Below are 72,089 nucleotides of genomic sequence, written 5' to 3'. Positions count from 1 at the left end.
GTCATTGGGACAGATTCTTACCCTTGGCAGAGTTCGCGTACAACAATAGCTACCATTCTAGTATTGATATGGCGCCATTCGAGGCTTTATATGGTAGGAGGTGTCGTTCTCCTATTGGGTGGTTTGATGCTTTTGAGGTTCGACCTTGGGGTACAGATTTGCTGAGGGAGTCTTTGGACAAGGTCAAGCTTATTCAGGAAAAGCTTCTGGCAGCTCAGAGTAGGCAGAAAGAGTATGCTGACCGGAAGGTTCGTGATATGGAGTTCATGGTTGGTGAACAGGTCCTATTGAAGGTTTCACCCATGAAGGGTGTGATGCGATTTGGGAAGAAGGGCAAGTTGAGCCCGCGGTTTATTGGCCCTTTTGAGATTCTTGTCGTGTTGGCGAGGTGGCTTATGAGTTGGCTTTGCCACCAGGTTTGGCAGGTGTTCATCCGGTATTCCATGTTTCCATGCTGAAGAAGTACCATTCAGATGGGTCTTATATCATTCAGTGGGATTCAGTACTATTAGATCAGAATCTATCCTTCGAGGAAGAGCCGGTAGCAATCCTAGATAGGCAAGTGAGAAAGTTAAGGTCCAAAGATATTGCTTCGGTCAAGGTACAGTGGAAGCACCGTCCGATTGAGGAGGCCACTTGGGAGACCGAAGCGGATATGCGAAGTAGATATCCTCAGTTGTTCAACAGATCAGGTACCCTTTTCTCCATCTTTCCCTTGTCGCTCGAGGACGAGCGATTGTTTGATTGGTATCTGATGTAACGACCTGTTTGGTCGTTCAACACTTTTGGACTCTTTTTCGTTAAAATACCCTTTCCGTATCCTTAAATGGTATTCTTAACTTGTGGGGAAAGGGGCACAGTTATATAATTGATGGGTAATTTTTGAAATATATTTATTTAATGTGTGAATAGCTTATTCATAGGAATTTTATCGCACTTTTATAAGGTATAAGTTGGTGAGTAATGTAATTTACTAAATGGGTCAATTTTTACCTGATACCTATTGATCGAGTAAAAAGGTTACTTTGAATAATTATTTTCGTTTTCGGCAAAAAGGGGGGCAACTAGCCTGACACAGGTACGAACTTGATAATTTTTGTGATTCATTAATTTCTAGGAAACAAGTCCCTTGACATTAACTATGGTATTAGTATTGGGTGGAAATGCACTTAATTAGTAATTTATTTTCCACTTCTGTTGGTGGTTAGCCGTATGACACTAGGATACAAAGTTAGTGGTTCAATCAATTTAAGGAATTAAGTGGAAGGTTTTTTTTTATTAGAAATAAATGAAGTGGGCAAGCCACTTTTATGATGTTGCCAGGAATAGGTGACATAAAAGAAGAATTAAGTGGAAAGTTTTTTTTAATAAGAAATAAATGAAGTGGGCAAGCCACTTTTATGATGTTACCAGGAATAAGTGACATAAAAGAAGAATTAAGTGGAAGGTTTTTTTTTTTAATTAAAAATAAATGAAGTGGGCAAGCCATTTTTATGATGTTGCCAGGAATAAGTGACATAAAAGAAGAATTAAGTGGAAGGTTTTTTTTGGTTTACACGGAAAGAGGGCAAAAGATAGAAAAGAACGGGAGAACGCAATAACTGAAGAGATTTTCGTACATACAGTTTAAGGGCATCAAGTAAGTCTCATTTGAATTATTGATTCTTGGTGTAATATAATTAATCCTCTATGTGTTTAGTGGTTAGGTTATAGTGTTCATGTTAGAGATGATATTAGTAATGATTGTGGGTTCATCTTGCTTTTTATGAATATGAAGAATTGCAGCATTTGTTCGTAGCTTTTCTTGGCAAATCGGATATCTCCCTTTTCTTGTCCATTTATCTTTTCATATAACCATTAATATAGTATTAAGCCTTGGTAGAATTTTTCATTTTGTAATTACGTCATGTGCTATAGGGCAACTTTAATATTTCCATGAATGACATAAAATAAGTGTTCTAATTTACCATTTTGATTGGGTAATGATTATGAATAATTGTGGGCAATAATGAGGATATGTTTCTAAGCTACAGGTTTTCTAATTCTAATGAATTCACGTGTAATGCTTATTCCAAGCTACTGGTCCGTCCATTTCTTCATGTTTCAAAATTTCTTTTATGCCTTTGATGCTTTGACTATAGTTTTGATATATTGGGTGTATGAAGTCGAATATTAGATGTGTTAAATTATATGTACGCCTCCAAATTCCTGGCACTTAAGATTTTGGGAAAATTAAAGGTTTCGAGTCCTAGTCGTAAGAAAGGAGAATTAATGATTTGAGAGTCCATTTATGGATGAAATTGACCAATTTTAAAAATATGTGATCCTTAGATAATGGGTGAAATAATTTTTCAAAAAAATTCCAATCTTGCCCTACTTTTTGGGTTGCGTTTTTGGGTTTCGAATATAAATATAGCAATATGGGTGTCCTTATATTCGTATTCTAACATAGATCGCATATTTTATAGATTTTGATCGTTCAGAGGCTCTACGCAAAGGGAAGGCATTAGTTTGATTGTTCGTGGCACCCGCTCGGCATTGAGGTAGTTTACGGTCTACTTTAGTTAGACTCTGATTAGAGAATCGTATGTAATTGTAGAAAGTGACGGGGATAGCATATAGGCCTTCAGGCATGAAGTGGAGGTGGATTCCAATTAGGTTGGCTTTGTCAGCTGTTATGTGGGCTTGTCGCCTTATGCGTTATTTTCTGTGATTATCACCTGTTTATATCTCTGTCATATACTAGCTCCCTCATCATATGAAAAGGAATGATAATATTAATATGACTTGTATTTGTTGATTGTTCATTGGTGATATTGTCGAGACTGATATCATGCATGACTTGCTTTCCATATTATTCTTGTGATGATGGTGAGCTAAGTGATTGAGAGACTCCGAGGTTTTTGCCGGAGATTGAGAGTGACAGAGAGACTCCGAGGTCTTTGCCGGAGATTGAGAGTGATTGAAATCCTCTGAGGTTTCTGTCGGAGAGCTCGAGTGGTACATGGACTTCGCGGGTCCCCCATGGGTCATAGCTTTGGGGCACTGCCCTTAGCATGTGTGTACGAGAGTGGAGTAAGAGAGGTGACTATTGCATTGCATTCCATTCATCCACTCATATATTTGACTGATCATTTGGTGAATTATATCTGTCTTGGTTTATTTCATGATTCCTTTACACTTTACTTGTTTATGACACCTGACCATACCTGTTTGCTCTATGTGCTACTTGTTGGTTTCAACTTCTTCATGCGTTATCTAATCATTTTCGGCCTATGATGCTTACCGGTACAAGTGTTGTACTGATACTACTCTTGCTGCACTTTTGTTGAGTGCAGAGTACGATCCAGGTTCCAGTTCTACACCCCGTGGCTGATAGGCGAGGGTGACATCTCTCAGTCATTCAGGGTGAGCTACTTGGTCATCCGTGGCCCCTGAAGGACCTCCTCTATTTAATTTTGTTTTTGTAGTCGACAGACAATTTGTAGCCTTCAGGTATTTTCAGACCTTTATTCCATACTATGTTAGCGCTCTTGTACCCTCTGACCAGATTTTGGGGTTGTCGAGACATTTCTAGTTATGATAAGTATTTAAGACTTGATAACTTATTCTTATTTAATTTTCTGCTTATTTAACTTGTTATTAGTAATGTGGTTCGCCTACTCGGAGGGATAGTGTAGGTGCCACCACGACTTGCGAATTGGGTCGTGATATATAAAGACAATTAAAAAAATATAGAAAGAGGAAGAAAGTGCTGGCCTTGCTAGTCTTCCTATAGAAAGAAAATCTAGAGAGTGTAGAGAGAAGAAAAATGTGTGTGAGGTAGTGTGCAAGTGATGAAAAAATATGAAGACATATCTCATCTATTTATAATACAAAGTGATCCCTTGTTTTGTCCAAAAAATAAAGGATTACACCACATTGTCCCCTTAATGCCACATTTGGTCTTTGGGTTATTGTCCAATAGGGATTTCACCTTTTTAACAATGTTTAAAAATTTATTAATCAATGAATGAAGAACCCAACTCATCACTTCAAATGTCAACATTTTAAAAAGTGACCAGACCTTAACTTGATTGAATTCTTGCTCTGCGTTTAAGAATTAATTGCTTCGATTTTCTCTACACTGACGGACTGTACTAAAATATCGTTAACTAATACATGTATAAGTGTTAATGTATGTATAAAATATAAATATTAATGTATAAGATATAAAAATATACAGGCTATAAAATTAAGAAACGATTATTAACTGCACAAAAAATGGTAGTATTACGTTGTACATGTGAAAAAATAATGTTTCTTGAAAATGACAATAAATTGATAAAATTCTAAAATAAGGATAATTTTCGATAAATTGTCAAAAAAATACAAAATTGTGTAAAAAACTATTTTGTGCTCTTTAACAAATCAGGACCACCCGAAACGTTAATTTTAAGCACGTCGAGCTAAAATTAGGTGTCAACAGCAGCAAGTTTCGGAGTACGTTGTAAGCGTACACGACCTTTTCAAGAGTCATCCAAATTTAAGGAGGGGGCATTTTAAGCGTAGAGTAGGCGCAAAGCAAAGCAGCCGCTAACGACCACGTGCCTCCTCGAACAACCTTGTTAATAAGCCCTAACCTAGGTCAGCCTTTAGGACACTTTTATGTGTATCATGTCATTTGGACCTAGCAAGACTCGATCCTTGGTATCGTGTTTCTTTGTAGGAGACTTGCCCCAAAATGATGTCAAACTGGGCCGGCGACCCAAAAAGGCATTAATCATCCCTATGTGCTACTTGTTCATCTTGAGGGTAAATGGCTCATTGGCGGATTGATTTGGTGAAGTGTGTTTGAAAAAAAAAATCGTAACTTTAGGAGTTCTAGCGTCTATATAAAAGAAAAGAAAAATTCCCTTTCTTTCATTTATTAGAAAAAAAAAAGATTTTTTTTATTCCTATGCATTTTGTTCAAAAATAAAATTCCTATAAGATTTTACTTTCTTTATTTCTTAAAAATAAAAATGTTTGGTTTGGTTTTAGTCTCTTTAGTACATGTCTTAGTTAAAAATCCAAAATTATTTTTATTTTTATTATATTCCATGTTTTAAAAAAAAAATAAGAAAGAAAGAGAGAAATAGAAAATAGTTGTTCTTTTCGAGTCGAGTGTCAGTTTTTCAAAGTGTCCTTAACAGTCTAATCGGGACGAACTACGAACACCTGATTTTCGTCCTTCGGGGGGACGATACATAGGCAACCCTCCTCGGGTTCGGTGATCTTTATTAAAACAAGGAAAAAGAGTTTTGATCCTTATTCAAAAATTTAAAAAAAATTAAAAAAAGAAGTCTTCTGATCTATATAAAAAAAGAGTTTTTATTTTTTATTCAAGAAATCCAAAAAACAAAAAAGGGAAAAGGACAAAAAACCGCATAAAAAGATTTTTCCTTTCGATAGTTTACAGGTTCCTTCGGTAGGAATTTCAAACTTAGAAAACCAAAAAATTTCTTTGACTTGTCCTTTAGGATTCATTTGTTAGGAAATTCAAAAATCAAAAAATATCTTTTTAAGTCTTGTTTGTTTCGAAATTCAAAACAATTTTATTGATTACTTTATGCCGAAACTTCTCGAACTACGCAAAGATCTTATTTATGTTTAACATTTTACATAGGCAACCCAAGTCGGGTTCGATCGAATTATTATAGTGAAAGAGTTGGGAAACAAAGGGTAGAGAGAAGAGAAAGATAGTTGAAAAGAGAGGAAATAATGAGGAAAGAAAAGAGAGAGTCATGGCAACGAAAAGAAAAATGAAAGAAGGAAAGGCCAAAGCGGTGGAAATTGGGATGATGCCTAAATGACCTTATGCGCTCGAAGTCATTCTAGAACTAATAATTGTGACTAGGTGCATTGCATACAATGTGATATCGTACTTTTAATGCCCTAACATTGACACCTTGTTTCTGAATTATGATTTATTAAAGAGAGTGGTTGGTTTGTGGCATTTTGGTGAGTCATCTGGATAATAACGGGTCAAAGGGAAAGTAGCCATGACTAGCAAAGAATTAGACACTACCTGTCACGACCCAATCCGCCATGACTGGCACCCACACTAACTCCTAGTGGGCGAACCAATACGCTTAACCATCTACTCATTCAAAGTCTATTTTTTTTAGCCAATTCATAACAAATTAAACACAAGATTAATCAAAAGTAGTCATGCCATAATACCATAATGTGAATGTGGAAATCCTAACTATTACAATCCCAAAATCCAAAAGTCACCGTACATGGATTCTAATCCAAAACATGTCTTACTTCAGTTCATACTATCTGAAGTAAATAAACATCAATGTCTGGAATGAATATAAGCATTAGATAAAGGAAGATCTTCCGGCGGCCTGGCATGGATAGAAAGATCTATGAAGAACTTACAAGGTCTTGGAGGTCATAGAAGTGTTTCGTACAAATACCTATGCATGTTCCCTAATGTCCATTTTCCTACTGATTTCAAGGTCACAAAGTTTGACAAATACGATGGACATGGTGATCCCGTGGCCCACTTGAAGAGGTATTGCAATCAATTAAGAGGAGATGGGGGTAAGCAAGAGTTGCTTATGGCCTACTTCGGTAAGAGTTTGACGGGTTTAGCCTCAGAATGGTTCATTGATCAAGACTTCACTAAGTGGCATATTTGGGACAACATGGCTCAAGAATTTGTCCAGCAATTTCAATACAATATAGACTTAGTCCCTGACAAGAAATCCCTAATCAATTTGAAGAAAAAATCTACAGAAATTTTCAAAGGAATTTTCCATTAGGTGGCGGGAGCAGGCTGCTAGGGTAAGACCACCGCTGAAAGAAAGTGAGGTTGTGGAGACTTTTATCCAAGCTCAAGATGAAGAATATTATCAACACATGCTCCCTGCCTTGGTCAAATCATTTGTTGAAGCCATTAAAATGGGGGAGATGACAAAAGATGGGATTAGAACAGGATGTATTATGAGTTTTGCTACCTTTAAATCCACCACATATGCAGTTCAAAGTGGGTCAAGAAATCTTGGGATAAAGAGCGATGGAAATTTTGATATTGCAATGATTGCATCTGGACGAAGTCAAGGTCCGAGGGGCCGCCATCGTCAATATACTCAGCCTCAACGTTGATCACCAAATTACACACAATGGCAAGCACCAACACCACAAAATCCTCATCCGTCTCCACAAAATTTCCGAGCACCATATAATCCCCGTTCTAGGCAAGAGTATGGAAGGAAACAGAGGCCAAGGGATAGTTTCACACTTATTGGAGAAACTTATACGATCTTGTTCTAGAAATTAAGACATTTAGGCATGATCACTCCTCTACTCGGGTCTACTTTTGACCCACATTCAAAAAGTTTTGATCCCACCGTATGGTGTGCATATCATTTTGATATTCAGGGACACAATACTGAAGACTGTCGCACTTTAAAAAAAGAAATAGAAAGACTGAATCAAGAAAAACTGATTGTGGTACAGGACAGCGACACTTAAAGCGTCACAAATAATTCTTTACTGGCACATGATGATGCATACTTCGTGGCAATGAGAGAGTTGGCTAAAGGGACCCAGAACCTATTTGTTGAGGATAATGTATTTGACATTGGTGAAGGTTCTAGTAGTGTTGATATGTAACTTAGCGGCTAAGGTATCAAGCTCAGCAATTGAGGAAGTCACTCCTTTTCCTATTTGGAAGGAGTACTGGTAGCTTGTTTTGACGATCTTTCTGTTATCCGGATTATTCAGGGTTGTAATCTGGGTTTTACTTTGCTTATTTTAATGTTCAAACCCTTCTATCCTTTTTGTTTAATGGAAAGAGAAAATTCGTTTTTGTCAAATTTTTAATTCATTTTGTTTAGTTTTCTTTGGTATAGTTTGTTTCAGGCTGGTTCTAGTGATATGGCATGCATGCGAATTTTTTGGTCAGATTTTAAAACCTGGTCTAGCCAGGGGACAAATGCACCAAAACTTGAAAATTGTGAAGAAGAACATTTGAGGAAACAAGCAGAGACAAGTATGAAGGAAAAGCGAGAGACAATATCCAACAATGCATTTGTTGTGAAGGGACACCATATGATTTTCATTTCTCATTCTCAAATTGCGTGTTTTGTACTTGATATTTTTAAGGATTGGTATGGCGAAGGCATTTCATTCTGCTATGTAAATGTTGTGTTACCATTTGTTACCGTTGTTGAGCCTTAGTTTTATTTTCTTTCATACCCCTCTTTTGGAATCGAAATAGAATTAGAAAAGAAAAGAAAAAAAAAAAAAGGACAACGAAAAGAAAAACAAAGAAGGAAACAAAATCACACAAACCACAAAAAAAAAAAAAAAACACAAGAAACAAGCTGCTTGAACTATGTCTGACCTGATTCTTATCTCAACAGGATACGTAGGCAACCCTACTCTGGGGTTCGACCCAATCAAAGAAAAATCAAATTTTCCCGTTTCAAAGAAACTGGGACAAATATTATTTTTCCTTTTGAGTCGATTCCAAAAGTTGTAAGTCTCACTCCTATTAATTTTGTGTTGTCTTCAAGCCTCCATGCCATCCTTTCTTTTCAACCCTATCCAAAAGCCACATTACAACTAAAGAAAAGACCTTCAGATCAATCATTGAGAATGTCAAGGCTGAACACGCTATGAGTATAAGATATTTGCATAACGGGCATCACCTGTTTGCATTAGCATAAGAAAAGTGGAAGAAAAAATGAAGATGAGAGAGTCTTACTGGTGAAAACCTTCACAGGCACCATAGGGCGATGGGGAGTTGAGAGAATTGAAAATAAGAGAGTCTTATTGGTGAAAACCCTCGCGGGCACCGTATGGCGATGGTAAGATGAGAGACAAACAAATGACAGAGGCTTAGTGGTGAAAACCCTTCGAAGCACCTCTGGCCGAATGAGAGTCCTGAATCTGTTGAAGAGAGGTCGGGATATGAAACCTTAATTTCAAAATAAGTTATGAGAGCACAACAGGAGTTAAAGGATAGATTGGTTGAACAGATCTGGCTGCTCAATCCAAAATTCATGTCATGACCATTGGAGCCAGCTACCACATTCAGATAAGTGTCCCTTACCTTAAGAACTCAAGAACACTTCCATTCCAAGATCCCTTCGCCTTGAAGTATCCTCCAAAGCTTCTACAAGAAGAAGAGACAAGCTTCAACAAGACTTTGAAAACCCTAGGCACTTGATTCTCACTTTTTATCTTTGATTTATCTTGGGTTTACTTAGGAAATGTCTGAGAGGGTTTCTAGAGGTCTCTAGGGTCTTTTGGGAATGAAAACATGAAGGAAAACGAGCTTGGACCTTTTTAAACACTTAAAAACATTCCCACCGCCTCAAATGTACGCCCTCCATGTACGGGTGTACTTCCATGTACGTCCCATACCTTTATCATGTACTTGGACCCTAAAAAATCCAGCAGCCTTCCAACTTTTAGAAAATGAGGTATGGGACATACTTTTTTTGTACGGGACGTACTTTATTTTTGTACGGGACATACATGATCCCTTACTTCTCAGATTTACGATCTGTCAGTTGCATTGGAAAGACGACTCTCAGAACTTGAATTTACATAGGTTATGAATTTCATAACTCATCGTATGCTAGAAGATATACCTCCCTAAAGTTGGATCAAAATTCTGCCAGGTTTTTCCGGATTTTTCACGAACTTAATTCCTTTGATTCACTTGACTCCGAAACCTTTAAATAAAGACAAGTAACTTCAAGTATTCTGAAAAGCTAATATCTTTTCTTCGACGAAGTTACAAATTCAGAAATCGTCTTTTGAATGAATGTGAACCATTTATGAAGAAGTAACTTAATTCTTCCACTCCGCATATACTTACGATTTAGAGATTACACAGATTGATTGAGGAGAATTACAAGTTTTATTCTTGGCATTAAATAATAAGGAATAATATCAACAATCCCCCACTAAAGCAAAGATAAATAATAGGAACAATTTCTAGGCAAAAGAAAGGAATATGTACTTAAGTATCAATATCTTTCGATTTGAATTGACACATAGTGAAATGAGGCAACAACAAATATCCACAAAGTGAAGTACTCTTGAACTAAATGGACATAAGTTGAGACCCCCACAACATGTACCATATCCTTAAATTTCCTGCAAACTCTACAATACTCACAGTGCTTTTATGGCCATGCACCAAATCTCGGGTCTCATGAATGCTCTAGAAAAACAGCCCAAGTTTTTCATAAAAGGAGGCCAAACATTTACACTCACGTAGGTGATTCCATCAAGTCTATCTTCAACATAGACTACCATAAGGCCATAGAATCATTAAGAGCAAAATAAGCTCAATCTTTCTCATATCAAGCGGTAAATCCATTCAGTGCTTCTCAATAGCACCACCACAACGGGTTATGGAAACATTAAGAGTAAAACTCAAGTAAATCAATCAAGTGCGTCTCAAAAGCACCACCACAACGGGCTATGAATTATGAGTAAAACTCAACCTTATAAATCACTACCATACGCCATAAGGATAGGATATGTAGTGCATATTGATGGCCTATATGGCTTCGTTTGACCAAAAAGGGGTATCCACCATATTACCTCAGTCCATGGGCTTTAGCCCTACCCCCTCGACGTTTTAAGAATTATTTTCCTTACCAAACCCTTGGTTTAAGGATCTATCAAATTTCTTTTGGACCTTACATATTCCAAGAGAGTAACACCATGTTTTAACAACTGTTTCACTGCACCATGTCTGATGCGAATATGTGTCTCCTTTTTTCATTGTACACACTGTTCTTGGCAATCCCAATTGCCGCCTATGAGTCACAATGTAAAGAGACTGGTGTTGCTTGTTCCCCCATAATGAAACATCGGCCAATAGATTTCTCAGCTACTCGACTTCTTGCTTCATCATTGTCCATTACTCAGTTTGCATCACAACATCCTTCTAAAGACAACATAAATTTTATTAAATGCAAATATCAATAGTATCTCTCAAGTACTTTAACAAATAATGAAGAGCATCCTAATAGGGTTATGAGTATACCTGCTCTATCTGCTAACAACATAAACTATATCAAGCCGAGTATAATTCTTGAGAAAAATTACACTACAAATTACTTTAGCATATTCAATCTGAGAAACACTAGAAACTTTATTCTTTCTCAGTGTATGTTAAAAATTTAGGGAATCCTCGCAGGAAGTACATCAAAACAATCAAACTTTTTCCACATTTTCTCAATACAATGAGACTGACATAACGAGAAGTTGTTAGCAGTTTTTCTTTTTTCCTAAAACTACATCTGCTTCTCCTAAGTCTTTCATTTCAAATTAAGAAGATAAAAAGTTCTTTGTTTCATTAACAACATTGACACATAGTGCCAAATATTAACATGTCATCCACATATAAACATATAATCACACAATCTGATCCTACCATCCTGGAATAAACACAGGTGTCAGATGTATCAACAACAAACTCATTGTTTACTAACACATTCTTTATCCTTTTAACAACCATGGTTAATAGCCATTGTTATAATATTATAATAGACCCTTTATTAGCATTTGTAACAAACCACATTTAACTAGCCATTAATAGACTTTGAGTTCTTGTACTCAAATGGCCACTGCCCATTGATCAATAGCCTTGAATGACAGTTACAAAATGTTGAGAATATGGTTTGTAACAGATAGACATCAACCTCTTTATTTTCTCATATTCTTTAATCTCTTGATTGTCATACGTTGGAGCATTTTAAGTAGCCATTTGATGGGGTGGTTGTTCTTGCCTATAAATATTCAAACCTTTTCTTTTGGAAGAGATAACACCTAGAAAAACTCACATTTTCATTTATCAAACATACTTTACAAGAGGCATCAAAATTATTATAAAGGTTCACCAACCTTAGGATAATATTTAAATGTAAATACTATTTATTCACATGGTCAAAAAATTATAGAACACCAATCAAGTATAGATATGATCCTTCCAATTTAAATATTTCATATCATTCCATAACTTGTAGTTAAACTCTACATGATCTTTTATGCAACAAATTCACGTTAAGATATAATGAAATTGCAAATCACCATAAGCATATCACATATGTTACGCATTTAAAGATCATCACAACATGAATCATCTACCCTAACATTTATATCGCTAATATTTCGTAAGAAACACATGAGTAGATTTATAATAAATAGGAGTGGAGTTCTAAGAAAGTAGAACCCAATTTTTGTCACATTCCTTTCTTGCATTTTTTAGTTGTCTTTATCTTCCAATTAAAATATGACAATTCCATTCCCAAAAAAAATTATTGTTGTCTCGGTTTTCTTCATGTATACCAAGTGCAAGATTCATCATCTAACTTTGGCATTAATTCACTATTCATTTATTAATTTTTCTAAAACTATGCTCACGCAGTTTAAGGGATACTGCAAAATAGGAATGGTTTCCAATTAACTCAAAGTTAAGACGTAAATCATATCTCTTTAAAAGGACCTCCATAACTCACACCTTTTCAACATCTACCCTTAATAACAATTAACAATCATAACTCTCATTTTTCATGTCCATAATTCCAAACACTTAATATTTGAGTTAATGACACTTTAGGAAGTTTCACCATGTATTCTTCTGTAAGTTATTTCCTTTTTCTTAATAATTGTTTATGATGGACAAACATTTCTCAATTTCAAACATTTTAAATTAAGGCATCCATCATAAGGAATGAATCTATACATTTTTTTTTCATGACCACATTCTTAGAGAGGAAATAAATGTACTTTACCTTTCATCACTAAAATATGTATAAAATTATTTTACCTCTCCATATCTTACTGATTAATATTGTATAAAATAAATCGCTTTCAAATTGTTGGACATATTAACAATGTCAATCAGAAAATGAACAAAAGGATAGAATCAACTCATCAAATTAAATCGTTGTGTCGTGGCAAACCATTGCCTTGAAAGCTATTTCGGCCCGACTCCGGTGTAAATCATTAAGGCCGGTCACTCCCCAAAGTTTCATAGCACTCCCATTCAAGTTGCACAAAATAATTGCCTAGAAATTCACGAAGAAAGGAAGTCAATGAAGGATAGAGTATTTGAGATAATGAGAATTGGTACATGTTTAGTTCACAAATGATGCTCCTTAAATAAGCATATCATCTACGTTTTCATCCATCAGAAAGATGTAACTTCCCAAATGAGGTTAACTGAATAAAACATTTACTTGCTTTAATGACAAAATTGTCATAAAGACAAGTAACTTCAAGTCTTCTGAAAAGCTAATATTTTTTCTTCGACGAAGTTACAAATTCAGAAACCGTCATTTGAATGACTGTGAACCATTTATGAAGAAGTAACTTAATTCTTCCACTTCACATATACTTACGATTTAGAGATTACACAGATTGATTAAGAAGAGTTACAAGTTTTATTCTTTGCATTAAATAATAAGGAATAATACCAACAAGGTTCTTCAAACTTAAATATCTGATGTTAGAATTTACATTAATGTTAATCGCAATATTATTTACAATAATATTTTTCCTTTCGAATTTATTCATTGTTGATATATTGATTGTTTTTCTTCATATAAAAGAGTCAGCAACAAAAATCAACTGTCCAATCAAGATAAAGCCAAAAGCTACATTAATATTTGTCACAATAACAAACAATTTAATTGTAGTGAAAGAAAAGGTCATTAACGTCAGTCATGACAAAACTAGAAAGTTCTGAACGTTAAATTTCATTCATTCAATTGTCAGTATGCAAGTACGGAAAAGTCAGATATGCCATGTATACTTGCGTGAGGGACTCATTAAGTGACAAGTGGACTGTAGGCCTCTTCTCTACTTTAAGGCTAAGAATAGCATCAAGAAGAGAGAGAAATATATTAATCTGTATAATAGTGATATGGTTCCAACAGAATTGTGCTAAATAAAAATATATTAAATTGATGGTTCCATGCTTGTTCATTCCAAAGAGAAAAGTAATTGACTTTTCTTGTTCAGCTCAATGTTCCATCTTCTTCCTTCTCAACTAAACAATGACAAATTCTATTCCAACCAATATTTTCAAAAAATTAAAACTACATGTCTAGCTATGGTAGATTAAACATTGAAGATTTCTTTGAAGATTGGTGTTCAATTTTGGTTGTCATCCTTACTGATACTAAAATAAAAAGTTGACATCTGTTACAAAAAAAGAATCAAAAATTAGTTCTAGATCTTGGTTTTTTCTGTCTAAATCTAGCTCAATTACTTGGATCTTCTCCTGCCAAAGAAATAAACACTTTGTCATCTCCTTATTTCTGTTGTAAGTCTTTGCTCCTTTTCAAATACCAAAACCTTTTGCTACGACATATGAATTATAGGCATTGTATGCTTCCTCTTCAGAATGAAATTTCATACCAATCTCAAAGACAAAGTTCTTGTTAATGTTATAAACTCTATGTGCTCTTGTGGAATATTCTTGATCGTTAACATTGAAATCTGCAACAATAATATTTAGGTTATAAGTATCGAAACTCAGGAACAGGTAAAATATTAATAAAATCTGGTTAATATAGGACCTCCGTACTTCAATTAAGAGAATCTCATATAAGTGAAATATATTACCTTCTTGGCCAGAAGGCCCTTTATCAACATGTGCATCCTCAATTTTTATTTGAACCACAACCTGCACAAGAAAAAAATTGTACATTAAAGACTACCTATTGCCAAAAGTTACTAGTATATAAAAATATCAATATATACTTTTTGTGATGTTATAAAGACTCTACTTAAAATATATTTGAATATGTGATTCTCCAGTAGTTTTGAATGTCATTTTTTGGATCATTATTTGGAGTTGGTCTTATTTCTATTTTATAATAAGTAATGTTTTTATATTGCAGGATCTTCCCAACAAGCTATGAAGGTCCTGCATGAAAATAATGAATGACATACAAAGGTTTGGACCAAAACAATTTGAAAAAGAATGTACAAAGGTGCTTCACATCAGTGAGCATTAGATGATCTTGTACAAAAATAAGCAACATTTTGTTTTCAAGTTGTGCATAAAATATTTTATCCTGATGGTATATATGTACCAAAATAAGGTTCAGCTGAAACTTTGGCAAGAGAATGTGATTGCACAAATATAATTTATTTGAAGAGAAAAAAAAGAGAAGAAATAAGTTCATAGATTTATACATTTAGAAGAGTGTTTCTTGTAACTTTACTTGACTTTTGGATATATCTTGAGAGTGCACTAGCAATGGTGTATTTTTCTTTGGGTGAAATTTACTTTACTTGATTTAGATGTGATCTGTAAAGATCCCAAACAAAAGGAGGGAAAATGGTATCTTGTTTCCTCTATTGTACGTTTTCTTTTTGTTTTTACTTTTTTTCAATTGGTTTCATTTGCAAAAGTAGAGAAGGGGCCCGCAATCCAAGTGTCAAAATATTAATGGAGCCTCACACACCTTTTGTTGATTGTGCCTCACCCATAGTAAAACTATTCTGCGGTTTAGTATCTGATTTTGCTATTTAGCGGAGTACACAAAGCTTTTGTATAAAATTTATCAACTCTAACTGCAAGGTTAATACTACCTCAATTCATTTTTATTTGTTCACTATTATTAAATCTAAATTTTTACTTTACTTATTTACTTTAACATATCCTTAACATTAACTATTCATTCTCCAAATTATTTCCCAAGACCTTTTGAAATACTAATAGTCATGGATATTATGATAAAATATGCACATAAAAAATTGAATGTAACTTAAATAATCGCTCCATCCGTCCCAAAATAAGTATCACAAGAGTAAAAACAAAAAGACCAAAATAAGTGTCACCTTAGAAATTCAGGACAAAAATTGACAGATATTTTCAACCATGCCCTTAGCATTAAAGAAGTAGTCCTCTTTAATATTGCTCAATTCTAAAAAAAACATCTAGTAATAAATAGGGATAGTTTAGTAAACTTCACATTATATTTATTAATTTTTTAATGGACGTGACCCGTGAACTTCTTTTCCCGAAGAAGAAGCAATGACGATATCTGGGGAATAAGCATCGGCTAACTCTGTGCCAGCAGCCGCGGTAATACAGAGGATGCAAGCGTTAACTAAGGTGACACTTATTTTGGGACGGAGAGAGTATTGACTTGGAAAACCCCTTTAGGAGCCATAAATATAATGACAATTTTACTATATCACCTCTGACTATAATTAAGTTATCTATTGGTTGAAATCAATTAAACATGCTTTAAAAGTTGTGCAGTCACTAACAAATCCTTGCAGTTTCCAACTCAATAATTAATAATAAGGGAAAAATAGGTATGAAATGATAAATTATCTCTTGGTTTTCCTGTACAAGTAAAAATAGACATTTATTTTTAGTATACATGGCAAGTAAAAAATGGACGGATACAACGGGCGATTTGCACGATTGCCCTTATTCAAGGGTGGTCTTTAATTTTTGCCCCTCAAATTGTTGGTCTTTAATTTTTGTCCTTCGCCTAAAAACTCATGGGTTTCGGATTCGAACCCCTGCTCAGTCAAAAATTAAAATAAAATCGTAACGTAGAGTTTGAATTTGCAAGACAGACTTTGCCTGCAAAACAGTACCTTAAAGCAGGCAAAACTCTCCTTTAAGGTAGAGTTTGCCTTCAGGCATAAGGCAAACCCTACCTTAAGGTACAGGCTGAATCCAAAAATCTGTCTTGTGAATAATTTTTTAATCTTTGATACAATTCCTACAAGGAGGTGGGCCACGCAAAACCAAGTTCCAAGGGCAGAGGCCCAAGACAGACTTAATTCAAAAGAACTTTGAAACCCAAGACCGCCCATTTCACAATTTGAACTACTTACTATTCTCAACGGTCCCTTTCATCTATCAATCACAAATCACACACACAGTGTCACAAAATTCGGGTCACTGATCCACACTCAGTACAAACATTTTGGCTATAATTAGTTTCGAATTACAATGTTAGTGAATAGAACTTAAACCCTAATGTAAATGGAATGCTAAGCTAGGTATTTGGTATAATATTGATTAAAGGGACCATTTTGATATTAATGGAGCTCAATTCTTTGTAGTATTAGGGAGTTTTTGGTATTAAATAGTTAAAAATCCTCAATTTCTGATGTCATTAAACTGATAGTTTAATCTGAGTTGTTGTCTATTGAAAAATTAAGTACTTTGTTGAACAAAACTATAGTTTTAAATGCTAATGTTATATACTATACTATTGTTGTTAAATAAACAGGTGTTGGGTTTTATTGATAGGTTGAATGGGAAATTGAGGGAAAAGAAGTGGAGGGAAAATGAGTTGTTCCTTCTTGCTTTATGAAATAAGCATTTGTCCCTCATAGGTGGTGGAAAGAAAAATTCTCCTGCTTAAAAGTAGAAGCACTCCTTCTTGCTGCTAAAGGGTCAAGAAGAGAGTCTCCCCTAGCGCTGTCGTAGTCGCTCCGCTCAGCTTCGGATTTGGATTTGGTGATATGATTGATTGATAATATTTTTGGCAGCCTTTTCCCAACCAATGCATTAATGGCTATAGTTAATACTCAGAGTATTACTTACGAATTTTTTGATATTCTCTATTCTTGTACTCACTTAAAAGTTTTCTTCTGTGTGTTATACTGTCGTTGAGTGGTTCACCTGACATCGGAGTTTTTGGTACCGATACACCGGTGAGTAAGATCGTTCTATCCTGGGAGGATATATTCCATTAACCTCGGGTACTTGAGGGGAATAATTTCCTTAAGGACACACTGTGCATTCAGTGGGCTCGATTTTCTTCCTGAAAATTATTTTTCGGATACTGTTTTGATATTTTTCAGTTTCTAGTATATACTTTCTGGTTTTACAAAGTTTACTGCTTTCTGGAATTTTTTTTTTTCCAAATTTATCGTTTCAATATATTTTCATAATACAGATTACTAACAATCTTAAGGAAATTATTGTTTATATATTTATATTAATCTGTATTCTGTTTTGGAGACTAAAACCTTCTGGTTTTCTACTCCGTTGGAATTTTTCTAGTCCAACTTGAAGAACATAAAAACTTCGTTGGATTATTAAAGTTCATAACAGTGACGAAATTTGAAGAACATAAAAACTTCATCGTGAAACAGATTCTGAATCAGTTTGGAAAAAGGAAAAAATAAAAAATAAAATATATATATATATATATATATATATATATATATATATATATATATATATATATATATATATATATATATATATATATATATATATCTTTTCTGTTTACTGTTCTGTTTCATTTGCCATTTATTAAATAGTTTGTCAATTATTGACAGTGAAGAATGAAAACAGAAGTGATGTTAATGCTCCTAATGGAACTGCAACTGTTGGTGCGACTGTTAATGCGATTGTTGGTGCGATTGTTGGGCTGACAAATGTTGCATCGTCAAGCCGTCCAGCTGCTGCACACGCGATGGCACCAGCAGAGAAACTAGTAAAGTTTTCTGGTATCAACTGTTGACACCCAATTTTGTCCCTCCTTTATTCCAGTTTTATTTCCTTGGGCTTTCTGAATTTATTAACAATCTAAATATTTTATTTTCACTACTATTTTTTATTTTTACTACTATTAATATCATTACTTTCATTTTCACTATTTTACTATCAACATTACTTTCATTACTTTATCACAAATTTTAAATGGTTCGTCATTGTTTCATTTTAGGATTTGTACTCGTTAAATTAATTTTTCACTTTATACACACTAATTACTATTTGTCTTCACATAATATATATTGTACTAATTATTAAATTAGAAGCCCAATGGAATAATTAAAATAGGGGAGAAAAGATCAACATTTTTCGGCCAATTAATGGCCCAAACGGACCAGCCCATTACCACTATTTCTAATTAACCCTACAATTAGCCCATCACCCAATATTCCTAATTACCTAATCGGCCCATTATCCGTTCCACCGATCCAGCCCAACAATACCTTACCCACGACCCGACCGGCCCAACCCATCTCCCTTCACTTATTCATCATCAACCCTAACAAAATTAGCAACGCCGCATATGGTCAATCTTCTCCTCTTTCCATTTTCAGACAAACTGCCATGCTTCCTTTCAACCATGGCAGATCCGTGCCCTTCATTTTCGTGCAATACGCATAGCTCCTCCGTCCCTTTCTCTCTCCCCTCTCCCACTTTAGCAAAACGTAGACCCCTTTTAGAGAAAGCAATCCATGTCTACCCCATTTCCACACAAAATCGTCCGTTCCTTTGGCTTTACGTACTTAGTCTGTCGTTGAAAGAGAGAGCCTTCCCATTTTTTTCATTTCAAACACAACAGATTCAAAAAGAATAGAAAAATTGAACCATTTTCGGTAACCCCGAATCAAATCACGTGAGTGAAGCCCTCCAACGTTCAGATTTGAAAGGAATTCAATTTCAAATCCCACCCAAAAATGAGTGAAAACCCTAGTTTCATCTACTATAAATATGGACATAGTCTTCAGCTGACGGGGACGAAAAATTATCATCAAGATTGCCTCACTCTAAAAAAGAACAGACAACGTATTACTCTATTTCACTTCTCAGTTTGAAACTTTAGTTACTTTAATCGGGTTCGGGTTCGTTCGAGTTCGAGCATAAATCCGAGACCCCGACGTCCCATTTCACTGCACCACGAACAGGTAAAATCCGACACATTTTAACTTACTGTTCCGTTAGAATTCCGTTAGTATAGAAAATCATGTTGTGATGTCTTGATTGCTACCATTTCACTCAAATATGTGTTTAATGTTACTGATTGGATTGGTTTATACACTAGCGCATTTTTATGTTTATTATCGCTGTATGACCTTGTTCCAGTGTGTGTTACGTTTTGTTGATGTTTTAGATTAGATTTTCCTTTCTTCATTTATTTTCTGTATTTAATTTCTGCTCCGTGTTTGTATGATTAGTTTAGTTTATTTGGCAGATGTTGTTTAGTTTGGCATGCTAGTTTATTAGATTTGTATATTTTAAATCAGATTAATTGTATTTAATCATGTATTATCTCACTGTTAGCTCAGTTGCTAGAATGGTTAATATCAATCTGCCACTTAACATGTTTAGTTTATTGTCTTAGCTTAATTATTAGACTAGTCTTGCTGTGTTTTCTGGCTTAATCTGAGCATTATTGCTATGTGTTCAAATCAATTCATTTTCTTGGTACTATTAGGTTTAGCCTAAACCTACCCATGCCTAATTTAGCTAGTCTGCAAGTCTGTTCAGATTTCCTCCCTGTTTAGTGTGACGGATAGTCTGGTTGAGCATGTGTAGTCACTTATCCACGACTGTTCAGGTTGTTCATGTTTAAATGTTTCTTAGCTTGGTTAAATATAGTCAAATATGGTTTATTCAAGTCAGCATGAATCAGTAGAATGACTATGTGTTTAGTTTGAAGGCATAAGATAACCTGCTCTTTGTTGAATCTATTAAACCGAAGGAATTAACAAAACTAGCATTTTTCCTTTAACAGACTTGGGCTGTAATTTGTTTTGACGGGATTATTGATGATGAATACAATGCTTCAATGTAGAACCATCTGCTACTTTGTCATGTCCTTGATTTGTTGCAAGAACCACATATAGTTAGACTAGTTCAGGTCTTTTTGTGCCTATGTCCGTAAAAAATGATCAAGTTTGATGTTTATGCCGGATATGACTATGTAAACATTTTTCTCTTCCCACATTCCGTTTCTCAGACTGCTTCTGTCTTTGCACCATCTTGCATGCTAATAGATTCATCAGCCCTTTAAATGCTATTAGACATAGAAGTGATTTCTAACCTTTATCTTTTTTTAAAAAAATGTACACATCGGAAAAATGGAGTCCCAATTCGGGACACGTCATCTTCCGCATTCAGTGTTGGGCAAAGCCTAACGAAATCTCTTCGAGTCATTCCCATCAACCCAATCTGCAGCAATATGTGACAAAAGGTCTACTGGGCCAAAGCCCACACGGCAAACTATAAGATGGCAACTTTAAAATGGGCCGAGTCCATTTAAACATATGTGTTTTCCGTTACTTTATTTTTGCACATCTATCTGCTTGTTTTTCACTTTATTTGCATTGGAATGATTTGATCTCTAATTATGTGTGTTCTGTTAGAAAAATTAGCAATACAAAGAAGAATAAGAGTCCCTTTGTTCTTTGTCATCATTCTTTAGTACTAAAAGATATATCTGAAATGAAGAATCAACAAACAAAAAATATGTTTACCGAACTCATATGTTTACCGAAAAAATATGTTTACCGAAAATATAGCAATATAAAAAAATATGTTTACAAACAAAGAATCAACACCAAATTCACATTCATTACTACCTTTGAAATTTCATTCTGCCCTTTTGAAACTCCACAATACATTTTAGTCACGGCCTTTAACTTTTAAACACTAATTCCCATTCTTAGTTTAAATCAACTACCTTATAGGTTAATACTTATATTTTACACTTTAACTAGTCTAATTAATTCACCTAAGTTCGGTCGGTTAACCATTTTTAATGGATCTTAGAGGATGCCTAATACCTTCCCTCTAGATTAGTTGAACCCTTACCTAGAATCTTTTTGGTTTCGTAGACTTTAAAACAAAATCAACTTTAGATAACTACTTTAATTAACTTTAGGTGCCCTAATTCACCATAATTAATTAGGTGGCGACTCTCTTACTTTAATTAACCCCGGAATTACCGGGATGTTGTAAACTATTTTGACTTCGGTTAGAATAGGGTATAACATCAACTTCAAAGAATAGCAGCAAAAAATGTTCTTCTGGCTGACTACTCTAGGCATGCAGAAGTTCACAAATGAAAATCCTCCTGCTACTGAAGAAGGAATTCCTGAAAACTAGCGCTTTATGATTACTGAGGCTTGGAAGCATGCAGATTTTTTGTGCAAAGGATACATCCTTAGTGCACTAGATGATGATCTGTATAATGTCTACAGTTCTGCCAAAACTTCAAAAGAATTATGGCTTGCACTCGAAAAGAAGTATAAAGCTGAAGATGCATGCTTGAAAAAATTCGTGGTTGCCAAGTTTCTTGACTACAAGATAACAGACATTAAAACTGTTGGAACCCAAGTTCAAGAACTCCAAGTCCTTATCCATGACTTTATTGCTGAAGGTATGGTGATCAACGAGGCATTTCAAGTGGTTGTTGTGATTGAGAAGTTGCCTCGTTCATGGAGAGACTTTAAGAACTATCTGAAACACAAGCGTAAGGAAATGTCGGTGGAAGATCTTATGATTTGCTTGAAGATTGAGGAAGATAATAAAGTTGCTGAAAAGAAGCTGCGTGAAAATTCAACGATTATGGGAGCGAACATCGTTGAAGAAGCTACTCCAAAGAATAAGAAAAGGAAGAAACCTTTTGGAAAGAGTAAGGAGCAGAACAAGAAAAAATGCAAGGGCAATTGCTATAATTGTGGGAAAGCTGGCCACAAAGCCCCAGATTGTCGTCTCCCAAAAAAGGACAAGAAAAAGGGACAAGCCAATATGTTGGAGAAGAATGATGACATGGATGATCTGTGTGCATTGCTATCAGAGTGCAATTTGGTTGGAAACCTAAAGGAGTGGTGGCTTGATTCTGGTGCCACTCGACATGTTTGCGTTGTAAAAGAAGCATTTGCAACCTGCGCTCCCGCTGGACCCGAAGAAAAACTGTTTATGGGAAATATTGCAATAGCCAAGGTTGAAGGATATGGGAAGATACTTCTGAAGATGACTTCCGGCAAGGTGCTGACTCTCAACAACGTTCTGAACGTTCCAACAATTAGGAAGAATTTAGTTTCAGTCGGACTACTCGTCAAAAACGGGTTTAAGTGTGTGCTGGTTAGTGAGAAAATTTTAATAAGTAAGAATGATATGTTCATAGGAAAGGGCTACCTCACCGAGAGCTTTTTCAAACTAAATGTAATGGTTGTTGACAGTATTAATAAGAATTCAGCTTCGTCTTACTTATTGGAGTCAAGTGATTTATGGCATGTTCGTTTAGGACATGTCAACTACAAAACCTTGCGAAAATTGATTAATTTAGAAGTATTGCCTAAATTCGAGTGTAATAAATCAAAATGTGAAATCTGTGTTGAATCTAAGTTTGTTAAACATCCATATAAGTCTATTGATAGGAGTTCAAATCCTTTAGACTTAATCCACACAGATATATGTGATATGAGGTCAATACCATCTCGCGGTGGGAAAAAGTATTTTATAACTTTTATTGACGATGACACTCGATATTGTTATGTGTATTTGCTTAATAGTAAGGATGAAGCTGTCACGACCCGACTAGGGGCCATGACGGGTACCCGGGGCTAACCACCGAGTACCGCTCATACCATTACCCATCGTACTCATCAAGCGTTCATTTATTAATCTTATACTCAAATCATAGGAAAAGCCATTTTTCACTTCGAAACATAATAACCTTTATATACATAAGCACTTCGGCTATCAAAATAATGCACATACAATAAGGACACCGTGAGACCATACTACCCACACATATGTATCTACGAGCCTCTACTAGAATACTAAACATATGGATGGGATGGGACCCCGTCGTGCCCAAAACGTATATGTACACAAAATAGTAATTCAATGGCACCTCCGGAATAATGGAGTGCTCTCAAAAGTCTGCTAATCAGCTCCTATGAATTCGGGTCGCCTCCCTGTCTACCTGTGGGCATGAACACAACATCCAAAGAAAAGGCCGTCAGTACAAACATTGTACTGAGTATGTAAGGCATGAATGAAATGAACATAATACAGAAATCATAAGACATAAAATGAAGATATAACCTGCGTAACTTTTAAGGGTGGATACATTTCGTACCTATATCATATATATAATCATAGTACGTGTATCATCATAGCGCATACATCATCGTATCATATATGTATCACAGTACCGTATCTACTCATACACATTAAACATTATCCGTATTCAGCCACGTAGTGGCTCGACAATATCTGTATTCGGCCACGTAGTGGCTCGACAATATCACATACATGTCTTTTGTACCCGGCAATAACAAGGCTCGGTATATCTCATCATCATCATTTCCATCACTACGGGAATATTGTATCATCACATACATCTCATAAGCTTATCATAACTTTCCATGGAGCATGCATTTGAATTTAAAGACAATCTATGAAAATCATATCATATTCGTAGCATGAACTTCATAAAAATATCGTGTGATAGGCTTTCTAATCTCTAAACTTAGGCTCTTCATTACCATTATCGTATCTATAGCATATCTCTTGCCTTTATCTCATATGAAACCCCCTATGAACATAGACTCGTAATCTTTTAGAACATTGGTCATAGAACATATATTAGAGCTTATAGACAATCTATAACAATATCGAGGTCACATAAGGTCAAGAACCCCCAATTACATTATGGAGTGATCATATTCATCATATCTCACCTTGAAGGAACTAACATTTTAAGGTGAGTGTACACCATGAATAACATCAAGGAATCGTAAATAGGATCATTAACTTCATGGACATCATATCTTGCTTTAGAATCTCTAGCTTAAACTTATCATCATTATTATCGTATTCATGATATATTTCTCATCTTTATCTCATAAGAAGCTCTTTATAATCGTAGACTCATAATTTCTGATATGTAGGAAAATCATGGAAAGATAGGAGGACTCATGCCATAGGAGTCATGCCTTAGAAAGAAGGGACTATCCTTACATACCTTTTTGCTTAGAAACTCTATCGCTTGATCGTTCTCCTTCAATGCTCACGTCTCTACCTTCAAGGGAATTCGCATCAACATTAGCTACTCGATTATATGAACGTGCTTACTAATGCTAGAGAAAATTGGGCAGCATTTCTTTTATTTATACAACTTTTCTCATATTACATATCAACTCCCAAACGTCAATAACAATATCCATAATATCATACTCAATAATCTTCATCAACCACACATTATTCAATTCTCCTACTTCCATTTCAAGGGCATCCATAATCATGGTCATAATACAACATTACCTTCATCCCCATATAATGTTTCTCCTATGTTCTTAATATCATTATAACATAACTATACTCGTAACATACAAAGAATCATGATTCATATTAAGTTACTACTCAAAAATGTCACTATTCTCATATTTGTAACCCATTTTCTATTTCCTTCTATAATCCAAGTCTTTCAACCCCTCAATACTCTAAATAACATGAATTGATCATAAAACTTGCCTTTGATAGTATGAGAACGAGCTTTAGGTGGAAACACTTCACTTGAGCAAAATCCTAGTTCCACTTCCAAAGAGATTTCTTGTCTTGGATGAACCCTAGTGAGTTTCTTGCACTTGATTTCCTTGGTTTGATGAAGTTGATACTTAATTTCTCTTGGATTCTTGTAGAAGAAATATGGAGAGTGCTCTAGAGATTTCTTGAGATGTGGAGAGAAAATGGGGATGAAATAAATGAACTTGGGGTGCTCTTTTTATAAAATAAAAATCTGTCCCGACATTATTATACGGACACTTATACGGTCCGTATAAATTTATACGGTCCGTATAAGTGACCGTGAAATCATCTCAACCACACTTCGCTTCTGTAATAATTATACGGCACATTATACAGTCCGTATAATATTATACGGTCCGTATAAGTGACCGTATAATCCCATCAGTGAGGGAGCTTCACTGTGACGATTCTGCGGGCCATTATACGGACCGTATAATTGGTCGTATAATCTATCTCTTCTCCGATTTTGTTCTCGTCACTTCGTTTGATCTCAAATCCTTATGGAACCTTCTTCGCACTTGTGTAACACATCATTAACAATCTAAAATACATTATAACTCTTCTCCAAGACACCATTAAGTCATCATTAACTTATTACTCGTAAATCCTTTCCGATACACATCGTATGCCTTGCCCTCTTTTGGCAAACTTTCTCCTCTTACTCTGAATGTTTTTGAAAATCTCAATTAGGGTCATCAAATGTCATTTCTCACTTATTGTGATACCGTATATTTCGTGCCTTCCGTTAGTTTATTCACTGTGCATCAACGGGGAATTTTCCAGGGTATAACAGAAGCAATTGATGCATTTAAGCAATATAAGAACGAAGTGGAAAATCAATTGAATAAAAAGATAAAAATGGTTAGAAGTGATAGAGGTGGAGAATACGAATCTCCTTTTGTAGAGATATGTTTAGAATATGGAATTATTCATCAAACTACTGCCCCCTACACACCACAATCAAATGGGATTGCGGAAAGAAAAAATCGAACATTAAAGGAAATGATGAATGCTTTATTAATAAGTTCCGGTTTACCGCAGAGATGGTGGGGGGGAGCTATCCTTACAGCTAATCGAATACTTAACAGGGTGCCCCACAGCAAAACACAATCTATTCCATATGAACTATGGTAAGAAAGAAAACCCAACGTGAAATGTTTCAAAGTGTGGGGGTGTTTAGCAAAGGTCCAAGTTCCTTTACCCAAAAGGGTAAAAATCGGACCAAAAATTATGGATTGTGCTTTTATTGGCTGTGCTAAAAACAACAAAACTTATCGATTTTTTGGTTCACAAATCGGACAATTCCGAAATTCATGTTAATACTGTAATTGAATCAGCTAATGTTGAATTCTTTGAAAACATTTATCCGTATAAAACTGAATGTGAGTCGTCAAGTGAAAGATCTAAACGGTCGCGGGAAGAACCAAAGGAAAGTACACCAAGTGAAGAGGATCTAAGGCGTAGCAAACGTCAAAGGACATCTACTTTCTTTGGACCAACTTTTGTGACATTCTTGCTTGAAAATGAGCCTCAAACATTTAAAGCAGCGATGTCTTCTTCTGATTCAGCATTTTGGAAAGAGGCAGTCAATAGTGAGATTGAATCAATTTTGAACGGTGTGAGCCGCTTCAAAGAGGATGATAACTCAATCCATTCTCGTGATGAAAATAATGTTCAGGAACAAGCCCGTTTAGGAATCACCTATGTGAGTGTGAAGTGTGAGCCGCTTCAAAGAGGATGATTGTAAAAAGCCCGTTCTCTATACACTCATGAAACCAAGAGGTGTTCATGGCTGAAACAAACACAACCATGAGAACCGTAGACGGTTGAGGGTTAATTGTGTGACTTATGTTGTCTAGGTATACATCAAAGTTCGACGATTCAAAGATATCACATCTACCAATTGATCGAGTATATCCGATATAAGTTCGCTACGGAAAGTTCAAAGCGAAACCTACTTATCCAGATGCAATTAATCTTCACTTGTATATCACACACTTTTCCGTGTATTCCTTTATCTTATAGTCATTCCCCATTCATGTAAGGGATTGTTGGGTTTTATTGATAGGTTGAATGGGAAATGGAAGGAAAAGAAGCGGAGGGAAAATAAGTTGTTCGCTCTTGCTTTATGAAATAAGGATTTGTCCCTCATAGGTGGTGGAAAGAAAAGTTCTCCTACTTAAAAGTAGAAGCACTCCTTCTTGCTGCTAAAGGATCAAGAAGAGGGTCTCCCCTCGCGCCATCGTCGTCGCTCGGATTTGGATTTGAATTTGGTCAAATGATCTGATTGATTGATAATCTTTTTGGGCCAAATTTCCTTTAAGCTTAATTATTTAATTATTTAATTAATTATTTAATTAAAACTTCCAGATCCTGACCCGGATCCGCGTGTCTGACCCGCAACCCATTTCTTTCCCGGATTAATTTAAAATTTCCCACCGTTTATTTTAACGAAATTCTTCTGAAAGGTTGCAAACCTTTTCTGAAAAGTTGCAAACCTTTTCCCAACCAGTGCATTAATGACTATAAATTCAAGTTAATACTCAGATTATTACTTACGAATTTTCTGATATTCTCTATTCTTGTACTCTCTTAAAAGTTTTCTCCTGTGTGTTATACTGTCGTTGAGTGGTTCACCTGACATCGGAGTTTTCCGATACTGTTTTGATATTTTCCAGTTTCTGGTTTATACTTTCTGGTTTTACAAAGTTTATTGTTTTCTGGAATATTTTTTTCCAAAGTTACTGTTTCAATATATTTTCATAATACATATTACTAACAACAGGTTCTATTGTACATGGGATTAATATGCAAATGAATGGTCTTAAAACATGTCAAACAAAAAACTTTTCAACTCTTGGAAGAGTACAACAGTTAGATTCCGCTTTGGTCACGAAAGTTACAGTTATTGTTAGAGTTCGCCCCTTTCTTCCTTGAGAAATTAACCCGATAGATGGAAAAGCAATCTCTTGTCTCTGTTCTCAACTCAGAATGTGAGCCTTCTGAGGATGTCACAGTTCATCTCAAAGATTATGAAACTAGGAAAACATTTGCTCGATTGTTTTGCATGCTCTATGATCAAATATGTTTTATTACTTGGACTAGTATAGTAGCACGACCTTATCCTGGGGACCGTTTTGTTTTTTACTGTAGTCGTAATGAATGCTACAAGTTGGATGCTTTTTTTTGCTCAAGACGACAACAATATAAGCCAAATATTTGGCAAAGAAGTCAGTCCTTTGATCCCTGGGATATTACATGGTCACAATGTCACAGTATTTGCTTATGGCGCTACGCGGAATGGCAAAACTTACACCATGCAGGTATATTTTATTTTTCTGCCTAACACACAACTTGCACCATCACTCCTGCAATTGGACTAAGATGCTAAAATATGCACATGGATTAGGAGATAACTACAGAGTTACGACGTACCTACATAATGTTTCTTTTCAAATTTTTTTTTTGCTGCTTTACAACTTCTATAAAATAGACCATGAGTGAGCAAAGGAGATATCAGACTTTTCAGATTGAACCATGCATAAACTTATCCCATATTTGCAACCATTTGGTCCTAGTCTTTAGAGGGATTTCTCTCTTTCCTGAGGGAGAGCATGGTTCCAGCTTAGAGCATCTTGTCTGCTCCTACTTGAACCGAGGGTCTATCGGAAACAACCTTTCTACCTCACACAAGGTAGGGGTAAGGTCTGCGTACACCTCACCCTCCCAGACCCCACTTGTGGGATCATACTGGGTATGTTATTGTTGGTCCTAGTCTAGAACTTTTCCATTTGACCTCCTCAGAGATATGTCTGTGAAGTATATAGTTTTTTGTAGGCCTTCCTAATTCCTGCACGTGTTCGTGAATTGTTTAGCAAATACCTTGTTGCTAATGTAGGGAACTGAAAACCTCCCTGGTCTAATGCCACTTGCAATGTCCTCTATTTTCTTGAAGAGCAAGGGGAAAAGTACCATAGAAATATCATACTATGAAATATACATGGATAGGTGCTATGATCTACTTGAACTTAAGCAGAAGGAAATTTTCATATTGGACAACAAAGATGGGAAGATTCATCTCAAAGGACTTGCACAGTTAGCGTCAATTCCATGTCAGAGTTTTCAAGAGGCGTTTTCTTGTGCGATTCAGAGGAGAAAAGTCACACATATGGGTGTAATGATGTCTCTAGCAGAAGCCATGCTGTGCTCACAGTTTATGTTTCTACTCCTAGCTGTGATGATACTGGGAATGTTGTTACAGGAAAATTGAACCTTATTGACTTGGCAAGTTTAAACACTATTAGAATTAACCATGAATTATTGTGTAAGAATATGAACTGAAATGCAACTCACATGTGTAACTAAATTGTCATTGGATTAGGAAACGAAGACAATAGAAGAACTTGCAACACGGGAATTCGTTTACAAGAGAGTGCTAAGATCTACCAGTCATTATTTGCATTGTCAAATGTAATTTATGCATTGAACAACAATCAAGCACGAATACCCTATAGAGAAAACAAATTGACAAGGGTATTGCAAGACTCTCTTGGAGGAACCGGCCGTGCTTTGATGATCGCTTGCTTGGTAGGATGTTGTAGATATCATCTCTTGCCTTTGAGTACCACGAATGAAACAACATTCTGAAATGTTGTCGACTGTTTTCCTTTCTTGGTTCATAGAACCCTGGTGAGTACCAAGAATCTCTCCATACGGTTAGTTTAGCAGCACGGTCAAGATGCATATCCAATTTTATTGCCTCAGCACAAAAGGGAGATACTCCAAAGGTCAAAGTTGACATGGAGGAAAAGCTTCGCTCATGGCTAGAATCTAAAGGAAAGACAAAAAGTACTCAAAGAACTGGGACTATTGATTCTCTATATATTGGCAAAACTCCATATTCTGTATGCTCTACCAGAAAGCTTGGTTCGTTTGAGAGCTCTTCAAAGCAAAAGTCCATCATTAAACAAGGCGCTTCAAGCATAAAAAAGAGGTAAGAGATTATTCAATAATCTTGTCATATGTACCTGCCTTTGATTTTGATGAATGCTTAACTTTGTTGTAACAAGGATCCAGATGGAGCTTGTAGAAATCTATTTGATAATGGACATCGGTCAAACTTAGTAGTGGAGGTAAAAAAACAAAACGAGAACTATAATTTCTGCCTAGTTCGTTTTGAGTTTATGATGTAGCACTTCGTGTTAAATTGAATAAAATCCATGACATACATGATTCATGGGAGGTCTTTTCTTAAACTTCTTAACTCCTGTGTATGTGATTTCATTTCTTTGAATGAAGTTGAAATGGTAATCATGAAACTTAACTATCTCAATCCTCAGATTCTAGGATTACTGCACTTTGAGTTGATGTAATGTCTGATAGCTTAATAAGATCTCAAAGGAAACAGTTCCTATGTTTTGGTCATCTTTGTCACGAAGAGAATCACTCGGTATGTGAACAGCTAAAATTTTAATGTAATCTTTTGAAAGAACAACAGAACAATTGATCACATTTTTCATTATGTCTGCATTGGAGTTAATTGATAAATCTTTTTAAGTTTGTGTTTCTGCATTCATGTGCAAATACAGGCTCGGAGCCTTGCTGATACTGGTGGACAAAGAGAAGAAAAGATGTTTGAGGTTTTCTCTGAAAGGGTTGTCCCTGATTCTAATACAGCGGTGCATGGTACTTGACCATTATAATAACCATATCTCAATTTTTACAGTCTGCTTCATATATTCTTCATCCAATTCTTTATAGCTTGACTCATATTAAGCTACAAGCATGTGACAGTTTTTCGAATTATATATGTGCAAAGCTAGTTCTAGTGTTCTCCTCCATATATTCTTCCCCCCGAGAGGTAGTATTATAGCTGTCCTGCAGCAATTCATATCAAGCTGCAACCATGAGACAATTTTTCAATGATGTAGTGCCAAAGTTAGTTCCATATTTGCTATCAATGTTCTCATACAGAGTGGTTGAATAGCTACTTTTCATAGCTTTATTAGCAAACTTTTACCAGTTAATGCCTAAAACGTTTGACCTCTTCGAACATGGTTTATTTTCACAATATTAGCTGCTCTTTGAGTTTCTTACTTTTCAATATAATCAAATTCTCATTTTTCTTAAACTTGTTCCTCTTTTTTTTTTTTAACTTGCTTCTGTTCACGGATGGCACACAATCTTAGGCAACCCATTTCACGAAGATTTTGATAAGTCAAACCCACTGAACTCCCGATGTGCTTCCCCCCTCTTTCAAGTAGTTTAAGGGTCATCACAGAATCAGTTTCCTCCTCCACTATAAAAAAATAATCATGAAAAGGGAACTCATCTACACATACACTAGAGAGGAATTCATGCTACTATTAAATCATCTACTTGAAGCATCCCTACCCCCGTTACCCATTTAGACTAATGTCTCTGTTGTAGTTTATTTGTCTAATTGACCCTATTTACAGATAGCTGTGAAATTTGTATTTGGTGAACTTTTCCAATATGATATGATATATCTTGTTTACAGGCAGTCAAATAAAATTTGAAGACTTTTGTCTGTTTGGTCTTGTGTAGATGAAAAACCCAATGCGGAGGAGAAAGTGAGTATTGTTGATTGTTTCAGCTCCCTTAAAGCATGTGAGGTTACCCCTAGGAAGGTCCTTTCTCCCATCAACTCCAACATAAACAATGAGAATATGTCCTCAAGAGATCAAATACGCATTGTGAGCAATCAACAAACTCCCATGTCACCTTTTGCTTTAAATAGTTCTGATGAGAATGTACCAGCGTTAGGAACTCCTCTTAATAAGTTCAGTGCATGAAGTTCTAACTTGAAGGTCAGCACAAACTCTTTTTTTCAATATCTTCTAAATGTTTAGCATTTCTGGTTATAATTAACATCTCTGTTGAGTGTACAGAACTCTCTAGTCCAGGAGTACATTGAGTTATTGAACACAGCCAGCAAGTAAGCGTGGTTCTTTTTCTTCATTTCCCCTTTTATTTTTTCTGTTTATTCATTGTGCATGGAGACTTATCTTTATTTTGTGCTACACTGTGTTAGGGAGGAACTCGTGGCAATAAAGGTACAATATTGATCTCTTCACGCGATTGTTACATTGTCATCACTATACAACCAATGAGATTTGATTGCATTTTCACACGATTCTAACATTGTCATCACTTCTATTAGCTGTGAGTTTTGACTGCATCTTTCATTATCATCCAGGGAATTGGACAAAAGATGGCTGAATACATTATTGAACTAAGGGAAACAAGCCCAATGAAATCAGTAAGAAACTCTTTTTTAAGGATTATGATGTTACAGATTCTTGGTTTGTGGCTGTGTAAAACTAAGCCTATTTACCTGGTTTGTGCAGCTAGATGACTTGGAGAAGATTGGACTGTCATCAAAGCAGGTAATGATGCTATGCAATGAATTATCCGCACTTCCGTTTCACTTTTTTGTTATTTTGTGTGTCGTATATGTAGTATTCTTATGGAGTAATTGTGAATTATGGAGTGATAATGAAGTGTTTTTCCTATACCTCTCTAGGTACATAACTTATTCAGGTGGGCTGCAAGAGGAGTACTGGGATGAAAAACTTATTTGCAACACCTTGTTGTTTTAGGAGCATGTAAATATTGTGTTTCTGGCTAGAACTTTAGTTATATTGTATTTTATTTATGAGTACTTGGATTTGAGAGCTAAGGAAGAAAGAAAAGGGGGGATATTTATCAGTCAATGTTGTACCATTTCCCCTCAAATGACTTTTATCAGTCAATATTTTTCCATTTCCAACCATAGATATTTCAGAATCTCAACATTTTCATAGCTATTTCTCTTGTTTTAATGAGTTGCAGCTATCCCCAAATTTCTCCATGGTGAGTCATAGCATTTCTTAGTTTTGATGATTTGACAAACGGGCCAAGGACCAGGTCCTCCATCAGGTCCCATTGGAGTACTGCACGGTAGCTGTTTTGCTGCACTGTTTAGGCAGAATTGCAGCTAGCACAGCTGTATGTATGCTAAAAGCTAAAAGCCCTTGAAAAGTCACAAGCCCTTGAAAAGTCGCCATCTATGGTCACGTGTTTCTCACATGCTCTCTATTTGGTCTCATATATACACAACATGTTGGGATCATTTAACCTAACTTTTGCAAATCCAAAAGTAATATCTTTCTCAATTGTAGCTGCCACCTTCTCAAGGTGCCCACAAGAACAACATCTCAACAATCAGAGGGACCAGTTCCTGCCACTGAAGACATCTGAAGTCCTAAGGATAGTTGAGTTTTGTTTCATATTCTTAATTTGTATTCCTACACTGCTTGTTAAGAAGTATCAATCATAGTAAGACAGATTTCAATCTTTGTAACTTTGTTTTTCTTGGCTAGAGTTAGCTAAGTATCAATTAAGTCGTTGGCTAGAATTAGTCAAGACTTGGAGCTTTGCAATAAAGTTATTGTAAAGGTGCTTACAATGGGTATATTGTAAGGGTTAGGAATTAAGAGTTTAATTACTAGGTTGCAATAGGTTGTAATCTGAAGTTGCTCGTTTTAGCGAAGTTGGAAATTGCTCGTTTTAGCGAAGTTGAAAATCTTATTGGGGTAGGTCGTCAGGAAGGGATCCACACCATTGGGTGTGGGTTCACGGGACCCACAACTTTTATCCGAACCTTGTATTTATAATGTGAAAACCCTTCAAATATATAAGAAATTTAAGCTGAGAACCCAATAACAACAGACACTTTGAGCTAGGAACCCACAAGCTTCAAATCCTAAATCCGCCTCTGTAGGTCGTGATTTTTAATTCCTTAAACAAGGAGTTTTCCACGTAAAATTACTTGTCTTATTTACTTCCTGTCATTATCTGTGAAAACAATTTAAGAACCTGATTCGTTAGACTATTTTAGTAAACTTTCAAGTTGTGAACTAGCAAAAACCCATAGGTTCTATCACTCCGACTTACATGTTTTAACAGAAAAGAAAGAAAACTGTAAACCGCGGGTATGATTTTTGTTGGATACCCCCTCTAGAAAGACGTCCTCTTGTTATTTTCATACTGCCACAGCCTCGATACAATTCTGACTATCATCTCTTGTTTTACGCTGTGATGTTTTATTCCTTTCATTTATCTAGCTCCATCGCTTTATTTAAAGGCCAATAGACTTCTTATTTTAATGGTGTCCTTTAGGAGGAGGTCTGTCTATAAAAGCATCTGTGCACTTGAACTGAAACCTAATCATTATCTTAAACTGGAATGGTGTGCACTAGTACCTTAAACAGGGCAAGAAAATCAGAGACAATGCGTGCTATCTTTGTGGCTCAATGTGCTCTAAAAAGCCTCGTGACAACAAATAATGGAATCAATAGAAAAGAAGTCTGAAAACTGCTGGTATGATCTTTGCTAGACAGTTTTCCTCCCACGAAATTTCCTAAACTAATGAATCAATACTTGTATGCCAGTGGAAACTTTAGAAAACTGTGTATTTATCTTTATTTTTAAACTAAGATGAACTTACAAGAGGCAACATCTGGTTCAACATGGCAATTGGCAAGTGGAAGAGAAGCCCAGTGCCAAAAGCAAAATGGATAAAGGAATCAAATTGGACTTTCTCCAATATAATTAAAACAGAATATAAAGGATCCAATACCCCTTCACGTTGAAACGTATACTCCATCTATCTAGAACATGGAAACCACATCTGTGATCTGGAGACTAAACGTCCCAAACTGTGAATTGTCATGATCATTAATTCATTTGTTCTTGGTATAGTTGATTCATCAAAACTAAAAGACCTACTTACACCCAAACAAGCAAGCAAACAAAAACAAAAGACGTGAAATTGGCGTCCTAGAAAGAATCATGAACAGAGAGAAGCAAAAATAATACTGTAATTACTGATAGTAATAAGAAAGGATAGCAACAATGAAGGAAGCTCTTGAAATAGTAGAAACCACAACACACTTCCAAACACTTCCATAAAATTATAAGGTGCAGATATTACACAAACAACATAACCACTACTTACAAACATTACTATTTCTCATTAGCCTTACATAAAATTATAAGATGCAGATATTACACAAACAACATAACCACTACTTACAAACATTACTATTTCTCATTAGCCTTACATAAAATTATAAGATGCACTTACATAACGATGATCTCAGCAATCGAAGTTCTAGTTTGTTCATTTAGAACAAGTGCAAGGGTCACACTTGCAGTCAGATCCACATTTGCAGCCATTCTCAGTAGAGAATTCTCCCATTTCCATGGGGCCGAAGTTTGTCTTTTCAGGTCCCACCCCGAGCACCAAAGTCTCGGTCATGGTACTCCCTGTGTAGCTCATGTCGGGGTACATCTTGCATCTGCAACGCCAAAATCGTGACACATACAAAAAATAAGAACCTTCTTAATACCCACAAAAAAGATCCAATGTGCAAACTTGCAAACTTGCTAACAAGACCATGAATTTCCATCAAAACACAATCTTGCAAGAAAGTTCCCCCCAACAAAGCAGGGTCATTATATGAACTGTTGCTCCATTTAAACTCATCTCAGTCAATAACCAGAAAGAAAATGAAACTTGATTAATCAGAAATAGACATGAATCGTGTTATTTATTACTATATGTTACATTTCAAAAAGTTAGGATCAACCTGAACAAATAAATAGATTTGCAGAAAGATTGTCCAAGTTTAATCCTTGTATTTCGATTCTTTTATGGAAACAAATGAAAATTGACAAGGTTGAGTTAATATTTTATTAAAATAAAATTACACTTTTTTAAGTGCAAAAAATAAATAAATGAAGACACAACAATCTTAAAATTACATTATCTACTTGGAGAAGATCCCATGCTCAACCTAGAAAAGGCTAGATGATAAGAAATACAATCTTGAACCTTTTCAAAGCTAAACTTGGGCAACTTTTTTTTTAAAAAAAAAATATTTATTTATTTTTAACTTGGGCAACTACTCCAAGCAAATAATACAACTACAATATTATAAGACCTCCATTTTTTTCTACACTCAAAAAACTGTGTTTTATTTAATAAAAAAGTAAATTTGTCATGTCAATCCCCATTTAATCCTAAAGAAAAAAAAATACAAAAATAATCACACAACGATTAAAATAAGCCAGCATTTGCGAGTTCATCCACAACTCTCTTCATATATATTCTTCATTAATCAAGTTTCCATTTAACACAAAGTTCCAACCTCTTACTAATTATCGACATTTTCTGTTGAATTCCACGTTACATAAAATTCCTTACAGTACCACAAGACCTTCTATCTATTGGGGGAGCACAAAACAAAAAAGAGCTTGTCAACCCTCAAAACTCCCACAATTTTTTTTTTGTCGAAAATTTACCAAAACTTGGTTCTTAAACCCATAATCTACCCATTCAAAAGAAAAACTCCATAATTTCTCTCAAAAACAAAAAACAAAAAAAAAAAACTTTGCAAGAAAATTCCCCAACAGATAAATGACCGTTGTTAGCAACCCCGCAAATCTCCCATTAAAAAAAAAAAACATTCTTTCACAATTCACACAAATAACATCTATGCATGTATCATAACCCCACACACTCATTAAAATTCATTCTTGCTAGAAAGTTCCCCACGGATAGAAGATAAGTACTTGTTAGCAACACACAAATATCCCGCAAAAAAAAAAATTCAATCTCACAATTCACACAAAGGACTCCATGCATGGATCATAGAAAACAGGGAAAAATGGAACCAAAATTTGTCCCATACAGGACAGACAAATATTGATAAAAAGTTAGACAAAATTAAATAACTACAAATGCCAGAAGAAAAGAAGAAGCTTACCCTCCACAACCAGAGTTACCATCAGACATGGTATTTTGATAAGATTGATAAAACAAAAGACAAGTACTGGAATTCAAGAAAACTCTCTGTTTAATTGATGCTGTTGTACGAGGTTTAGTCTTAAGGAGGAACCATGCGTGTCCATTTATATCACAACGAAGGTAAAGGGTAAGATGGGATGACCGTACACGTGTCACGATCGTAGAGTAATATGTTATCCTTGTAAGTCGGTCCATTCATGATCTTAATTAATTTCATCCACCTATCTGTCGTTTTCTCTTCTCAAAACCTGTTACCTACTATTGGGATAAGACTTATCCACCCGTGTCAAAACCACACCAATATATATATGACACAACTATCACTTAATGTATGTATATACACTTCATCAAATCACTTAATTATAATAAATTACTCCTGTCATTTCAAAAAAATTGACACTTTTCATTTTTTTAGAATAAAACAAGTTATTTTTTTACAATAATTTTTTTATACATTTTTTAAATATTTTAAATTATTAATTACGATGACTTATTGTAATTTTTACGTAATTTTTAAATATATAAATTTTATTTCGAAAAAATAAAATAATTTATATTAAATTGCACCGTTAATAACTCTCAAAAAATGAAAAATGCCAATCTTTTTAAAACAAAGAGTACATTGATTTAATTTAAACACTCAGTGTAGATATGTGTTTACCTATTGCTCTTATCATCCTAACTAATCCTAGTTAGGGACGCTCGTATTTTCTAGAAAAGTACATCCCCTAAGGAGTCACATGAGTAAATTTTCATCTGCATATTTACACTATAAATTAACTCAATATATTATTTAAATAATTTAATATAATGAAAATATGTATTAATTAATACTTTCTTTATTCAATTTATGTGATACAGTTAAATTTTTGACTGCTATCTATTTATATTTTTTAAAATTCTCAATTATAATAATTTATATTATTTTTTATGTAATTCTTAAATATGTATTATTTTTCAAAAAAAATAGAAATTGCACATTTGAATTCACAGTCCATTCAAGAATTATGCGTATTTGTTTAATTGATGTTGTACGAGTATTGACGAGGAACCCTGAGTGTCCCTTTATAGCACAATGGGGGTGAAGCGAGGGGTGGCATCGACCGTAAACTTGTCATGATCGTAAAGGTATATGGTAATTCATGATCGTATTATCTTCCACGTATGTGTCGTTTTGTGTCAAAATCTGTTACCTATTATTGCTCCTTATATTACTACTAAACTACTCCTTATTAAGAGACGCTCGTATTTTCTAGAGATGTTACGTCCTTGTCTAAGGGGTCAATTTCAGGTGAATATTTATCTGCATCATCAGATATTTACACTAAATTAACTCAATATATTAATTAAATAATCTAATATAATGAAAATATGTATTTCATTCGTGTCTTACCTTTTTTTTTATTTGTATTAAAAAGAGTGTCTCATTCCTTTTCTCATAAACTTTAAATCACAAAATTCATATAATATTTTTGGTATATTATACACATCTTTAGGACCATATGATTTAAAAGTTTCTTTTTATTCCTTAAAAACTTTGTGTCCAGTCAAATTAGGACAATTAAATTGAAACAGAGGAGTATTAATTAATACTCCCTTTGATCCAATCCAATTTATTTGATCGGATTTTGAGAGTTTACGGTAAATTTTGATAAAGATTTATTCGTATGCCCTTTAAATATTTTAAAATGTTAATTATTGTGATTTCTACGAGTAGTTTCTAAATATGTAAATTATTTTTCAAAAATTTAAAGATTGTATGTCCGAATTTATGGTCAAAATAAAAACGTTTGACTCTTGAAATCCGAACTGTATCATATAAATTGAGACAAAAGGAGTAATAATTAAGTGACACACACATCTTGTGTATGTATTTGTTGGTGTAAATATTCTATGGAGGTAAATATTTAATGTAATCTAATTCAAGAAGAACTCCTAGTGACTCGTTTTAAAGCCGTGAGGGCCTAGGTTCAAATCGGATAATAACATTAGCGGACTGGGCTATTACAAATGATATCAGAGTTCAACTGAGCTGGCGGGATACATTTTTTTGTGCAAATTGCCCTTCAAAGGCACTGTCTTTAATTTCCCCCCCTCAAATTGGTGGTCTTTAATTTTTGTCCTTCGCCTAATATCTCGAGGTTCTGGGTTCGAACTCCAGCTTATTAATAAAAAAAAGAATTTCGCAAGGCATAGGTTTGTAGTAAAGTTACGCCTTAAGGAAAACTTTAATCCAAAATTAGGCCTTAAGGCAAACCTCTGTCTTAAGGCCTAACTTTTACCCAAAATTAGATCTATTCGGGGGCAAAAATTAGGCCTTAAGGCAGAGGTTTGTAAAATTTTAACTAAGTAAAAAAAATAATTGTATGAAGGCAGAATTTTGCCTTATGCCTACTGGTGAAAGCAAAACTCCACCTTAGCTAGAGTTTGAAACTCTGTAAACTCTGCCTTGTGAATTCAAACTCTACCTTGCTATTTTTTTAAAAAAAAATTGACTGTACGGGGATTCAAACTTGAAATCAAGGGATTTTGTGAAGGACAAAAATTAAAGACCAATGCCTTTGAAGGGCAATCGTGCAAATGACCCGGCGGAATAAGTAAGCAGACCTTACATTCTAATGATGCGTTTTAAAGCCGTATGGGCCTAGACCCGTAGCGAATAGCATCATTAGCAAAATGGACTGTTACAGATATACTTAACTCTCATAATATAATATAATCCTCAAAAAGGAGAAAAAAGAGGGGGCGCCACATTTTTGGTTAATAATGCTAACAAAAGGATAAGATTGTAACAATAGAGGAGAAGAGATAATTATAAAGATGTGTCTATGGCTTAAAAGTCAAACTGAAAGGGACAATATCATAATATCTAGAGTCCAGAATTAAAATATCACAAAAAAGATCTTTTCAATAAAAATGTCCAACAACAAAAAGTTACTAAAGTATCTTTAATGTAATAAATTACTGCGTTAAAGAGGCTTTCAATTTTTTTCTTCTTTTAGTTAAACTTCTCTTTTTTTACATTTTTTTACATACTTTAGTCATAGATTTATTATACTTCGGAATTTCAAAATATCAATATTTTATATAGAACCCTACTTATTTTTATGCAATTAATAAGGTAGGCTTAATACATTAAGGATAAATAAAATTTTGAATTATCATTTATTGGTTAAAAAATGTTTTACGTCCATTTTTGTTTAAAGACTTATTGTCATTAGCTTTAGTTTATTTATACTTTAGGATTTCAATTTAAACGCGTTATTTTTTAGTCAAAATTGCATCATTCATACCAATCTCAAAATAATTAAATTGCATCATTCTTAACAATATGAAAACACTTAAACTTGTTCATTAATAACAAACGCAAACTTGTTAAAATACAATCATTAAAGAAAAAAAAACTTAAAATGCATGAGCCTACACATGTCTTTGAGTTGATCTGCCGCCACCATCGCGAAATGTGTCACTACCACTACATCTGCTACTACCATGAAAGTTTTCTCTGCCACGAGAGACACTTTCATCGCGAAATGTATTTTGACAACCATGCCGTAAGGGACACTTGCACTTATTGAGAGACGCTCGTATTTTCTAAAGATGTATGTCCTTGTCTAAGGGGTCAATTTCAGGTGAATATTTATCTGCATCATCAGATATTTGCTCTAATTTAACTCAATATATTAATGAAACTATTTAATATAATGAAAATATGTACTTCATTCGTCCCAATTTAAATGTCTTATCCTTTTTTTAATCTGTATCAAAAAGAGTGTCTTTTTTTTTTCGTAAACCTTAAATCACAAAATTCAAATAACATTTTTAGTATATTACACACATCTTTACAACCATATGATTAAAAAGTTTCTCTTTATTCCTTAAAAACTTTGTGTCCAATCAAACTACGATAATTAAATTGGGACGGGGAAGTATTAATTAATACTTCCTTCGTTCCAATCCAATTTATCTGATCGGATTTCGAGAGTCAAACAATAAAATCTTCGACAAAGATTTATTCGTATGCCCTTTAAATATTTTAAATTGTTAATTATTGTGATTTCTACTAATAGTTTCTAAATATATAAAAAACATTCAAAGACTTAAAGATTATATGTCCAAATTTACGATCAAAATAAAAACGTTTGACTCTTGAAATTCGAATTGTATCATATAAATTGAGATAAAAGGAGTAATAATTAGGTGATATATACACACACATCTCGTGTATTAAATATTCTGTGGAGGTAAATTTTTAACGTAATCTAATTCAAAAACAACTCTCCTCTATTCCCTTTTATGCATTGAGTATGAGCCTGTTTGGATTGGCTTATAAGTTGCTGAAAACAACTTATAAGCTATTTTCAGTTTTTTTGAGTGTTTAACTGGCCAACTTAAAGCCATTTTGTGCTTAAAATAAGCCCAAAAAAATAATTGGACTCGTTTGGCTTAGCTTATCTAAAACAGCTTATAAGCTGTTTTCAGCTAATAAGCTGCGTTTTTTAAGCCCATCCAAACAAATTGTATATCAGGATTTTTCTTTTACATGTTCGCTTTATCGAATCGATAAAAATTAATAATATTTCTTTCAATTTGATTATCATTATTAAGTGACCTTTTGTCAAAGGTGAGAATCGGAATTCAAATTTAAATTTTTTAAAGTATTGTAAATATGAGTAATTTAGTCAAATAAATATTTTATTAAGTGAAGTATGATATAAAACTTATCATAAAATTTATGTGATTATAAAAGATGTTAGTAGGAGTAAATAAATTTTTAAAATTAAAAAGTTGTTAAATATAAAAATATTTTTTTAAAATAATACTACATAAATAAAATGAAATAAAACAAAATAGTAGTCATGTAACTAATTTCACTAATATGTATTGACATTCCAATTTAGGAGGAAAGTCCCACATCAGCATATAACATAAGAGAGGTGATGGGTATATAAATAAGCATGTCTTACCTCCTAGTGACATGTTTTAAAGTTGTACGGGCCTAGGTCCAAATCGGACAATATCACTAGCGGGATGGACCATTACAGATAATATCATAGTTCAACTGAGTTTAGGCAAATTTCGAGTAGGCGAGATACATTTTTTTGTGCGGATTGCCCTTCAAAGGCACTGGTCTTTAATTTTTGCCCCTCAAATTGGTGGTCTTTAATTTTTACCCTTCACCCAATACCCCAAGGTTCTGAGTTCGAACTCCAATTCAGTAAAAAAAAATCACAAGGTAGAAGTTTGTAGCAAATTTAGGCCTTAAGGTAAATTTTTATCCAAAATTAGGCCTTAAGGCCTAATTGTTGCCCAAAATTAAGTCTATTCGAGCAAAAGTTAGGCCTTGAGACAGAGGTTTGTAAAATTCCAACTAAGTAAAAAAAGAATTGCCTGAAGGGAATCTTCCTAGGCAGAGTTCTGCCTTCCGGTGAAAGCAAAACTCAGTCTTGCGAATCCAAGCGAATTCAAACTCTACCTGATGATTTATTTTTTTAATTTTTGATTGACTGAAAGTTTGAACCTGAAATCAAGAAATTTTCAGCGAAGGGCAAAAATTTAAAACTAATGCCTTTGAAGGACAATCGTGCAAATGACCCGCGGGATACACCCTAATAACACGTTTTAAAATCATATGAGCCTGAACCCAAACTCAAAGCAAACAACATCACTAACGAGCTGATCTAATTACACATATACTTAACTCTCGTAATATAATCCTCAAAAGAGAAAAAGGAGAGGACGCCATATTTTTGGTTGATAATGCACAGAAAATAACAAGATTGTAACAATAGAGGAGAGAAGATAATTATGGTGGTGTGTCTATGGCTTAAAAGTCAAACTGAAAGGGACAATATCATAACATCTGTACTTGCGTACCCATAATCTTTTTGCACCTTAACACGTGTTGTTTATTGTAAACATTAGTATGGTATGGTAGTGCTGCGCACCAAATAAAAATTTCAATTAGATAATTTAATTCTAATATTTTTAGTAAACTGACAACTTTTTAAGTAATAATAATATGTTTAAGCATTGTAACTGAATGTCACGAATATATAACGATACAAATAACATGATGCAGCTCAACAAAAATAACGTATACAATTATTCTAATTTTTATGTAAGATTGAGAGCTATAAAACTACGGAAAAGGCTCATAAATATCCTTAACTTATGGGAAAAGGCTCATAAATACCCTCCTTCCACCTTTGGATCTAAAAATACCCTTAAGGTTTGTTTTTGGCTCAAAAATATCCTTTAAACTAACAGAAAAAATTTAACTGTTTAAAAAGGCACGTGTCATTTTTTAATTAGTGCCATATTTTAACTCAAAAATAATTAAAATCCACCCAAGTTTTTAAACCCAAACCCGTTTTCACCTCAACATTAAACAATATGTTCTTTTTCTCCTCGTTGATCTAGGGTTCTGCCATCGTTCTTCTTTTTCTCTTTCTTCTTCCTCTTCTTTCTTCTAAATTTGTTTATCAAAATCTACTGTTATCTTTGCATAAAGTTTGTTTCTTTTATGCTAAAATGTCTCTTTGCATAAAGTTTGTTTCTTTTATGCTAAAATGTCCGAAAATTCTCGAAGCTCAGCCCAGTTGCGTGGATGTGATTGCGGAATCAATTTACGGCCAAAACTCCTCTGAATGCTAGACCTAGATCCTACTAATGTCCCTGTTCTGTTAAGTAATTTTTTTTTTTTTTGCCGAGAAACTTAATAGTTTAACTTGAATCTTTCGGATTCAGTTACTGGAATTTTATATGAAATATCAATATTTTGTTTGTTTTGATAAGGTTCCCTCTTGTGGTTATTCGAAATGGCGCTATGATGAATTTCCACCTTATGCGACATTGGTGATTAATAATTTGAAAGCTTAATTGGATACTGCTGGCAAGGAAAGCAATAATTTGAAGAAAATTGTAACTGAAATGAAGGGTAGTAATGTTGTTAATGTGATGAGAGCGTATACTCTGGAGAACAAAGTGCAGAGAACGAAGATTTTTCTTCTATTATCGTGGTCTCTTTTCATTGTTTTTGTTGCTGCTTAAGTGATGTAATTTTTAACGAGGAGAAAAAGAATATAAGGTTTAATGTTGAGGTGAAAACGGGTCGGTTAATATGGGTTTGAGTTTAAAAACTTGGGTGGATTTTAATTATTTTTGAATTAAAACGTGGCACCAATTAGAAAATGACACGTGTCTTTTTAAACAGTCAAATTTTTTCTGTTAGTTTAAAGGGTATTTTTGAGCAAAAAATAAACCTTAAGGGTATTTTTAGACCCAAAGGTGGAAGGAGGGTATTTATGAGCCTTTTCCCATAGGTTAAGGGTATTTATGAGCCTTTTCCGATAAAACTAAATAGATTCTTAAAAGTTGATCCAGCTCATCTTCAAGTATTTCATACCATAATTCAGTCTTGACTGTCAAATCAATATGCCATTAGAAATCCTTTAGAATAAAAGAATTGGAAAATGCGTAGAAAATAATTGAAAAATGCAAAGTAGTGTAGGATGCGATAATCTAAGCCTTGCTTCTTCGACTACTCCTATTAGCTCGTGCTTTGTCACATGTGAAGATATTCTAATATAAACCGTATAATCGTAACGTAAATATGTAATATAATGGGGAAACTTAATTAGTATGTTATCTTCTCATACTGTTAAAATTAAATTATCAAATAACACGTATCTTTTCTATCTTTCTGAGTTCCTCATTATCAAATACTTTGGTTGGCAGAGGCGGATTCGGGATTTGAAGCTTATGGGTTCCCAACTAGGATTGCTTACTAGTCGGTTCGATTCGATTTTGTATGTTATTGGTTCGATTTATCCGTGTATAAACATGCTAAACCGATAACCGAACCAATATGATATTTGTTATCGGTCGTCGGTTAATCGGTTAGCAACACTTAACGTTTTAATTATCAGTTTAACCGATAAAAAAATGTCTTCCAGGAGCTAGTTGTTCGGTTTAAATGATACATCAATACCGATAAATTAATGGCATTTTCACGGTTCAATTCATCGATTAAACTAAAATTTGCACACTCCTATTCCCAACGGTCTCAAATTGATACTACATTATAACCGGATAAAGAAATAGTATTGATATTCAATATTTATTTAAAAAGTAACGAACCACTCAAATACAACATATATATCATGAAAATAGTTAGAAAAATTAAGAGAAACTGTATTCCAACATAAGAGGAAAACAAAAAACAAGAATGAGGAAAGAAGAATGCACTGGAAAAAAAAAAAAAAAAAAAAGAGGAAGAAGAATAAACAACCTGACAGTGGCTAGCGGAACAGACGACATTTTTGAAAACCCTAAGCTTTTATCTCTTTATTTATATTTGGTTTTAAAATTTATCTGAAATATTGAGATTTGCGGAAAAATAATACCTTCAGCAAGTTTAAATTGTTATGGTTTCATTTTTAGTTTGACTTTTTTGGATTTTAGAAAGAAAAAGAGACAAAAAAATAAGGCTTCCGTGCAGCGTGCCTGGAGTTTTGTTGAAAACAAAAAACAGAGTGAAGTTAATAAAAGGTGACCACAGGTTATCGACCCCTGGTCCAAGATGCAAACTAAGACTACCTGGGTCCCTTTTCACCGCTGAAACCAATGATGTTTTTTGGTGTTGGGTTTCAGATCAAATATTCTTAGTATATTTAAAAGATTTCACATTATAAAAATAAGATTCGGGTGCAAGTTATGTGTTCTCGGAAACCCTCACCCTACACTGTGGGTTCACCCCTATTAGTTGGTTACCTAAATTTTTATCTTTTTGGTGAGAATTTGAATTTCCACATTATAATCTCGTCTCCCATTTTCCTCTCCTCTACTCCTTATGTAATAAAAAAAGGGGTTTTTGAAACAATATTCAAACTCTTTGACAACACATATGCATATGCATACTGCAAACCCCTCGTACTTATTCTTGCTATTTATATACATCATTATCATCAATTCTTCCACTGGCTTAATAAATACATACACATGAATTTCTGTTTCATGCTTATATATAGAGTACATGAATATGTAGTCATATTTTTTTCATCTATTTCATGCACATAATTTCTATTTCAAAATTAATGCAATATGTTATAAAATAGAAGAAATATTTTTTTACTCTCTTTTTACATTAATCATTCCGGTTCAAAAAGAGTGTTCACTTAGTCATATGCACACTTTTGAGAAAATACTAATTCCTAGACAAAATAGGTAATCTGACTAAATCATTTCTAATTACATAGGTATTGAGATTTGATCACTTAACACTTAATAAGGACAAATTTGAAAAAATAAGATTAATTCTATCTTGATTTGCTAAGTTGATACTCATTTTTAATAAAAAAATAAAGGTTAAGTGGACATCCTTTTTGAATCGGAGGGAGTATTAATTTTCTTGTAAGATACTTTCAAATAGTTTATTCTTTCTGGTATGGACTTTAAAGTTCATTTTATCATCATTAACTTATTATATTCTAAAGAATACATTTTAAAAAGGATTAATTATAGAACTTGCACTTGATATGGTAAGTATCATTGTTGAGTCTTTGACTATGTGAGAATGAAATAGTAAATTAGAATTATTACGATCAAATTATAATCCGCAAAACTCTTTCCACCTAACTAAATTTTTTAATCTGGTTCTCCTGTTTTATTCTAAATTTGAAATCAACTTTATTTTGAAGAATAATTATCATTAAACAAAGATTTTATTTTTAACTAAATTATTCTCTTCTTTAGATACTTGTAATTTAAAAAGTAATTGACATATACAATTACATGTAAAATTTAGTGATAAGAGTATCCATACTATCCTAAAAATTATATCCCATAATTAGATTCCTTTGTTAAAAGATTATAAAAAAGACTTAAAATTCTAAAAGAAGAGAAGGTCCCAAAATAAGGAGAAAATGGAAGAAAGTATGTGTCAGCTTTAGGAAGGAAAGTTGATCCCACACTAAGAGGGATAACACAGAAATTAAAAGAAATATAAAGCAAAGAGTCCAACATCGTTAAGCATGAGGAAATGCTTAAGCCACTTTTGCCCTTGTTCGTCCATTACAAACTCCACAAACTCCCATTTTTATATATATAAAAAAAGATTTTCCTATTTAAGAATGATTACGTGATTCTTTTGCATGTGATGTAAAATGAAAATCTAAAAAATGTTGGTTCAATTTTGTGTTTTCTTATAAGTGACATCACGTTTACTTATTGAAGACGAGAATAATAAATGTCAACTATTATAATGAAAACATTTCGCAGCAAGCGTTCACGTATATAAGAAAAAATATAAATTTTAACTTCTTTCTGATTGACACTATCTTTTCTATAATTAAATTAATTATAGAAGTAAAATTAATTCTAAATTTATTTTAAAATTGATTCAAAATTTAAAAGCACCATTTGAAAAGACACAATATATTGTGAAAAGGTGTTACTCATTCTTTAAAGGATACACCTATTCATTGTGAAAATGTGTCACCCAATCTTAAGGGGTACAAACCTAATCTTAAGGGGTACAATCATTTTAAAAAGGTGTGTGATCAATTTCTATAAATACATATCCCACTGCAGAAAATCATTAACAACATATATAGATCTTTGGACTCTTCATCATTTTCATTCTCTTCAAGAGTTCGTTTTATTTATTGTTTTGAATTCCTACAAAAGCAATCGAGAGATTTAAAAGGATTCTTCGGAACTTCAATTTGAGTGCACATTAGAAGATTCCTGAGTGGTTCATTGTATCTTGGGAGTAGAACGTCACATTGTTATTTGCTCCACGATATCGACGTGAATCTACTTTAAAGACAGCGCCATCCATAGTGTGCCTTGAACCGGATTGTCTAATTTCAACTATGTCTTATCTTTATTGTTGTTACTATATTTTATTTTTCTCTTATTTTTTTTTAATGTGATCATCTCTAATATTTTTTTCAATAATTTCAAATTAAATTCCGATTTTTTAGTTAAGAAGCAATGGGTATTGAATTGTCTGCGAAAAGAAAGAAAAAGAAAAGCAGAACTTTGCATGATCTCTTGTTTCGAAAGACAAAAGTATGACCCACCAATCCGGTCATAAATTGTGAAGATTCAATTTCAGTGTTTACAAAGTATTGTCCTTAAAAGGGAACGCTATTCATTACTACTATTATTCAGAGAATTAAATTAAATAAAAATATGTACTATGACATTTTATTATTTCTTAAGATACTTATTTATTTTAAAATTTAATATATATAATCAAGCTTTCGTTTTGTATCATTCCTAATTATATGTATTATATCTCAAAAATAAACCTAAAATATATTTGAATTTACATCGAAATTTGATGTGTCAACTTTCCTTTATCAACGTGTCATTTGGCTAACCGGTTTTTTATGATCAATATAAAAGGAAAATAATTAGTTAAGGGTAACTTTTTCCTAAACGTAAGGTAATCCATTATTTACCCATAAATCATCCATGATACCGTTAGGAATATCTCAATAACCCCTTATTTTGTGGGTTTATTGTGGTGTGAATGAGATTCGAATCCCGACCTTTAAGTTGGGTTATGAATGAAAAATAAAGGGATATACAGGAACCTCTCTATAATATTGTTGAGTCCGAAATGTTTTGGTTGTTATAGAAAATTACTGTTATACATTTATAACAACATTTGTCATTTAAATAATAGTTGGCTGTTAAATCATCCATAAAATCATGACTAACTAAACATTAAAGAAAGTTAATACAATTTCAACAAATTCATAACTGAATGTATATAGTTTAAGCTCCAAGGCACACATTTTAAATCTACAATATTTGAAAATTAAACTCTTTCAAGATTGATGGGAGAAATTTTATTGTAGCTTGTTTCGTAGAATCCAATCTCTAGTGGTGATAAAATTCTTGAATTTACGAAGATTTGCGTCTAAATTTTCAGCAAATGGGTATGATGCAAGCCCACTTGCCTCAAGACTATTTACAAGGAGCCAAGCCCGGGAACTACAACACTTGCAAAGCCTATTCATGAAGCGGGAGGCTCTTGAGTATACTTTTGATGAGCACCTTGGATCCCAATTCCATTTGTTGATGAAGATTGCTTGGGGAGAAGAAGGCTCTTGAGTAGACTTTTGATGAGCACCTTGGATCGCAAGTCCATTTGTTGATGAAGATTGCTTGGGGAGAAGAAGAGGAAATGGGAAGTCACCACAATGGCTAAAAGATGAAGAGTTGGCTATTCTTGCAAAGGAGATTTCAAGATTTTGAAGAAAGAAGAATAGCCAAACAAGGCCCTTGTCTCATTAAGGGTGTTTATGTCATTTTGCTATCTTTTATTTCTAGTATAGTATAAATAGTTCTCTTCTTCTTCATGGAAGACTTAGATTATTTTGATGAGATATTGAAAACTTGTAAAACTCTATAATTGAGTGTTTGAGAGCTTGTTGAAACTTTTGGTTGTTTGAATTGTTGAGAAGGTAGTTGATTGGGAAATCAATCCATTTTGGTCTCCTTAAGAGTTTGGTGTTTTTGAGTAATCTAATTGAAAGTCTTAATCTTTTATGGTTAGGGTTGTCTTTTAGTCTTATTCAATTGTGTCAATCTATTCTATCCTTAATTTCTTGTCTATTTCTTGTCTTTTCTTTTTATTATTATATCAATTGGTATCAGAGCTTGGATTAGATTTGTTCTATCAAATCTAGCCTAGGGTTTGTTACTTAAAAAAAATAATCAAAAATCCTAGAAAACCCCAATTTTTTTTTGTTTTGTTATTAGATTCTGGTTCCTTAGTATGTTAGGGTTTCAAATCCGAAGTTTCGAGTCATTCCAAATTGTTTTGAGATTTTCACCATTGTTGAGTTGAAGAACTTGAAATGGGTCTTGTTGATTTGGGTGAAATTGGAACTTGAAACCTATTGGGCTTTGTTCTACAAGTCTTGGGGAGTCTAAATCTGAAAATTGAAGGAAAAACAAGCTGATTTGAAGGTAGTTGAAAAATTGAAATTGTTGGTGTTCTTGAAGACCTTCAAATCTTCATAAGGAAGAAGACTCTCCAAGGGGGCATTTAATCCAAAGTTTTCAAGTCAAGATTTGGGGCAAAGTGTTTTTCTACCCCAAAAGGGTAAATACTAAGTTGAGTGGGCCCAGGAACGTCATCAAATCCAAGAAATTCGGTCCAAATTTCGAGACGATCGAGTTCAACACGAAAATCAGTGAAGCTAGGAACATTGCAAATTACAGACCGTAATTCACATTACGGACCGTAATCTGGGGTCGTAAACTTGGATCTTGAAATTGGGAGGATTACAGTAGCTATCTGGAATTTGGCAACCTCATTAAATACTAACCGTAAACCCAAAATACGGACCGTAAACCACAATACGGACCGTATTCCCCAACCGTATAAAAGGACCAAGGATTGGAGCATTCTGCCTAGGAAAGACATCATTAAATACGAACAGTAAAACAAAATACGGCCCGTATCTTGTGGGTCGTAAAAGGCAAGGTACGAAGGTGAACATTTTGTTTTGGGGCATCACTAAATACTAACACAAAATATGGACCGTAATATAAAATACGGACCGTATTTTGTCAAGCTTAAACCGTATACTTAAGGTACCTTTTCAAGTCTAAATTTCATTTCATCCCACTTCTATTTCTCAAAAATTTCTTGATCCTTAGGTGTTGGTCTTGTGTCCCTAGTCCTTTGGTAGGGAACAAAAAAAAAAAAAAAGATTAGTATAGAAATTTTAAAATTTTCGTTATTTCAAATTGATACCTTGGATCAATTGGGACTTCAAGACCACATTTTCAAGTTATCACCTATTCGGGCCCGAAATTTGATTTATTTCCCGATTTTAGCATTTCGTTTTCTTTGGTCTCTCAACTAGTACCCATCTAGTAGTTGTTCCTATTTGTGTTTACTAGTTCTTGTGTCCGCATTTCTTTCGTGCTTTTCTTCGTTTTTGCTTCGTTGTTAGTTTCTTGGTTCAAGTCCGTTTGTTTTAATTGAGTCGTCCGTCTTTCTTGAGTCTACAAGAATCTATTCCGACCAAAAGTAGCATTTGAATCCTTTGAGACCAACCGACTTGAACAAGCTTACAACCTTGAGCCGAAGCAATTTGTGAGGCAATCCATAAGATACACTTGAGTGATTGTGAGTTGTTTTTGTACTAACCTAACGCGTTGTTTGTTTTGTTGAGTGTCATTCATAGGTACGATATCGTCAGGGGATGGAACACTAGTTTCCACCGGGGAACTTACTCTCATGGATCTCATGAGAGAGTTACAAAGTATAAAAGGCACGATGGGAAATTTGGGTGGTCAAATGGCAAACTTGGGGAAGTCGGGTGGAGGCCATGGAAGGTGGTAGTCGAGAGGTGTCCCATTCACCTCGGGTGGTATACCAAGGAGGTTCGAATAGGGTTAATCAAGTCCTTCACACACGATTACACCCGGAACCTTTCACCAAATGTACAACTCCACTCCCCAAACCACTCCTCAAACCACACCTCAAAATGTAACCATCCACAATCCCATTGTTACCCACCCAAATAACATTCCGATAGGTCCACGAAATGACCCATTACCACAAGAGCTACCCCTAAATAAACCACACCACCAACCAAATGATCCACATCCAAATGACCCTTTACTAATCCACAACCTTCCACTTAACCAACACAACCGGGATGACCGTTGAAATCATGAGGATAAGATAGAAGAGGCGATGCATAAACAGTATGAGAACCAAGGGATGGGCCAACAGGGACAAGCACAAGGTGGATACCGGGGTAGAGGTGGAAGACATGGCCATCAACCTCACATGGGTAGGCGAGACGGGTACCAAGATCGTGAAGGGTACCAAGGGTGAGAGCGCCAAGGTTATGATTTTGATGGAGAATATGAGGAACATTATGGCCATAGGGGAGGACGGGACACGAGTCTCCATTCTATTAAGATGACCCTCCCAACTTTCAAGAGAGCTTGTGATCCCGATGCATTTCTTGAATGGGTTAAGCAATGTGATAGGATATTCGAGACAAATGAGATGTCCGAAGTGAAAAATGCTACTTACGCCATTGCTCAATTTAAGGGTTATGCTTCAACATGGTGGGAGATTCAATTGTGGGATCGTATAATTGTTGAATTGCTAATGCCACCCACTTGAGGTGATCTTAAAGAAATTATGCGGAGCAAGTATGCCACCGAGCGTTACAAGCAAGAACAACTCAAGAAGATGTACACCTTGAGACAATACAAGAGAAGTGTGGATAAATACTTCCATGAATTCTAACTTGTCAAGATAAGGATTGATTTTTAAGGGGAACTTCTTCCTCTTTCTCCAATTGGCAAAAGAACAAAGGTTCCATGAAAGACACCAAAAAGCCTATTGAAAAAAGTGCTCAAGTTGAGAAGCCAAGTGACAAGCAACCTCCAAGGTATGCTACAAAAGAATGAGGTACGAAAACTCCTATCCAATGCTTTAAGTGTCATGGTTTTGGTCATAGAGCGAGTGAGTGCCCAAATCGGAGAGCATTCTATGTGAGAGAAACTTACAGTGATGATGAGGAAGAATGTGAGGATAGTGTTGAAGATGTTGATCATGAAAATGAGGGATATGATAGTGAAGGGGATGGTGTTGAGGGTGATGATGAGCCTATTGTACCTCTCTATGTGGTGCGAAAGACCATGATAAGAAAAGCAATGTATGACCCAAGTCAACGGGAAAATCTCTTCCACTCCAAGTGCATCATTAACCAAAACAGTAGCATCATGATCATTGATAGTGGGAGTTGTGCCAATGTTGCTAGTACTACCCTTGTTGATTTCTTGAAACTTCCCACCACCCGACATGAAAATCCTTACAAACTTCAATGGCTTAATGAATGTGGCGAATTGAAGGTGACTCGGCAAGCTATCATCAAATTCACGGTTGGGAAGTATCATGATGAGGTGTTATGTGATGTTGTGCCCATGCAAGCGTATCATCTTCTACTTGGCCGACCATGGCAATATGATAGGTCCGTCAACCATAATGGGAGGACTAACTAATACACCCTTGTTCACAATAGTGTCAAACATGTCTTAAATCCCATGACACCCTCCCAAGTGGGTGAGATCTATAACAAAATGAGGGAGTTGAAGGAGAGGGGTCATAGTGCATTACAAAATAAGAATGTGGGGGAAGAGGGTGTAGAGGAGAGTAGTTCTCAAGGGGAGAGTGGAAAGAAAGGAGAGCTTAGAGGAAAAGCCAAGGTGTCTCTTTTGGAGAATTATGGGGAAATTATGGAGGAATTGGGGGAGTGGAAAGAAAGGAGAGCTTAGAGGAAAAGCCAAGGTGTCTCATGCATAGGGACTATGCATTGCACACTAATGAACTACCCCTTCTTTTCTTAGTTATATTTCTTCTCTTTTGCAGGAATTTGATAATATGTTCCCAACGGAACTCCCAAAAGGGTTACCACCCTTGAGGGGAATTGAACACCAAATTGACTTTGTCCCGGGGCCTCAATTTCCAAACAAACCGGCTTATAGAGCCTACCCGGATGACACTAAGGAGCTTCAAAGGCAAGTGGATGAGCTCCTTGAAAAGGGAGTTATGCGAGAAAGTATAAGCCCATGTGTCGTGCCTGTGATTTTCGTGCCAAAGAAAGATGGATCATGGTGCATGTGTATTGGTTATCGTGCCATCAAAAAGATAACGGTAAAATATCGTCATCCCATACCTCGTCTTGATGACATGCTTGATGAGTTGAATGGTTCATATATATTCTCTAAGATAGATCTTAGGAGCGGGTATCATCAAATCCGGATGAATCCCGGAGATGAGTGGAAAACCACATTCAAGATCAAGTTTGGTCTATACGAATGGTTGGTGATGCCTTTTGGCCTCACTAACGCTCCTAGTACTTTCATGCGTTTGATGAATCATGTGATGAAACCTTTTATTGGCAAATTCGTGGTTGTTTACTTTAATGTTATTTTAGTGTATAGTAAAACCATGGATGAGCATATTGTTCATTTGAAATGTGTATTTGAAGTGCTTAGACAAGAACAACTTTATGCCAATGTTGATAAATGTTCCTTTTGTGTGGATGAAGTTGATTTCTTGGGATTTTATTATGAGATCAAAGGGGGTTAAGGTTGATGAATCCAAAATAAAAGCCATAAGAAGTTGGCCCACTCCAAAATCCATTGGAGATGTAAGAAGCTTTAATGGTTTGGCTAGTTTCTAGAGGCGTTGTTTTAAAGGATTTAGTACCATAGCCACTCTTTTGACCGACGTAATTTGAAAGGAAAAACCTTTTTCTTGGTGTGTGGAGCAAGCTAATGCCTTTGAAACAAATGCTTAGCTCCGCATTATTGTTGCAATTACCTGATTTTGACAAAATCTTTGAGATTGAATGTGATGCAAGCAAAGTGGGTATTGGAGCCGTTTTAATGCAAGACCAAAATCCCATAGCCTATTTTAGTGAAAAACTCAAGGGAGCGACTTTGAATCATACTACCTATGATCTTGAGTTGTATGCCTTAATTCGTGCTTTGGGAAATTGGCAACACTACTTGTGGCCTAAAGAGTTTGTGATTCGGACCGATCATGAGTCCTTAAAGCATCTTAAGGCCCAAGGTAAATTGAACAAAAGGCATGCCAAATGGGTTGAATTCCTTGAATCCTTCCTTAATCCAATACAAAAAGGGAACGGATAGCGTAGTGGCGGATGCCTTATCAAGGAAACATGTTTTGATCAATACTTTGTTTTCCAAATTGATGGGTTTTGAGAGTTTGAAGACATTGTATCCTGAGGACCCCGTCTTTGACAAATCTTTCTAGAATGCGAAGAATGGGAAAGGGAAAGGTGGTTTAGGGATAGATCTTCTACTCCCTATTCTAAGTTTGATGGTTTCTTGTTTAAGAACAAGCAACTATGTGTGCCCATGAGCTCTTGGAGAGAGTTCTTTGTGAGGGAGGCACAAAATGGGGGATTGATGGGACACTTTAGGATTGGCAAGACATTGGGGATTCTTGAGGAGCAATTCTATTGGCCTCATATGCGGCGGGATGTGACTCGAATTTGTGGCTAATGCCTTGAATGCTGAAAAGCAAAATCTAGGCTCCAACCCCATGGCTTGTACACTCCCCTCCCCATCCCTCAACAACCTTGGTTTGATATTTCCATGGACTTTGTGATGGGATTTCCTAGGACAAAAAGGGGGAAAGATAGCATCTTTGTTGTTGTTGATCGTTTTTCGAAAATGGTCGATTTTATTGCTTGCCATAAGGTTGATGATGCTCCCCATATTGCTTCCTTGTTTGTTGAAAATATGGTTAAATTGCATGGCATTCCCAAGACAATTGTGAGCGATAGGGATCCCAAATTCCTTAGCCACTTTTGGAAAGAATTGTGGGGTAGGCTTGGAACGAAGTTGTTGTTTTATAGCTCTTGCCACCCATAAACCGATGTCCAAACTGAAGTTGTCAATAGGACTTTAGGTTCTATGCTTCGGCCATGGTAAAAGGGAAGTTAGCCTCTTGGGAAGACCAATTTTCTTTAGTAGAATTTGCATATAATAGGGTTATTCATAGCACTATTGGCATGTCACCCTTTGAGGTGTTGTATGGTTTTAACCCCCTAACCCCCTTGGATCTAACGCCTTTGTCACAAGATGTGGTCTTGAGTATAGAAGGTAACAAAAGAGTTGAAGCTATGAAGAAGATCCATGAAAAGGCAAGGCTCCAACTTGAAAAGAAAAATCAAAAGGTGGCAAAGAGGGCCAACAAAGGAAGAAAAAGGGTGGTCCTTGAACCGGGATATTGGGTATGGGTGCACTTCCGAAAAGAAAGGTTTCCAAACAAGAGGAAGACAAAGTTAATGTCACGTGGAGATGGTCCCTTTGAAGTCCTTGAGAGGCTTAATGATAATGCCTACAAAATTGATCTCCCTCCGGAATATCAAGTTCACAACACCTTCAACATTTGTGACCTATCTCCCATTGTGATGGAAAGTGATGAGCCATCAAATTTGAGGACAAATTCTCTTCAATATGGGGAGAATGATGCAAGCCCACTTGCCTCAAGGCCATTTACAAGGAGCCAAGCCCGGGAACTACAACACTTGCAAAGCCTATTCATGAAGCGGGAGGCTCTTGAGTATACTTTTGATGAGCACCTTGGATCCCAAGTCCATTTGTTGATGAAGATTTCTTGGGGGAGAAGAAGAGGAAATAGGAAGTCACCACAATGGCTAAAATATTAAGAGTTGGCTATTCTTGCAAAGGAGATTTCAAGATTTTGAAGAAGGAAGAATAGCCAAACAAGACCCTTGTCTCATTAAGGGTGTTTAAGTAATTTTTCTATCTTTTATTTCTACTATAGTATAAATAATTCTCTTCTTCTTCTTCATGGAAGACTTAGATTATTTTGATGAGATATTGAAAACTTGTAAAACTCTATAATTGAGTGTTTGAGAGCTTGTTGAAGCTTTTGGTTGTTTGAATTGTTGAGAAGGTGGTTGATTGGGAAATTAATCCATTTTGGTCTGCTTAAGAGTTTGGTCCTTTTGAGTAATCTAATTGAAGGTCTTAATCTTTTATGGTTAGTCTTATTCAATTGTGTCAATCTATTCCATCCTTAATTTCTTGTCTATTTCTTGTCGTTCCTTTTTATTATTATATCAGGGTATCCAATTGCTTTCACTTGAAGGGAATCTAAGAGTTGAATCGTTGAATCTTCTAATCCAGTGAAGTAACAATAGATTGAGGTTCTTTGTCAACACTTTCATTGTCGACTTCGGCTTCCATATTCTTGAGCTTGTTCTCCCACTCCAATGACATGAGCAATAATCTCTTCATCAGTGAAAGCTTCAATGATCGGAAGTGTTGCATCAAACTCCACATATGTATTATATATAATATTCTGTCATAAATATAATATATTAAGGTATCAAATTAAATAATTGGTCAAAATCCATACTACTTATTATTGGTAATCATACATATTTTATTTTTATAAAGATTGTTAATAATTATATTACCAAAAAAAAAGCAGATAGCTATTATATGGGGGTTGATTTTACAAAGAGCGTACTGTTATAAAGTTGGTTGTTGCTGTTATAGGTAAAATGTTGTTATAGAGAAGTAAAATATAACATAAAAAATCGATTCCAAAAAATCTTAGCTGTTATAGAGAGGTGCCGCTATACGCGGATGCCGTTATAAAGAGGTCTGACTCTATTGGATGAAAGAGAAGAACTATTTCAGTATAAACAAAAAGAAGAACTTCTACATTAGCATAATGAGTTGGGAAGAAAACAAGTCATCGCGGTGTAATCGTTCAGTTTCAAATTCTGATTAATTGATTAATTTTTGGACTAAATAATTTTTTTGATTTTATTCGCTCATTTTTTTGGCGAAGTCACAAGCTCATTTCATTTAACACTCAATCATCGTATTTTGAAGTCTCTTTCCCCCCTCTTCTCTATTTTTTTTTCTTTCTAGAATAGAGTCGTGTGATTTGCTTTTTCTTGATATCTGAAGCTTGTTGAAATTTGACGTGTCGCTATTCGAACAGGTTAAGATAAACTCGTTTTATTATTGGAGAATATAATCTAATACGAAGGCAAGTTTAATTCCATCTCTACTTTTGTATTCTTGATTTAACATGCCCCCAATTATTTTATACTTTTCTGAATTATTGTTTTGCAGAATCATAAAAGCCTTCTATATTGTCATTTGTCAAGTTGCAAACCTATGTCCTCAAATTCCGACAAGGTGATTTTAAATTGAGATCAATATTTACGTGAAAGATGCATGTTATACATTTATTGAGTTGATATAAAATAAGTTTTTCCGTTGTGCGGTACCTCATCGTTGACGCATCAAAGCCTAAATCTATCATATTTCTTGTGTTGGTCAACAAAATCATTTGTTGGGCAACAAAAATATCGCAAGATTTTTGTACAAATAAAACAAAAATTAAAGAGAGAAGATATCTCATTCAATCCAAATGAAGATATAAAGTTTATAATCGTGAACTTGTCATCAAATTTATAGCTCATCTTAATAGTGAGTTCGCAATTAAGTATTTATATATATTTAATGAATTTTCTAATGCAAATATAAGGTCTGCCAAAAGCTTACTGAAATTGCTCGAAGCCGTAAGTAACACTCTACCTCTACCTCTACCCCTGCGTATAAGTGAGTTGACACTAATTGAGTGATATGTTAGAACTGCACCAATGATTATAGTGGGATGGATAGAATCATTTCATCCTGAAATAGATATTTCGTATTCGAATTCTAAGAATGAAAAGAATCCTAGATCTTACGGGACAAGAATCTGAATAAATCAGAGCCCTACAAAATCAGTATCGAATATTGTTCTGACAACTAAATATTACTCCGTCAGTCTCAATTTATGTGACTCTTTTTTTTAGTCTGTTTAAAAAAGAATGACACATTTCGATATTTAGTACTAGTGACTTTTTACTCCATATTGATACAGACTTTTTACCTACCCAAAGAAATGACATTCTTGTGTGGGAACAAATTATGGGCATGCACGTACTTCGTTTCAGCTGTCATATACTTCATCGGTGTTACACCCCGGAAATTTTTTCCGTTAATGCACAGTGAATAGACTAACGAAGGGCACAAAGTATATGATATTGCAATAAGTGAGAAATGACATTTGATGACCCTAATTGAGATTTTCAAAGACGTTCGGAGTAAGAGGAGAAAGTTTTCCAAGAGAGGGCAACGCATACGATGTGTATCGGAAAGGATTTACTAGTAACAAGTTAATGATGATTTAATAGTATCTTGGAGAAGAATTATAATGTCCCTTATATCGTTAATGAGGTGTTAAACAAGTATCAAGAAGTTTCCATAAGGATTGGAGATCAAACGAAATGACGAGAACAAGATCAGAGAAAAGATGGGTTACACGGCCGATTATACGGTCCGTATAATGTTATACGGTCCATATAATGGTCCGCAGAATCGTCACAGTGAAGGTCCCTACTGATGGAATTATACGGTCACTTATACAGACCGTATAAAATTATACGGACCGTATAATATGCCGTATAATGGTCACAGAAGCGAGATGTTGAAGGGGCGATTTCATGGTCACTTATACGGACTGTATAAGTTTATACGGACCGTATAAGTGTTCGTATATTTTCCCGACGGATCAGATTTTTAAGTAATTAAAAAGGGGACCAAGTTCATTATTTCATTTCATTTTCACCAACACTTCAAGAACTCTCTAGAACCCTCTCCACTCTTCATCCATAAGAACTCAAGAGAAATTTATGATCAACTTCATCAAACTAAGAGAATCAAGTGTAAGAAACTCATTAGAGATCATCCAAGTCAAGAAATTTCATTGGAGGTGAACTAGGGTTTTGGCTCAAGTGAAGTATTTCCACCCAAGGCTTATTCCTACACCATCTAAGGTAAGTTTTATAGTATTTCCATGTTTTTTAAGGTAACGAGAGGTTGAAAGACTTAGATTATGGAAGGAGATAGAAAATGGGTCACAAAGGTAGGAATAATGAGATTTTGAGTAGTAGTTTGGAGTGAATCATGAATATTGATATGTTGTGATTGTAAGTATGCTATAAGTGAAATTTAGAGTATGGGATAAGAATTATATGTGAGAAAACGTAATAGTGAACTATGACCATGATTATGGAGGAATTGAAGTGAAATTGTGAAATGTGGATAATGTAGATGAATGATGATTGTTGCTTATAATATTGTGAATGTTGTTATGGATATTTGGGAGTTGATATGGAATATGGGGGAGGTTGTATAAACAAAGGAAATACTGCCCAATTTTCTCTAGCATTAGTAAGCACGTTCATATAATCTCTTAGCTAATGTTGATGCGAATTCTCTTAAAGGTAAAGACGTGAGCATTGAAGGAGAACGATCAAGCGGTAGAATAGCTAAAGGAAAAGGTATGTGAGGCTAGTCCCTTCTTTCTAAGGCATGAATCTTATGACACGATCTTCCCTCCTTCTTCATGAATTTCCTACATTTCGGAAAACTAAGAGCCTATGTTCATGAATAGCCATATGAGTTAAAAATAAGAGATATTATGAACATGCTGATGATGAGCTTAAGTCCAAAGATTCTAGAGTTCACGAATATGATGTTTCTACAACGCCAATGATGTTAACTATGATCCATTGATGTTGTTTATTGTATACACTCACCTTATATGCTAATTCCTTCAAGGTGAGGCAGAATGCTCCATAATAGAATCGGGGGTTCACGACCTTATGTCACCCCGATAAAGTATATTTGTCTTTGAGTTCTATGCATGCATTATGACGAGTACATGATGATGAGATTACACCGCACCTATATGGCCGGGAAAACATCGCTAAAGCGGGCAGCGTATACACCATGTCTAGATGGCATGGGCAGACAACACTAGTGGGCGGCATGAGATGTTACCTCGGACGCGGGAGGCTTGGACGCGGGCTAATGATTATCACACCGTACCTATATTGTCGGGAAGCTTATACATATATGCATACATAATATGATGATGATCATGGAGTAAGCCAGCATGCATTATTTCTTTTATAATTGATAGTCAGTTACAGGTTGCTCCTCATTTGATGCTTCCTTATTTCATTGATGTATTGTTATTGTTGATGTCTTACATACTCAGTAAAATATTCGTACTGACGTCCGTTTTTCTTTGGAAGCTGTGTTCATGCCCACAGGTAGGCAGGGAGGCGATCCAGACTCGTAGGAACTACTAGCAGACTTTGAGAGCACCCCATTATTCTGGAGTTGACATTGATTTATTCTTTTGTGTATATATATGATTTGGGCATGACGGGGTCCTATCCCGTCCATATGTCTAGTACTCTAGTAGAGGCTCGTAGGTGCGTATGTGTGGGTAGTATGATCTCACGATGTCCTTATTGTATGTACATTATTTTTATAGCCGAAGGGCTTATGTATAAAAAGCGTTTCAAAGTGAAAAATGGTTTTTCCTATGACTTAAGTATAAGATTAATGAATGAGCGCTTGATGAGTACGATGGGTAATGGTATGAGCGGTGCTCGGTGGTTAGTCCCGGGTACCCGTCATGGCCCCTAGTCGGGTCGTGACAAAAGTGGTATCAGAGCAGTTCAGTCATAGGAAGTGTCTACGAGCCGTGTCTAGTAGAGTCTTGTTTATGGTGTGTTTCGCGCCACACTAATAAACAGGAGGCTACAGGGCATGTAGTAAAAATGACCATCTTTCATCTTAAGAGATCGTGCGATGGAGTTGTATTATAAGATTATCTCCTAGTTAATAGTTTACTATGATTTCAGAAATGCCGCCAAAGGGAAAAGCTACAGCTGCCCAGAAGGGCAAGACTACGATGAAAAGGGGGGTAGAAAGAGAGCCTCCAATGAATGTAGAAGAGGGCGAATCACATAATGAGGCCCCATCTAATACTTCTCCCACTCCGCCTATTATAGAAGAACAGGAAGGGGCATCAGCTCCAGCTCATATGCCTCCAGTTCCTCCACCGGCTACTTTGGGTCAACAAGTGACCGAGGCTATTCATCTATTGACGCAGTTAGTTGTCGCCCAGGCACAACGGTAGAATGCCGGTCCAAGTGATCGGGCAGCTAGTACCAGAGCCCGTGATTTCATGAGTTTGAATCCTCCGGAGTTTTTCGGGTCAAAGCTGGATGAAGATCCGCAAGGTTTTATTGATGAAATGTTGAGAACATATTCTAGACACGCAGGCCAGTCTGCGACTAGTGCGCCTCCACGATTTTCAGGTAGGAGATTTGATCGCTCCTTTGCGTTCAGGACAGGGTCAGAGTTCGAGGGCCTCAGATTCTCAATTTGGGGGAGATTATAGCCAGAGGAGACCCCCAGTACCGCGATGCAGCCAGTGCGGTAGATTACATTCCGGACAGTGTCGCCAAGGTTCAGATGCTTGCTATGCCTGTGGCCAGGTTAGGCACATGATGCGAGATTGCCCGTCAATGAGTGATAGATATGGGGTTCAACCCATAGGATCAGCAGCTAGTTCCTCTTCGGTGCGCCCGGTAGGGCAGACTCCCCATATTCCAGCAGGTCGAGTTAGAGGCAGAGGGGGAGCATCTACTTCAGGTGCCACTCAGCCCCGTATGTATGCTTTAGCCGGACGACAGGATCTTGAGTCCTCCCCGGATGTGGTTACAGGTATATTACTTGTATTTTCCCATGATGTGTATGCATTGATAGATCCGGGTTCGACCCTATCTTATATTACTCCGTATGTTTCTAGTCGTATTGGGGTGAAACCCGAGCCAATTAAACCTTTTGAGGTATCTACTCCGGTTGGTGATCCCGTGATAGCTAGATAAGTGTACAAAAATTATGTGATTGTGATATGCGACCGCTGGACTAAAGCTGATTTAGTTGAGCTGGAAATGTTAGATTTCGATGTGATTATGGGCATGGATTGGTTGGCCTCATGTTATGCTAATGTTGATTGCCGAATGAAAGCAATTCGATTTCAATTTGCGGGAGAGCCATGCTTGAATGGAAGGGTAATACAGCATCTGCAAGAGGTAGGTTTATTACCTACCTTAAGGCAAGAAAGATGATAGCTAAGGGCTGTATTTATCACTTAGTCCGAGTTCATGACACCGAAGCAAAGTCGCCAAATTTCCAATCCGTTCCGGTAGTGAATGAATTCCCAGATGTATTTCCAGATGAACTTCCAGATCTTCCACCGGAAAGAGAGATTGATTTTTCCATTGATGTGTTTTCGGATACCAAGCCTATTTCTACTCCTCCTTACCGAATGGCTCCGGCAGAATTGAAAGAGCTAAAGGCACAGTTGAAAGATTTGATTGAGAAGGGGTTTATTAGACCCAGTTCATCACCGTGGGGAGCACCTGTCTTATTTGTAAGAAAGAAAGATGGCTCCCTACGAATGTGCATCGATTATAAGCAGTTGAATAAGGTGACGATAAAGAACAGATATCCTCTTCCGAGAATGGGTGATTTATTTGATCAACTACAGGGTACCAAGTGGTTTTCCAAAATAGACTTGAGGTCAGGTTATCATCAAGTGAGAGTTAGAGAAGAAGATATTCCCAAAACAGCTTTCAGAACGAGGTACGGCCATTATGAATTCCGGGTGATGTCATTTGGGTTAACTAATGCTCCGGCAGTGTTCATGAATTTGATGAATAATGTATTCAGGCCTCTCTTAGATTTATTCATAATAGTATTTATTGACGATATTCTGGTATACTTTCTTACAGAATCAGAACATGCTGACCATTTACGTATTGTTCTTGGAATTCTTCGGACTCGAGAATTGTATGCCAAATTTTCAAAGTGTGAGTTTTGGCTGAATTCTGTGACATTCTTAGGTCATGTTATTTCAGATGATGGCATTCGAGTTGATACTCAGAAAATTGAAGCCGTGAAGACTTGGCCAAGGCCTACGATGCCCACAGAAGTTCATAGTTTTCTGGGATTGACAGGTTACTATAGAAGGTTCGTAGAAGGATTTTCCTCTATTTCAGCCCCATTGATGAAGCTAACCCAAAAGTCAGCTAAGTTTCAGTGGAATGATGCCTGTGAACGCAGCTTCCAAGAGTTGAAAGGCACATTAACCTCAACCCCAGTCTTGACACTCCCAGAAGGGCCAGATGGTTATGTTGTATATTGTGATGCTTCCGGTGTTGGGTTAGGATGTGTGTTAATGCAGCACGGTAAAGTCATTGCTTATGCTTCGAGGCAGCTGCGGAAACATGAAAAGAACTACCCAAATCATGATCTCGAATTGGCTGCAGTTATTCATGCATTAAAGATGTGGAGACATTACTTGTATGGTGTGCATGTTGATATCTATACAGATCATAAGAGTCTTAATACATTTTCAAACAGAAAGAGTTGAATCTGCGGGCAGAGGCGGTGGTTAGAATTATTGAAAGATTATGATGTGAGTATTTTATACCACCCCGGGAAGGAAAATGTAGTAGCTGATGCGCTTAGCCGCCGATCGATGGGCAGCTTATGCGAAGTTCCTTCGGAGAAGAAAGAATTAATTCATGAGCTCCACCAACTAGCTAATCTTGGAGTAAGCCTAGTTGATTCAGGTAGTGCAAGAATTGGTATTAATAACCCCACATTTTCGTCCTTGAATATGAACGTGGACGAGCGTCAATATGAAGATCCTCAGTTGAGTCATTATAAAGACACATTTCATGAAAAAGAGAAGTCTCCATTTGAAACTTCTATGGATGGAATTCTTAGATACCGAGGCAGACTATGTGTTCCGAATGTTGCATAATTGTGCCGTCGAATTCTAGAAGAAGCTCATTATTCTCGGTATTCTATTCACCCAGGTGCAACGAAGATGTATCATGATCTCAAGTTGATATATTGGTGGGATGGCATGAAGAGAGACACAACAGAATTTGTAGCTCAATGTCCAAATTGCCAGCAAGTAAAAATCGAACATCAAAAGCCAGGTGGACTATTGCAAGCAATGGAAATCCCTACTTGGAAATGGGAAGTGATCAACATGGATTTTATTTTGGGATTACCTCGTTCCCGAGGCAAGTATGATTCCATATGGGTGATCGTGGACAGATTGATGAAAGCAGCTCATTTTCTTCCTGTTAAAACCACATACTCAGCAAAAGATTATGCAAGGTTGTATCTCAAGGAGATTGTGCGACTCCATGGTATTCTGATATCCATTATCACAGATAGGGGAGCACAATTTACAGCCAAGTTCTGGAAATCTTTCCAAGAAGGCTTAGGTACTCAAGTAAAGCTCAGCACGGTATTTCATCCGCAAACTGATGGGCAAGCCAAACATACCATTCAGACCGTGGAGGATATGCTAAGGGCATGTGTTCTAAATTTTGGTGGTAGTTGGGATGACCACTTACCTCTGATTGAGTTCGCATACAACAATAGCTACCATTCCAGTATCCAAATGGCTCCGTATGAAGCTTTATATAGAAAGAAGTGTAGATCCCCAATTGGATGGTTTGAAATAGGAGAAGTACAGCTAATAGGCCCTGAGTTGATTCAACAAGCAGTAGAAAAGGTCAAGGTGATCCGAGATCGATTATTGACAGCCCAAAGTCGCCAAATATTTTATGCGGACAACCGCCGGCGCGACTTAGAATTTCAAGTTGATGATTGGGTATTCTTAAAGGTGTCACCAATGAAAGGAGTGATGAGATTTGGTAAGAAAGGAAAGTTAAGTCCTCGATACATTGGATCCTATAAGATTATCCGCAAGGTGGGTCAAGTAGCTTATGAATTGGACTTGCCTCCAGAACTTGAATCAGTCCATCCAGTTTTTTATGTCTCAATGCTCCGCAAGTGTGTTGGAAATCCTACGTGTCACACCCTAATCTTGATAGGGCATGATGGGCACCCGACCCCATACTCAGGGCCGAACGAACCCCTTTTAGCTCTCGTTATGTTCATAACCTCACTAGACTCTTGAGTTATGAAATGAAATGCATAATAAAAACTTGTCAAAACCATTCTTTTCGTCGTCCTCAAATAAAGTAAAATCTGTAGTCATATGGAATTTGTAACATAATGCATAAGGGTACGACGGCTTGCAAAGCCGCTTACAAGACTGACATGCTATACACGTGACTCTGTCTGAAACGTCTCTAACATAAATCAAGATACCATAATCATGAATACTCTGACTCAGCAATACTCCGAAAGGAAATGAGCTCGCCAATCCAGCTGGTACATCTCCTAGCAATATCCTGCGTGGCATGAAACGCAGCCCCCGAAGAAAGGGGGTCAGTACGAGCAATGTACTGAGTATGTAAGGCATTAATAGTAACATAGTAAGGAATGTAAAGTATGAGTAATGACAGAATGGACATATAGGGCTTACCGTAAGATAAAAGAGTAACCTGTACAATGAATGCCTTTTGGCGGTACCATGCATGCTGAGTGCTGCGGAACGTGCAGCCCGATCCACTTATATACATATATATACATATTAATACTTCCTTTGAAAAACATTTCTTGTTATATATATATATATATAGAAAATAAAACATATCATGTTGCCGAGGCGTCGGCTCCGATCCATTTAGTCACATATATCCCGCGTCCGGGATGATATCATGTCATATACAGATACATGTATCGTGTGCATATCCCAGCATCTAGAGCGCTCTGCTCCTTTTTCCCATCTTTCCCGTATACATATACATATATCATATAGCAGCATGCAGGAGAGCCCAAGGAAAGTCATGTATCTATCGGAGTGACGTAAGGTCGGTAACCTCCGATTATATATTATGGAATAGTCATCGTGGCCTTGTCTCACCTTGAAGGAACAATTATTATAAGGTGTGACTATCAACGAAGGATAACATTAAGAGAACGTAGAATAAGATCACAAATCTCATAAGGTGTCAAATCATATACTTTAGAATCTTTAAAAATAGTCGTCATCCATGAATAAAATTGGGAAATCAAGAAATAGCTCAACATTCATATATCGTCATTGAAATCGTAAACTTGGAACCTTTAAACATGGAATCGTTCTCATAATAGTTACCGTAGAAAGAAATTCTCATTTTTGGCATCATTGCCATCATGATAAAAACATGTCCATCCTTGTTGTCATAAGGGCTTTCAAAATCATAAACCTCTAGTTTGGGGAAAATACGGCATTTTGGAAAACAACTATGAATTGTTAGGAAAGGAATTATGCCTTGGAGTCATAAACATCTAACTTTTGAGAACAAGGAAGATATGGAAACATTTATGAAGCCATAACATAGGAATCATGCCTTTGAAAGAAAGGGACGAGCCTTAACATACCTGTTCCACCTCCTATTAGCTATGCTTATTTGTCCAAGCTCGCTAGTCTACATTCAAGAGGATTTACACAATCATTAGACTCATCGTTATACGCTTATCTTAGTCCTTCGAATAAATTCATTTATAATCTGCCGAAATTTCGGCAGCATTTCCCCTGTTTATATGCCTAGCCCAAAATTACAATTCAGCAACCAATCAAAAACAACAATAATACCAACATCAACAACACCATTATTCATACCAATATATTCCATAAACATCCCACACGATGTTTTTCTCCATATACAACAACAATATACACTTCTTTCCATCCCAATCAAGGAGTATAATCTCATCAACACACCAACAATGTTAGATACCATTTTTTATACGCATAAATCAGTCCATCCACACGGCCCCAACATGTTCAAAACAGCCCATAAACACAACAACTACAACACAACACTTTATGACCCTTCCTCCATAACTATTTTCATTTTTGAAGCTTGCTAAACCTTCAAATAAACTCAACACAAGAGATGGGATGAGTAACATACCTTATATTTGAAGAAACTCAGCCACATCAACTCTTTCCAACACCAAGCTTAAGTAGAAGCAATAATAATCACCTTTCACGGACTAGTTTGACGTAATTTTGTTAAATTCTTGGTTTATCAGACTATAATGTTTGGGGGAGGTGTGGAGAATTTTCTAGGACCTTTGAGAATGTTATTATGCTAAAAAAAAGAGGTTGATGGGGGGTATTTATACCCCTGTTAGGTCGGTTTCACCGACCTCCTCATGTGGGGCCCGCGGAGCCATTTTGGCAGCTTAGGGTCTTGCTCTTAAAATGGCCATAACTTTTGATCCCGACATCGTGTGAGGGCCCACGACATATGGTTGGAAAGATAATTCAATTATCTACAACTTTGATTCTTTGTGTTTTTCCAAATTACAAACTTATAATATCGTTTTGGCCCCTCGAAGTCGGATCATCCGAAAACGTTTCCTTAAATCATCCTTTTAGAGGGTTTATGCCCATTTTTGGCTTATGGGTCCTTCTTACGACTTGCTCAACTTTCCATATACTACTCGTATGTCTCTTCATATGTCCTTTATAACACTCCGATGTGTGGGTCCCACTTAGCTTGCCCCAACGAGGGCTTCTCATCAAGTGTCATATGAACCTATTCACCCCATAGGGTCTCCAGATGTCATATATATGTTATTATTACATTCTTATAATATAACCTCCATCCCGACTTTGAGCCTTAAATTTTGTTCAGCGCATTCGCGCCGTATTGGCCCTAGGCCCTCTGCGCGTTCGCGCAGACCATTTTTCCTGGTCTACCAGCCCGACTTGTAACGTCCATATCTCCTTACCCCGATGTCCGATTGAGGAGCGGTTTGTTGCATTGGAAGATAGACTTCCCGAACTTCACTTTTAAACTTTTGTTTCACTTCAAAACTCTTAATACACTAAAACATATTCTTGCCCAACTTTCCTTCAGAGCCTCGGAAGCCTAATCTCCTTAACTCGCTGGTTTTCCAATCCTCCTATAACCTATTACGCGAACTCAAACTCTTATAATCGTAACACGAGTACCTATGATCTTGCATCTTCTCGATACCAATTCCGATGTCTGCGATTGAATAGTTAATGCCTCACAAATCTCAACATACAGAAATTACGGGGTGTAACATACTTCCCCCCTTAGAAAACATTCGTCCTCGAATGTTGCAATATTACCAACCCACGACACCATCTTTGATTCCTTAGAACTGTTATTCTTCCCTTAGGGTCCGATTACCATTTGTTTAGACTCTAACTTGGCTCAGTTTCTTCTCATCTTCCCTTAACTCCTTCGTTGCTCCAGGCAAATTCTTTCACTTCTTTGCTTGCAAGTACATGGTCGGAAATTAACTAGCATCTTGATCTCATCCGTCTCCATTATTATAGTCTTGACTTATCATGTCGTTGTTGTTCCTCGGATCGTAAGTATTTCTCTTTTTCCTCGTTCCTTGTTTCCCTTGTTAGCAGCACACTATCTTTCTCATATACGGTACTCTTATTGTCAATTCATTTCTACGTCCTTTCGTCACCTTCACGATATGCCAACACACCTCGAACTTTAGCCCCGAGCTAATAAATCTCCTTTTTTGGAGCTTGAAACGTCATAGCTCCTTTCAAGTCTAGTATGTTCTTCCCCCCTTATTAAGGAGATTCTTATACGCTATTAGTCTTCGAGTACCCTCGTCTTCGATAATTATCAACCGCCCTTCACTATCTTCTTAAGGTCGGGGTTCCGTCATCGTATGGTCTGACTCACAAGTTCATGGGGACGTCGAGATTCACTATGTCCTTTTATGAAGTCGTCGGTTAAACCTTACTCCTTGTCTTTCTTCCCGACTCTGCGCATAACATATTGAAAACTTCTTACCCTAAGTTCTTCTTTCATTTACGCCTATATCGTCATTCTTGTCCATATTGCCATATATTCCCATCCACCATTAGTCCTTTCGCCCATTTAGCTCACTTACTCGTAATTCTTCTTAACTACGCGTTTGTGTTGCAGCTGTGCATCCATGTTTTTCGAGCGTCCTGCTACTTTTGCTCTTAGCACAGAATTCTTACCATTTGCACTCTCTCTGTCCTCGTTCATCGAACCTTTATTTCTATCCTCGTTCATCGAACCTTTATCTATCTTTATGATGCTACGGTCGAGCGGTCTCCTATGCACGTTCCTTGCAGGTTATTCCATTTCCTCTATGATCGAATCTCTAGGTCTTCACGTTAAAGTATCCTTCTTATTCCCATGGTTACTTTACTCCCAAATTCTCTCCTCTTCCTTTGGCCAACCCATTAGTATACCTTTCCTACTTTCATCCTTAACCCTCCTTGGGTTTCTTCCTCCTCGAGCACCTTTCTTCTCTTGTCATTTGTAGTATCGGCTCTGAAGTTCATGAAATATTCCTTTAAACGCACAGATCTGTTATATTCTTAAGTCATCCTTTCAGGAAAGCTCCTCCATGTCCGAGGCAACCACATCAATATGGCTACACATTTATCCCTCTATATACCTTTCAAGGGCCGAAAATCTCCTAGCATCGTCGCGGGGCTTATTCATTCTTCCTCTTACTTCACTTTCTTTGTCGTGGTCACCATTCTCTTAGCCCCACTTATTGAAATCGGTTCTCGAACCCCACACGTTCCTCTCTTGTTTCATATTACCACACTCTATCCCTTTCACATGCCTACCTTCGAATTTTTACCCAAATAGTCTCGTGCCTTGCCTGTAGTTTCTCTCGGGGGCTTCACTCACTCATGTTTCTTACCTTTCACCTTTTTCCGACATTTTGATCTCCTTACCTTCCATCTACTCACTTTCCTTCTTTTCCAAATATCGTTGTATTAGGACTTTCCAATCTTAACCGGTAGTGGAAGCAGCATCAGCTTACCTTGTAACACTTGTACCATATCTTTTGTTTTGTCCCTTGAACTCCGTTACCTTGTTCGATTGACGCCTTCCATACACCGCAACGTTGGTTGCCGGGATACACATACCCATCGATACAATCATAAATAGGATACCATATGCATACCTATATATATATTTACTACCATCTCGCGTACAAAATATTTCCAAATGCTATTCAACCTCATCCTAGTTCCAGAGCTGGGATGCACTTTCTTTCTCTTCACCGGTCTAGTCTGCCTGGTCCTACGCGACCTCCTAAGGTTTCCAACCATTCCGTATACTCTAATTTACCTTAGGCTACTCTAGTTTCTCCTTTTCCTCTTATGTCTAAATCTATAGGACTTTTAGTACACTTCCCAGGGGGGTCACCCATCCTAATATTTCTCTCACCTTAGCACGCTTAACCTTGAAACTTCGATGAAATCCAGTGCATTAATGCCGATATAACCGCATCCACCTCTACGCATGACCTTCATTACATGATCTGGAGCAAGTTGAAGTCTTACAGATTCCGAGACATTCTCGTAACACGTCTTTCTCCTTAACAATTACTATTTTAGCCTTTTCAATCCCCAATATTCACTTTTCACCTGTGTGTATGGCTACCTTTCATCCTGGATTTCCAGATTCCTGATGGTAGGGAACACACCTTCGTCGCCATTACTTATAAATACTCGGTTATCAGCCTGTTTGGATTTCCACTCACCATTCTTATATAATAATCTACAACAGAACTCATTTGTCGACTTTCCCTGAATCCCCCAATAGGCCTTGCTCCTACTAAACCTCGAACGTAACCCATTTTAATCATTCGGACTGCTAATCGTCTTTCTCGCAATTATTCTTCATTCCATGCCAAGTCCATAACTCCTCTAAAACAACGCATCCCACTTATTGTCTATTTACGATATTTCCTTTCCACGCTTCTTCCTGTTAGGTGTACCTAACTAAATGACCAGATTTTGAAAAATGATGGCAGAGTCTCCTTTACAATTCTTACTATCCAAAACCTGCATGCAGCAATTACCAGCAATGCCTCACAGGGCATATATATATACGACATATTCCAGCCACCAGGGCTCCCAATTTCAGGTAAAAGGACAAAAATATCAGAACTTACCTCTGTGACTTCTCATATCATCATTCGCCTTCTCCCGTCGATACTGGGCGTCTGCTGAAATCAAAGGTTAGTATAAGGAATCTCATTTCCTATGACTTGGCTCTATCGCACGATCTAAGATAGAAAGAAGGTCAATGATCCCTAGATGCCCTGCAGCCTCCTATTTATAAGTGTGGCCGGCTTCACACCTATAAATAGGACTCTACCGGACACGACTTTTCAGACAACCCCTAGGACGAACTGCTCTTATACCAATTTGTCACACCCTAATCTTGATAGGGCATGATGGGCACCCAACCCCATACTCAGGGCTAGGCGAACCCCTTTTAGCTCTCGTTATGTTCATAACCTCACTGGACTCTTGAGTTACGAAGTGAAATGCATAATAAAAACATGTCAAAACCATTCTTTTCGTCGTCCTCAAATCAAGTAAAATCTGTAGTCATAAGG

At 35.9% G+C, this 72,089-nt stretch overlaps 1 long non-coding RNA gene and 1 pseudogene across 1 annotated transcript; one reads left to right on the top strand and one right to left on the bottom strand.

Moving 5' to 3' along the window:
- Positions 1-28,141: 28,141 nt before the first annotated feature.
- Positions 28,142-33,046, top strand: LOC132633731 (kinesin-like protein KIN-10B; annotated as a pseudogene).
- A 2,224-nt stretch (positions 33,047-35,270) lies between these two features.
- LOC132630346 (uncharacterized) lies at positions 35,271-37,459 on the bottom strand. The gene is made up of 2 exons (XR_009578569.1): positions 37,168-37,459; positions 35,271-35,697 (listed from the first exon to the last, which is right to left on the bottom strand). It is a non-coding gene; the product is annotated as an uncharacterized LOC132630346 (long non-coding RNA).
- Positions 37,460-72,089: the final 34,630 nt, after the last annotated feature.

This window comes from Lycium barbarum, chromosome 3 (genome assembly GCF_019175385.1).
Source record: "Lycium barbarum isolate Lr01 chromosome 3, ASM1917538v2, whole genome shotgun sequence".
Taxonomy (NCBI): Eukaryota; Viridiplantae; Streptophyta; class Magnoliopsida; order Solanales; family Solanaceae; genus Lycium; species Lycium barbarum.
This window is presented reverse-complemented; position numbering and strand designations above follow the sequence as displayed.